Here is a 72,089-nt window from a genome sequence, read left to right on the forward strand (position 1 = left end):
GTCACAACTTTTCATTATTATTATTAATGGATTCTTATTCATGGAAGTAAACTATAAGGTTATGGTTTACTAAAGAGAACTTGAGATATAGATGAAGAATCTATCAGGATCTTTTTTTTTTTTTTTTTTTTGGTGACAATCAGTAAAACACTATTGTTTTTTCTTCCTTCTCAATAGAAAAATTTACTCCACTCTTTAATATAGGCAATGTCGATTGGTCAGTTACCATACATTTGTCAGATGTTTTACCTATTCTATCTCCCTCATAAATAGCTCCATAAATCACCTTTTAAAAATTCAAAATGTCTAACACTGTTTGCTTTGGGTAAATCCATTCACTCTAATATTGTACAGAATTCAATCAACTTTGCACCTAGCTCTTTATTGTATTGATGTTGTAGCACACATATAGCACATTCCTTCAACTCTTCTTTGAACTGATAAATTTTAACCTAAGTTTAGAAACTTAATATATCCCTATTATTTTTAATCACATTATCAAAATCATCTTTTAGACAGCCTATTTATGCAGTGAATAGGGTTTACAAGTTGCATAATGAAATACTGACACTGATTAGCTGTTTTAAACTCCTCAAATCACTTGACTGCTCTCCTTCAGTTTTTTCATTGTAAAATTGGATGATAACAGTTCAAAATAGAGTTAAGAATGAACGATGTGATAGTCTGAAATTTTAATAGTTGTGATAGTTTTAAATTTTATAGCTTAGAAAATCTACTAATATTGTGTGTGTGTTTTCTGTATGTGTGTGTCTTTATATTTTATATCTCTGTGATGGGGTGGGGAGAAGGGAGAATGAAAAAGTCAGAAAGATGGAGAGACAGAAAAACAGAAAGAAGAAGCGAGAACAGGAAGACAAGAGTTCAGTCTTTAAAACTAGCCACTTAGCCTGAATTAGTGTTATGTGTTATTCAGTTTTTAACTCTCATGTAGTGTTTCCTTCACAGATAGATGAAATGGGGAATACCTTTATTCTCAGTTTAGACTCAATGGGAGTATGGACAATAAAGAGAAGGGTTTGCCTTTCAATAGCCTACTGATGAGATGCAAGATGTAGTAAGAACTGTCATGGATTTTTTTTCCCCTCTTTTAGTCATCATGTTTTTTTCCCCCCCCTTTGGGAGCTACAGTATTCCCTCCCAATCATTTATGCATAATTTCCCTTGAGTCTGATAAAGCTAATTAATTTAGCTCATGAGCATTCTGTCATTAAAACTGGTAATTTCTGTAATTCCCTGAATGGTTCCCTTACCTACTCTTCATTTCTGATGTTGTCTATAGTTGGTAACATTCTTCTTCAGCATTTACTATTAGGCAGCCCATCAATCCTGTGACATAAATTCTTCTAAAGACTATCCCCATTCACTGTAGGAATTGAAGAAAGTATTTTCAAGTTAACTAATTTTCACTTTAACAGTAAATGACATGAAGACATAATTTATAGGCCAGCATTTGATTCATGGTCAAAGAACCATAACAACAACCTATACATATACACATACATACACACACACATACACACAATAATTTGAAAATCATAACTGTCTAGGGAGTTAAATTCCATCTCTTCTCCATTGGTCAAATGTATTGATGGACATCTAATATTTTTAGCATGTACCTATCAAGATGTATCTGTTCTATCATGTAGCCAATCTTATACCTAATCCAGTTTGTCAGGTCCTAGAAACTGGGTAATCTTATTTTACAAACACATTAAGACTGAAAGAGCTTGAATGTTTTGTCCACCATTATATGGATTGTATGAGTCATAAAAAATAGTTTAATTTAGCCCTTTCTAATAACAATGTCAGACGTATATCTACTATGCCATGTCTGTTTTGAAAAGGAACGATACAACCAAAATCTGGACTAGTATCTATACTGGTGTTTCTTGTGCGTCTATAGTTCCCAGAGTAATGGCAATATGGGACAAAAATTGTATGTCACACTAAATATCTGACAAGTGTTAGTGATAAAGTTAATTATAGAAATTGAAAGAGATAATATCCATTTTGGGAGTGGTTAGGGACGTGTATCTTGAGTCAAGCAAATGTAAACCAAGAAGGTTATTCTTAGGAAACCTAGACAATTTTGGTATAAGTATGATGTTTGCCCTACCAGGACTATGAAATAGTAGTATATAAAACCAACTAGGTCTGATCCAGGGTGTCATCTTCCCTTAATACCCAGTCATCTTTTCATAAACAACCTACTTGTGTTTTGCACATTCTATCCACACCACCATGATCAAATCAATTCTATTAATGCTCCTTGATAGATTGAGCACCCTATGGCCAAACTCAACATCCCTTCAAATTTTCAAATTAAAAGTTCTCCTCCTTGTTTGTTAAAACAGACACGGATAGATACAGACAAACCTTTTAAAATAATATTAGGATTTGAGATTTTTAATGAGATACTATCCTTGATTGTCTTTGTATCACCATCATTGGTAGAATAAATTTAATAATTGTGTTGTTGTTCACCTATTATATATTTTCTGAGTTTCTCCAACATAGAAAACCAATTCTGTATCAATATTTAGGTCTAGGAACTAGTGCTTCTTTGGAATAAAACATTCTGAGGACACCAGGGAACTTAACTATCTAAATCATATCATCTACTTATACTTCCACCTTTTATTAAGAACTTTTGTATCTCTGACTTATAATTCACCCACATATCACTGGGTTACTGTATTAATTTTTACTATTCCCTCATCATTTAATTATACCTGGAAATGTGGATTCAGACATGATTCTTTGTCAAAGATTATCCAAATACTATTTACGGGAAAACTTCACCATTTTCAGAAGGTACTTACAGTGATCATTTTCTTAGTCTTTAGTTCCTTGTCAATCCATTAGATTCAAAAGGCATTTCCTTAACATTTGTAAACAGAGTCATCTGTACATCCTATTAATTTTGCTCAATTCTATGTAACCACTGTGAGTGGGAAAAAGACATTGAAATTCTAGGTTTGAAAACATCATGATAAAAGACCAGGAGAACCTGAAGTGTATATTGAAAGAACAGTGAAGGTTCATCTAGTAGTCAATCAAATTTGCCATCTGATTAATTAAGGAAAAGACCTGTTAATTTTTTAGAAATATTTTCTGGTACAGAGAATATAGGAAAAATATTCCTATTCTTCTATGTTTAAGGGTTCAAAATGGTTATTATTGAATGTGGCTTGAATATTGAATTGGATACTTTGGAATCTCATAGAATTGATTTTGATTGTGTCAATGCAGTCTCAATTTCCAACAGGAAAAACAATGAAAGAACATGTATTAAATATTTTTTTTTTGCAATGGCACTGTCCAAAGTGCAAGAGAGGGTAATGTGAAGAAAAGGAATAAACATTTAAGCACCTCCTAAGTATTGTTGTGCTAAGTCCTGGGAAAGAAAATACAAGGAAAAATAAAGATAGTTTCTATTCCTAAGGAGGGACCAATGTAAAAAATCCAAAAGGGAACTGAAAGATGATAGAAAAAAAAAAAGATATTCCCATGAATGAGAAAAAGGAGGAGTTAAAATAGTGGAGAAATCCTCAAAACTCTAAGCAAAACTTTGAGGAAAATGAAGGTTGGCTATATTGAATCCTTCCCTAAATGAGAGGAACTCAGTAATGGAAAAATAAGGTGAAGTGGTGTTCTGGATAAATACAAAGCAATAAAATCCCCATTTTGCCTATCACAGTTAAAATGAGCTATTCCAAATATTTCCATCCATATGAATGATTCTCCAAATCATTATTGGTCAGAGAAATGCAAATTAAGACACCTCTGAGATACTACTACATATCTCTCAGATTGGCTAAGATGACAGGAAAAGATAATGATTAATGTTAGAGGGGATGTGGGAAAACTGGGACACTGATACATTGTTAGTGGAATTGTGAATGCATCCAACCATTATGGAGAACAATTTTATGATCCATAAAATGTTATTACACTGTTCATACCCTTTGATCCAGCAGTATTATATCTCAAAGAGATCTTAAAGAAAGGAGAGGGACCCACGTGTGCAAAAATGTTTGTGGCAGCCCTTTTTGTAGTGGCTAGAAAATGGAAATTGAATGGATGCCCATCTATTGGAGAATGGCTAAATAAATTGTGGTATACGAATGTTATTGAATATTATTATTCTGTAAGAAATGACCAGCAGGATGATTTCAGAAAGGCCTGGAGAGATTTACATGAACTGATTCTGAGTGAAATGAGCAGAACCAGGAGATCATTATACACTTCAACAACAATACCATATGATGATTTATTCTGATGGATGTGGCTCTCTTCAACAATGAGAGGATCCAAATCAGTTCCAATTGTTCAATAATTAAGGGATCCAGTGAAATAACTATGGGAAATGAGTGTGGACCTGAACATAGCATATCTCATCAACTAAACTGAATCTCAAGTACACCTTTTCAGAGTTCCATCCCTCTACAGGTAAACATGACAGTAATTTAAAGTCAATAAATGTAAAATGTTTATATTTTTATAAAGTGAGATAATAAATATAACTGCTAAGAACTTTTTCATTATTAGAATAATTAGAAATCTATATCTAGAGAGGGCATGAGGAAGAGTTGATTATTCTGGGGTGATTAGAAAAAAAATGAATAGAGAAAGAGGGATGCATTGGGAGAAGGTGAAGGCAACTGGCATTAGGGGTTTTTTTTTCACCTAATATAAAAGGAAAAGCTTTAATAATGGGCAAATATGGGTGGGGTGACTTGAGACTCACTTTCACTGGAATTAGTTCATAGAGGGAAGAGTTTATACATACTCAATCTGTATCTGGGTTACTCAATAGGGAAAAAGCAGAGGAAATGATGAGAGAAATGTCTAGGAGTATAAAAAGGAAGCAAGATTAAGGGTAAGTCTCTTTACAAAAGGAACAGAATAACGAAAGAGAAGTATAAATAGAAGAACATACAGTCAGTAATGATAAATGTGAATGTGAATGGAATGAGTTCACCTCTAAAAGAAAAGCAGATAGCAGAATGGATTGGAAACCCAATTTTAAAAACCCAAATTTAAAAATATGTTGTTTATAATAGACATACTTGAAATAGAAAGTCACACACAAAGTTAAAATAAAATATCAATATCGGCATAGAATCTATTATGATTCAGCTAAAATAAATCAAAACAAAATAAAACAAACAAACAAAAACAAAGCAAAAAAAAAAAAAGCAAGGGTAAATCAAGAGCTTAAAAAAGGTCAAAATAGTACAATTAATTAGAGTAATGAACATTGAAATGACTTTGAGATACTCCTTTATACATATCAGAAAAAATAAGTTCTGGAAGGAATGAATACATACATGCATACGAGGCCATAAATTATTGTTTGATCCATGCCAGAGGGGAGTCCTTTTTGTAAAGGAGCAACTGGTTTGGCTATGAGTCAGCCAAAAGGACTGCTTATTGGGGTCCTTAAGATCTGTCAAAGACATTGCTTGCCCTATATTCTGTGAAGACTGAGTTAGCACCCTGGATATTTTAGATTCAGTTGGAGTCAGGATAACCAAAAGTCCTTGGTGTTTATTCTTGGTCTTTAGCAATATAAACAGGATGGACTCAGGATCTCCACGACCTTTCTTTACATTACTCTACTGCCAAAGTGACTCTGGCTTGTCTTATTTCATCCCCTAATCCCTCCTACAATTCTCTGTATACAACAAACAATTGAGCCAGCATAGAATAGTGGGAAGGGCCATTTTCTAAGCATACGGTAATAGAGTATTGTCTAATGGGTAATTAGCCTTAAGTGCTCAGTTGTCTGACCCCAGTGTATAAAATCAGAGTTTCAGCCCTTTACAATATTCTATCAGTGTTCCTTAAACATTTTTTTTTTCCATTTGTAACTCCTTTTTGCCCAAGAAATTTTCAAGCAATCCCAGGTATATAAAATATTTATACAAATCAAACATTTACTGATAAATCATAATTTCACAATTCTCACATTCAATAGCACAATCCCACATGAAGTTGTGACCTAGAGTTTAAGAAGCTTTGTGCTAGCCTACCCACACTCAATATACTTCTTTATTCATAAGTATTAAAATTGACATCTCAGTGTCCAAGAAAAAAAGCAGTCCTTCACTATAGGCTATGGATCATGCCAAAATTTTACCTCATTGAATCTAAATGATAAATATACCTCCTGCCATCAACTCAATAACCAGAAATATATCAGGAAATTGTCTTGCCATGGTTTGCTCTTGGCAGAGGCCTATTGTGGTTTCTTTCTGGTCAATAGTCCAATTTTTTAAGGAAGAAAACTGTGATGAAACACAGAGAGTAGATAGCCCTACAATATCAATACCTGAAAAATGACTATAGAATTGCCCAGGTCTATGGGTTGCAGCTATGTTTTGCTCTGTAAAGATTAATTGAACCATTAAATAGAATCCTTTCCAATGGATCATTCCACAACTAACATAGCATCAAAGTCTCTGATCAAGGCAATAATCTCATAATTTGGCCTGCCATATACTTCTGACTGAAATTGAGGGCCACACTTTCCAATAGTAATGACTAAGCAATTTTTCAAGTGTTTTAGATTAACCCTGAACTTGCATACCCCTTTATATCAACAATCATTGGGGCAGTCAGATGTCTAATTTAAGGGATTTAAGATCCTTTGGGAAAAACTATGCCAGAATATCCAGTTCAAATGACCTGATAGATCCCTTTGTGTTGTTCTGATGTATAAATTATAATAAGAAGGATTGTGGACTGTTAACTTTTGAAATTCTATTTGGTAGGCCACCTACCACTCTTCTAAGGCTAGAAAATGAGAACATGAGGTTAGCCAAAAGGGACAAAAGCCAGAGAAGTTATGTGATTTCTCAGCTTAATACAGTCGTTTGTGATAAAACTTGGTGTAAACTCTGCTTTTGGAAGCAGGTACGTTTCCATTTGAGACAGATGTCTACATTTGGAATTGAAAATTTCTGCTGACAAGTCATACTGCCATTAAGACTACTGAACAGATGACCTGGATAGATTACTCCCATATAAAGCTATATGAATATGGCCAATGAGATATACTCTTGAGAGAATACAACTAGTGAACAGATTCATAATTCACAAATATTAATTTGCTAAATGATGGTAAAGTTCAAAAATAGAAGTAGGAAAGGAAGTCTGATAAGGAAAAGGAAATGAGAAAAGCAAGGGAATAAAGACTATTCAGTATTTGATCAGTTAAAATAGGGACTTGAGACTGGTTTATTGGGTCAAATTTTCACTGTGTTACATGTAATCTCTAACAATCTTCCATGAGAAAAAATATATGTTTGTAGCGTTAATAACTCATTTTGAAACTCTTTTCACACATGTATTGGTGAGCAAAATGACATGGAAAGAGGCTTCAGTAATGAGTCCCTAGAGTGCCTTTATTCTCCTGAGAAAAGGTCCATATAATGGAGATTTTTTTTCTTAATTATAGGAAGCTGAAGACATCATATTATTTGTTACTTAGAAAAGGCCATCCAAGTCTTCAGAAACAAGCACAAACCTTAGCAAGATTCCTGGGACTAGGGTAAATGAGCATAGGGTACAGCTTTTCTCCTCTACAGGTAGGTTGCACTACTACACTGCACTTGTTTCTGATTTATTTGGCTCTTCTTCATTTTGTTTTTTCAGAAGAAAACAATGTTATCAAAAACTTCAGCTTGATTCTCAAGCTGCCATTATATCTCCCAGAAAGCCATCACTTACTCATAAGGTCTAGTATGTTATTTCTGTCTCCATCATGTTTGAATCAGACTAAGATTAGAACAATATTAAAATCTTAGTACCAGGCAATATGAGTCTAAAATAGAAAAAAAAAAGATAGGTATTGAACTTTTATTATTTTCATCTTGAGGTTCTCTTTCCTACCAGCTATATACAAATGACCCTTCCTACATCTGAAGTTGTTGATCAAATTCTGAGCAAACTCTCCAGAATACTGAGAGGTTAAGAAAGTCACAATGGATCATACTAATAATCAGAGAAAGGAAAAACGGGAGTAGAGAGAAATACTCAGCTTTGTCCTTGTTTTCTATTTAGTTACAGCAGGATTTCCTAATTCCAAGATCATTTCTATCTATTGTCTCTAAGATGATTTCAGAGTTACAAAGGGAAAAAAAAAAGAAATTAACTCTTGACTACCTGAACTAATAGAAGACTCATATACTTAAGGAATCTGATAATGTCCTTTAGTTTTGGGAAAGCTGTAGTTGAAAGTTAAGGGGGGGGGAACCTTGAATCTCAATTTAATTTTGCTTTGGAAGTTGTCCCCATGGCATTATTTATTTAAGTAAAACTGCTCTGATACTGGTGAGAGACAGCTAAGATGTGATCAGAATTGGATTTCTAATCTAGAAAAAAAGTCACATTTCTACATTGCATTAAGGTTTGAGAAATCCTATGGATCATTAATTTGGTTTAAAAATTGTAATAGTTTGGTACTTTAGATTGGTTACACAAAATAATGTTCAACCTAAGCAAGAAAATAAAAATTTATCTGAAATTTCTATTTTAAATTTATAAGTTTCATAAATACTCATTTGGAAAGGACCACAAAGGACATATTGAATGACAGATGTCTGAATATAGGAAGAAAACTAAACATCTCATTGAATCCACAAGGTTGACGATATCTAGTGAACTTCATTACATAGTTCTCTGCTTTATACTTTTCATGTACATGAAATCAACAATGTGCTGGTTAATCTAACACAATGGCTTTTTGAAAACATCAACACAATATTCTTTAAAGCTTAATCTACATTATTAATCCTTTCTTCATTTCATTCATGATTCTAGAGAGTCAACAAAACATTAAATCAAACATTTAGGCAGGTTGATTTCCTATTTATGAATGTTTACACTTGAAATTTAAACATTTAATGAAGCAGCTAGAGGGAGTTCCAGCAGATCCCTTGGTTAGAGTCGAGCTCATTGATCTCCCCAGAATGCATCAAAATCCTCAAAATAAATCTCCGGTTTGTCCAGAATTTAACAATTCTATTTCCAGAGGTATGCCTAATCTGATCACATTCATCACCACTCAAAATTCCATATTTCTGAGATGTAAGAGCAAAACTTAAGCAACTCACAATCATGTTTTTACAATGTTTTCCATGAACCAATTTTGAATTTGAGACTCAAAATACTGCAATCTACCACCACCCAATTGATTTATCTTAACTTCTTTTCTATTAGTCAATAATTTATACAGGTTTTCCTCTTATAGTCAATTGGGAGAATTCTAAATGTTAATGTGTCTCACCTCAAGGCTCTATGGATGGCAAACTCCTATCCTTCAAAAAAGGTCATTTGCGTTTTGAAGTTTGGATTTGAGTTTTATTTTGCTTTTATTTTCTTCCAAAATCTATTTTGTTCTACTATTTATATGTATTAATCTTATTTCTGCTTTGATGATCTTAAAAGAATCAAAAAAATATTTCTTTTGACAATTCTCCAAAATTTTGACAAGAGATACTTCATATCAATTGATCTCGAATATTTATTTCTCTAAGTTAAACATTGCCACTTCCTTTACCTGATATTTACTTGATAAAGTTTCAAGGGTTCTTCCTGACAAAGACATTTGCAAGTTTGTCAATATGCAACCTTTAATACTGTATCCAGAATTGAACAAACAAGATTTGATCAAGGCAATGTTTCCAATAATTCAGTTTAACATTTAATATTGCTATCAAACATCAATTAACCAAAGTTCTCAAGTTATATTTCTTATAGCAACTCTTGTCTTGACAAATAGCAAAGTTGGAGCTTCACATTTCATCACAAAATAGTGACTTGTCAGTCAATTTATCAATAAATTTTGCTTAAGAAGCTACTATTAATCAGAGCTTTGATAATTGCTGGGGGGAGGGTTCTGTTTGTGATCCCCATGCCATAAATACTAGTCTTTATTGTTTCAAATTTCAGTCTCTTTTTTTTTTCCATGAACATTAAACAAGTATTCCAGTTTTATATGAACTTAGCCATCCTGAGCAAATGGAAAACAGAAAACCTTTTCTACTTGAGCTTCCCAAATAATAGTTGTCACTGTTTTCTATAAGACACTCCTTTTCATATACTTAAAAACCTTCTCAACCTTTCCTTAGTTACTGACAAAATGGCATCAGTGTGCTACACATTACTGATCGCCCAGTGAATGTTTTAATCTATATAGCCTGTGGAACAAGGATACCAATGGAGCTCTGAAGAGAACCTTCATCAAGTCTTACCAAACTAAAAAATCTACAAATTGACAAAAAGTACTTTGCAAGCTGAATTAAGATTTATAGTATTGCTATGTTTATGGACACCAAATTACAGGAATATAAGACAACCAGGCTGTAAATTAAATAGAAAGAAAATAAAGCACAAAAAAGTCTCATAAGATAGAAGAGAGATAGATCTGGTATCCTTTCTGTCAATATAATATTACATATATATATATATATATATATATATATATATATATATATATATATATATATATATATATATATGTATATATATATATATATTAGATATAAGTTTAGAAGAAAATCAGTATAGAAGCAAGTGAGGAAGAAGAAAACAAAATTGGTGGAAGTAGGGAGAAATAAGAAAAGAGTAGAGAATGAAGAAAAATCAGCTGAAATGTGGAAACCGGAAAATAATGTACTGAGAAGTTTATATTAACCTCTTTGGAATACATTTATTGTTGATCATAGGATTGTGCAACACTGTATGTGGATGAAATTGAAGTATAAATGTAATTTGTTAGGAGGACTTAAGTGTCAGAAATCTTATTAAAACCACATGATTATTGATTTTTATTTTGGTAAATGATGTAATAATTCTCTAGTTTCATTTAAACTCTCCAGTGGAATAGTCTAAAATGGAAATTCCATTTTCCTTAGTCCACTAAGTTAATAAGTATCATTTAAGCATTACTCTGCTATCATAAAACACTATATAATTATACACATATAGTATTGTTATCATTAAAAGGGCATCAATTCATTTTAAATACAGGAATAGATAAGTGAGAGAATATTTATAGGAATCATAGCCAAATAGGAGAATTATCTCTAAAACATGGAGACCAAAATGAGAATAATGAAGGTTGTAACTTTGGAGCACTATTGTTATAAGCTTTTGATACCTAAAATTCTCTTCCACTATTAACATTTGACATAGAGTTGATCAGGACCTTGTAAGTTGATAACCCTGGGATCTACTAGATGCTTTTAATATTGAAACTAGGAATCTTTGCACATACCTTGGATTATGACTCAGAATTGAGCTGATGTGAGATCTTCAGCAAATGCAGATGTGATAAGTAAGTGTATTTCTTGCTTGAGGATTACAAAAAGACAACTTAAGGACATTTCTGAAGCTTTCTATTTGTTACAAATGAGATACTAGACAATATGGTTATCATTTCCCTCCTTTAAATTATGAGCCATACTGAATGTTTTTTGAAAGTAACACAGTTTTGTTCATTTCTTGAAGTAATTACAGGAGAATATGATTGTTTCTATGACATTTGAAGGACTCTGGCAAAATATATATATATATATATATATATATATATATATATATATACATATATATATATATATATATATATATTATAAATAGTTATATATCTTCTAATGATGAGAGGAAGAAATGAAGATATTAGCCCTACTTGCTGTGGTAGGTAAGATGGAAAAGTGGAATAAGAACTTCCCTTCTCAAATCCATTTTTTTTCTTTTTAATCTGATTGTTTATGAATATCCATAAATAATATTTTAACCAAACAAACAAACAAAAAACCTTTCCAATGTGCTTTGCCCTGCTGCCTTCTGAGAAGATTCAGACTATGTTCCATAGTATGATAATGAAAGTGAAATGTCTCTGTTTTATAGTATGCTGAAATTTACAATTTTCCATAGGGTAAGTTTGACTTTTTTATGCAATGTAGCTTCATATTGAGACTAAAACACATCACACATCTATGTTTTTATTAGGAAGATGGTTATGTTGTTGTTGCTGTCATTGTTGTTGTTTTTTATGGAAACCATCCAATTATAGATTTTAGTTGACCAATACCACAGATATTTCATGCAATTATAGAAAAGAAAAGGCATATGGATGATTGAATATTAATAATTATTAGTAAACCAATCTCCTTTGAGACACATTATTGTTGTTCATGGTACCATCATAAGAACAAACTTTATAAATATAACTTTTTGTGTGTGTCATTGAAAATGATAATTAAATATATCAAAAATTTGCCCAGGTTCAACTTCATCCTATCAACAGGAAAGGAATCTGTCTCTGGGGTATACACCAAGGAAACATTATGGGAAGGAAGGAGACTTTTGATGAATTCCTTGATGATACATTGAAGAATGAAAGGAATTTGCAAATATCCTACACACCTAATCTTTCGTGAGTGGTGCATCCTATATTGAAAGAGCATATGCCCAACTGTTTTCCTTGGCTGAAGAAATGGATAATTGTAATGAGACTACATCAATTCAAGTAACTGAATTCATTCTTATGGGCATCACAAATCATCCTGATCTACAATTTCCTCTTTTTCTTGTGTTTCTCATCATCTACATGATAACAGCTTTGGGGAATCTGGGTTTGATTATCTTGATCAAAATTGATTCTCACCTGAAAACACCCATGTATTTTTTTCTCAGGAATCTGGCATTTATTGATCTTGGATACTCCACTGCCATTGGTCCCAAAATGTTGGTTAATTTTGTAGTGGAGAAAAATGTCATATCTTATATTGGATGTGCAAGTCAATTAGTAATTTTTATAACATTAATAATAAGTGAGCTTTATGTGCTTTCAGTGATGGCCTATGATCGCTATGTAGCTATCTGTAATCCCCTACTGTACATGTTGATCATGTCAGACAGAATGTGCTATCTTTTGGTGGCCATCCCATATGTCTACAGCTCCTTTCAAGCACTACTGACAACAATTAAGATTTTTAATTCCTCTTTTTGGGAATCTAATGTAATTAGTCATTTTTACTGTGATAGTCTTCCCCTCCTAAGCATTTTATGCAAAGATGCAAAGGATGTAGAGTTATTTATTCTAAGCCTTTCTTCTTTTAATTTGATTTTCTCTCTCCTGGTTGTTCTTGTTTCATATGGACTCATTCTTATGGCCATCCTCAGGATGAACTCTGTTGAAGGCAGACACAAAGCCTTTTCTACCTGTGGCTCCCATCTCACAGTGGTCGTTGTGTTCTATGGGACACTAACATTTATGTACTTGCAACCCAAGTCTAGTCATTCCTTTGATACAGACAAGATGGCATCTCTTTTTTATACCCTGGTCATTCCCATGCTTAACCCTTTGATCTATAGTTTGAGAAATAAGGAGGTGAAAGATGCCTTGAAAAGAGCCCTAGAGAAACAATGCAAATGTCTTCTTTAATGTCTTTCCTTTTTAAAGAGTAAATGTTTTTCTTTTTTATTTTCTCTTTAGCTAAGCAGAAACTATCATCTGTGGCCTTGAAGTTAAGACAAAATCTCTCTACACTAAAGAGTACAAAGGAGAAAATTTAGAGAAACATCTCTTATTTAAATTTCCATCAGTGACATAAATATAATAAATATAACCTCTTTCTTTTGTGTTTTCTACAAAAGATATCTATCTAATTCATGAAGGAAACCATTTAACTTTGAGATTGCTCTAATAGTTCTGTTGTAGTGTTTTGTCATAGTTTATTTGTTCTTTGACATTGCCTAAATTTGCCTTTGTCACATTTCTCCAATATTTCCGTTTCTTATTTCTGGGGTTAACTGGAATAAATTGGTTCCCTTTTCAGTGACACAATCCTGTATATAATTGAAAACAACTTTTGTCCCACATTTTAGAAACCAAACCTTTTCTTATGACTAAAAACTACTTCCAAATACCTTCAACTGATTGGATGACAATTTGATTGATTCATAAAATTCCTTCACAAATTCAGGTTATAGTAAGGAAAAAAAATCCTAATAGATATATTCCAAAGTTAAAATGGTTACCTCAGGAGGTAGATATTTTGAAAAAGTCAAGAAAACGTTTTGTCACACTTTTCATTATATCATTGATTGGATTCTTGTTTATGGAAGAGTTTAACTTTATGGTTTACTAGAGAGGACTTGAGATGTAGATGCAAGATCTACCAGGAACTTTGTTTTTTTTTTTTTTTGTACAATCAGTAAAGCACTATTGTTGTTTTCTTCCTTCTCAGCAGAAATAAAGTAGATAAAGAGGAAACAATTATCTCTCTTTGCAGATTATATGATTTAGAGAATCCTAGACAATCCTCTTAAAAAATACTGGAAACAATGAACAACTTTATCAAAGTTGCAGAATGTAACATAAACCCACATAAATCATCAGAATTTCTATGTGTTATTAATGAAATCCAGCAGCAAGAGATAAATTCCATTTAAAATAACTGTAGATAATATAAAATATTGAATAATCTACCGACCAAGACAAAGCCAAGAACTATATGAACACAGTGACAAAACACTTTTCACACAAATTAAGTTAGATCGAAACTGAAAAATATGAAAAATTGGAATTGGAAGAACTAATATAATAAAAATGACACTCCTACCTAAACTAACCTACTTAGTGCAATACTGATTAGACTGCCAGGAAATTAGTTTATAGAGCTAGAAAAAGTCATAACAAAATTCATGTAGAAGAACAAAATGTCAGGAATTTCAAGGGAATTAATGAAATTAGTGAAAAAATGCAAATGAAGGTGGACTAGATATATCAGAATAAAAGTCATCAAAATCATTTTGTACTGGCTAAGAAATAGTAGATCAGTGGAATAGGTTAGGTTCACAATTACTATAATAATCCAGTGCTTGATAAACCCATAGACTCCAGCTTCTAGGATAACAACTCACTTTTTCGACAAAAATTTCTGGAAAAACTAGAAAATAGTATGGAACAAACCTGGCATCGACCAACACCTAGCACCTTATACTAAGATAAGGTTAAATGGGTTCATGATTTAGGGTGATACTATAAGTAAATTAAGACAACAAGGGAGAGTCTACTTGTCAAATATGTAGAGAAGGAAGGAATTTACAACCAAAGAAGAATTAGAGAAAAATTATTAAATGAAAAATGGATTATTTTAATTATATTAAGTTGAAAAAGGTATAACACAAACAAAATTAATAGATTGGAAAGGAAACTGAAAACTCGGAAAATTTTATATTCAGTGTTGTTAAGTTTCCATTTATGAAAAATATAGAGAACTGACTCAAATTTATAAGAATTCAAGTCACTCCCCAATTGATAAATACTTAAATGATATGAACAGGCAATTTTCATATGAAGAAATTAAAGACATTTCTAGAACAATGAAAAAATACTTTAAATCTCTGATGCTTAGAGAAATGCAAATTAAGACAACTCTGTGGTACCACTATATACCTTTCATATTGGGTAAATTGACAGGAAAAGATAATAATGAAGATTGGAGAGGATATAAGAGAACTATGACAGCTATACATTGTTGGTGGAGTTCTGAACTGATTCAACCATTCTGGAGGGCAATTTGCAACTATGCCTAAAGAATTATCAAACTGTGTATACCCTTTGATCCAGCAGTGTCTCTCCTGGGTCTATATTCCCCCAAGATCATAAAAAGGGGAAATGAACCCATCTGTTCAAAATGTTCATAGCAGCCTTTTTTTATTGAAAGGAATTGGAAAATGAGTAGATAATCATCATTTGAGGAATGGGTGAATAACTTATGGTATATAAGTGTAATGTAATATAATTGTTTTAAATTAAATGATGAGGAGGCTGACTTCAGAAAAGCCTGGAAAGGCTTACATAAACTGATCCTAAGTGAAGCAAATAGAATCAGCAACAAGAAGATTATTTGATGATCAATTCTGATGGACTTGGCTATTTTCAACAATTTGATGATCCAAGGCAATGTAATAGACTTGTGATAGAGACATCTACATCCCAGGAGAGGGACTGTTGAGACTGAATGTAAATTGCAGCATAGTATTTTCATCTTTATTGTTGTTGTTGTTTGTTTCCTTTATTTTTCTCATATTCCCTCCTTATAATCTGATTTTGCTTTTACACGGTGATAAAAGTGGAAATATGTTTGGAATAATAGTACATATTTAATTTATATTAAATTACTTGCTGCCTAGGGGAATGGGAGGAGGGGAAGGAGGGAGAAAAATTTGGAACAAAAAGTTTTGCCTTGGGTGAATTTTAAAAACTATCTTTGCATATAGTTTGAAAAATAAAAAAAACTTATTTTTCAAAAATAAAAAGACTGATTTTTTTTAATTTTAACAAAGAAAAAATAATATTGTCTGATTTGTGTTTTTACCCTTCTTAAGTTTTTAAAAACATATTTTATTGATATTCACTATTTTGGGAATTACTATCATTTCCCATTAATTCACACATACACCATTGTAGATAGAAGCCTTTCCTTAGAACAAAGAAAGTAGATTATTATATCACAGCCATCAAAGAAAATGTTAAATTCCCAAAATGTTATTTATCATTAGTTCAGGACAAACATGCACATGATGCTATTAGCTATTGGAGAAGAAGGAAATGGGCATCAAATGGGGGAGTGCCCAGAATATGATTATAGAAGAATATTAGATTCATGCATTACCTGTTATTATTGTACATGTCAGGGAACCCCAAGCTATTAAGGCCATCAGTTACAAGGACAAATTAGTCCCTTGAGAGTTCCTAAATCAAAATTTAGTATTCCTAGATATGCTTCCTGTAGTGAACAGAGCAAGATACTAAGGGGAATCCAAAGGCATAAAGGAAGTAAGTCAACAAGGGAGAAGTAGTTAGTGTCACTTCTGCCAAAGGAATTCCAAGTCATCTATGCAATAGAGATTTTCTTGTTTAAGTTTTATTTGGCAACATCTCAGAGACAGAGTCCCATTTTAGTCCTGTCTGTTATATTGCAATATAAATATTCATATCTTGAATATCATCCATAAGTAACTTTGAACACTTCATGAACATTTTTAGCACTCTCCTAGAGTCTATAATAGATGCCTTCTTTGAAAAATTATTTTACAAATCACTATTGATCAGAGAAATGCAAATTAAGACAACTCTGAGGTATCATTACACACCTGTCAGATTGGCTAAGGTGACAGGAACAAATAACGATGAATGTTGGAGGGGCTGTGGGAAAACTGGGACACTGATGCATTGTTGGTGGAGTTGTGAAAGAATCCAACCATTCTGGAGAGCAATCTGGAATTATGCCCAAAAGGTTATCAAAATGTGTATACCCTTTGACCCAACCATACTACTACTGGGCTTATACCCCAAGAAACTACTAAAGAAGGGAAAGGGACCTGTATGTGCCAAAATGTTTGTGGCAGCCCTTTTCATAGTGGCTAGAAACTGGAAGTTGAATGGATGTCCATCAATTGGAGAATGGTTGGGTAAACTATGGTATATGAATGTTATGGAATATTATTGTTCTATAAGAAATGACCAACAGGAGAAATACAGAGAGGCTTGGAGAGACTTACATCAACTGATGCTGAGTGAAACGAGCAGAACCAGAAGATCATTATACACTTCAACAATGATACTGTACGAGGATGTATGCTGATGGAAGTGGATTTCTTCAACATAGAGAAGAGCTAATCCAATTCCAATTGATTAATGATGGACAGAACCAGCTACATCCAGAGAAGGAACACTGGGAAATGAATGTAAACTGTTATTTTTACCTTCTGAATCCAATTCTTCCTGTGCAAAAAAAAAATTCGGTTCTACACACATATATTGTATCTAGAATATACTGTAATATATTTAACATATATAAGACTGCTTGCCATCTGGGGGAGGGGGTTGGGGGAGGAAGGGAAAAAATCTGAATAGAAGTAAGTGCAAGGGATAATGTTGTAAAAAACCACCCATGCATATGTACTGTCAAAAAATATTATAATTATAAAATAAAATAAAAAATTAAAAAAAGAAAAATTATTTTAAACATATAGCATAAAATATAAAGGATTACAAAACAAACTAATTATATAGAAATAGTTAATTTAAAAAAATAGAACTAAAGTAAAGATCTCTACCTTATATTCAACCTAAATACATATCTTGCCATATACAAATTATAAGCATTGTTTGCAATTTTTCAATTCAACTGTCAGTACAAATCTCTTTTATAAATGAAAATAAGTTTATGTTTTCCTGAAGATCTCACTTATGACTAGCACTATCTATACACAAAAATTTAATAAATATTTTCTAAATAAATGAATGAATAGATGTACATTGCCTGATTAAAATGTAAACTCATTGCCAATATAATTATTTTAATTCTTTCTACTCATATTTTATGACCTATCATTATTCACCAAATATAGCAGGCATTTGATAATTGGTTATTGGTTGATTGATATATGTCATACTAGTTGGATCATGTAACCATGACCAAAGAAAAATGTCTTTGATAGTGGATAAAAACTGAACATATTCCAAATTTGAAATGATTAATTTATTAATGATCAAATGTTAGAGATAAAATTTGGGTAGTTTGCAGAGAAGATAAAGTAAAGAGCAAAGGCAAGGAACAAAAGAAAGGTAGCAGTGGAAATCAATAAGGAATAGCCACTGTTAGACCAACTATACTAGGGTGCATGGGATCGATTGACCAACTTTTGGTGAATGTGCCATATTTTCTTTATGTGCTAAAAATAATATTTGACAATCTTTTACAAGAATAGTTTACATGTAAAAGTAACAACTCTAAATCATATTCTTTCCATTAATCCACTTGAGGGCCAAATTGATATGGAAAGGATGTCTTATAATTAGTCCCCAAAGTGCCCTTGCTCCCTTGTGGAAGTAGCCTGTATTGGGATTTTTTTAGTGTGGTATCTGATGCTAGAGACTGAAAGTTTGTCATACATCAGAAGTCTCCCAAAATTTAAGGAACAAGGAAAATCCCATTGAAAAAATCCATGAGGCTGAGTCATCTTAGTACAAGGAACCAATTTCTCATCCATAGGTAAGTCACTCTTTGAATGGTTTTGATTCTCTTTTTTCGCCTCAACAAATCAATGTGAACAAAATCTGAGCAACCTTTATTATACTACTCAATCTAACTTTATATTACATGGATATCTAGCAGTTATACCAAAGGCTAAAATGATGTTTTTGTCTCTGTGAAGTTTGAATAAGCTCATGAAAAGAGTATTATTCAAGTCCTTTTGTAGGAATGTAATTATGAGCCTAAAATTTAGAAGGTAGCTTGTAAGCTTTAATTAGTTTCCATGTTAAGCTATTTTTCCAGTACTGTACAGAGTTCCTTAATACATATACATATCTTATTTAAAATATTAGTACTCTATCTAGTGAATTGATATGTTTGGAAAGAAAGCAAAATCAAGATAAAGCACTTCAAGATAAATCATTCATCAGTAGGAGCAGATCATTTTGTTGCAGTTTTTTTTCTTTTCCTTTTGAAACCATTTCAGTGTGTGATAATAGGAATTTCAAAAACATTTGAACTAAAATATTTCTTCCTACAACCTAGGAGATTAACTTCTGAAAATATCATTCATATATACATATATATATATATTTGATATTAGATGTCACAGAGATAGGGAACACTAACTAGAAGTTGTCTGATGTTCTAATGATCTAGGGGGTGAATTTGTCATGGATGTTTGAAAAACCAGGTAGATTTGCTCATAGTGATGGATAACAACATAGGGTAGTTTAAGGTATGCAATTATAATGGTTCTCTCATTCTCTGCCAAAACATTGTTTGGCAAGCCTTTATTACAAATTATTTCTAAATAGAGCAGATAGACTTGTTGAGAGGAGAAGAAAAATAATATATATCAAAATGATAAAGAAAAGATGATCACATCCTATTAAGTGATTTGGGTTCAGTGTAACAAAACTTACTTTTAAAACTTAAATCCACAATAAACATATAAGGCAATGGATCTAGTCTTCATATTGTGGCAGAAAATCCTTGGAAACAAGACCTTTGAAGTAGATTATAGGATTAGTGTGGGAATAGTTTGCCAGGATGTTTCCTGAAAATATGATAGTAAACATAGGATTAGAGAGAAATTATCATTTTCCCTCCATTTCCAAAGGATTTTTTTTTCTTTTTGCATGGGTCTTTATTTCTACTGAACTTCTGCTAAATAATCAGTTCCTACAACTTCTTTGGCTGGTATATCAATGATTGCAATTAGCATCATTTCATGTGTGCAATAGTGTTAAAAAGTCTACACCTGTTTCAATTGTGGTGATTGTTTTAGCCATACTGACAGAGTTGAAGTTGATGAGCTTTGAAATAAATCCATTCAAACCCACTTCACCATTTTGATTTCTTGAATGTAATACTGATTGGTTAGTAACACCAAAATGGTTGAGTTTAGTTTTCCTCTTCTTTTTCTTCTCTCCCTTCCCTTCCTTTCTGCTTTGCTTCTTTCAACTCCCTGTTTCTCTCTCCTTCCCTTCTTTGGTTCATCTCTCCCTTGGTTCTAATTTTCTCTCTTCTTTTTTCCTTTTCTTCCTTTCTCCTCTCCCTTTGTATACTTCTCCTTTATCCTTCCTTCCTTTTCCCATCCCTCTCTCTGTCCCTTCTTCTCATTTATTTTCTCCATCTCTCTCTATTCCTTCATCCCTTCCTCCTCTTTTTTCCTTCTTTCCTTCTTTCTTTTTTTTTTCTTCCTAGAATCTATGAAGGCCCTTTGATAATGCAGGAAGAGGATCATTTCCTTTAAAATGATAAAGAATCTATTTGGATCATATCATTAGAGAAAAGCTTGAGAGAGTTAAGCTTTTGCATGCTTATCTACTGTATAGATCCATTCAGGTGTATTTTTCTAAGGCTTGATTTGCATCACTTTCCCAGACTGAATGTGCCATGGCTGCTCATGAGTCAATCCCTCTTCCCAGGAGCTATTATTACCTATTCCATATCTGACTGAGATTGCTTCATTTCTCATGTTTTTGAGAGTTCCATGTATTGGTGAAAAATAGTAAAGTTACCTGATCAGATTTAATCCCATTTAAGCTCAGAACTCTACTCTCAATTCTATTAAGCAGCAGGAACTACAAGTGTATATTTTTATGTCTGACCATTAATTGTCTTAAAAACCTAAACTTGTTTGTCTGAATTGTGGGACTTTTTCTTGCTTAAAATATATATAAATTATGATTATTGAAACATCTCTGAATAGAATCAAAGGAATTATGAGAGCTATGTTAGATAAAATGGCTCATATTTCTGCTATACTTTAAGGTAGAAAACCAATGCAGAGATGATCAACTATGATAGATTTGTTTTTTCTCATCAATTCAGTGCTTCAATATCCTAATAAATTTTGGATAGAGAACACCATCTACATCCAGAGAGCAAACTATGGAGACTGAATATATAACCATACCTGCTATGTTCATTTTATTTTTTTCTTTAATTTTTAAAAAAATTTTCCTTTGTAGTTTTTCTCTTTGTTCTGACTTTTCTCTCTCATCATGATTTATATGGAAATATATAAAAACTAGAAATGTGCATGTATAACAAAAAATAGAAAGAAAAAAAAATACAATACAGAATCCTACAGTAGGCATAATGGTTAAAACATGAGATGAGGTTAACACAGCAGCTTGATTTAACAGACTTCACAGAAGGATTTGACTGGGCAATATTGTTTGTTTTTATTCATTATATCACCTCTTAATTCCTACACATATTAAAATTGGAAGTGACAGCAAAGAAACTCACTTGAAAGGACTATGAAAGATATTTTCACCAACTAGTGTCTGATCCAACATCTGCCTATAAATAGCTTAAGTAATCAACAAATTTGAAGAACTCCAGAGAAAGGGAGCCCAGTACCTCACAGGGTGTTCTCAATTAGGGATAATGTTCTTTGTGAGGATATTTCCCCTTATCTCTTCCATGAAAATTAAATACATGTCTTCCTAAGTCACTTCCTTTATCCAGAACTGACTTCATTAAGGCTAGAGAGAAAACATCTCATATTTTAAAAGAATGACCCTGGTGCAAAGAAAACCCAGAATTATTTTTTATCCATTTATTTATTATTTTTTAGAACTACATTGAACTCATGTGTTGTCACATTCTCAACTGTTCTTCCTTTCTATCAGTCATTCATTTACATAGGTTCAAAATTTACTCTTCTCTTAAAAGTATTTGTGTAAATTCATAATTTAAATATTTTCTCACCAGCATCCTCCATCTGACAAACTCCAGTGATGGTGAACTCCCAGCCTCTCAAGATAGACCAACCTGCTTTTACGCAGTTGCATTGTTTTATATTGCTTTCCTTTAATTTTATGGAAATTTGATTTTCTGTCCTCTCATCATTGTTTTTATTTTATTCTTATTGTCCAAATAGAATAAATTGTGTCTCTTCTCTCGAAATGAGAGAAATGATTCATTCAGATCCTCATTTTATTCCAATAACTATTAATCAGTTCAGTGTGATTACATGCAGATTAACAATATTAGAAAGTATTAGTTTAGCCCTATAACAACAAAACAAAAATAGCATATTGATAAATATTTTGTGTAAAGAGACTATGACAATATAGATAATTTCTTATAATAGGTCTCAAACTTTATATTGTAAATTCACTGTTTTCCACTTATTTAGCAATTAGGAAGTACACCTATGTAATGGCAAGGATTCTGGCAAAGATAGCTCCATCCCATTTTGCTCAATTGTCATGACCAAACCCAGCACGGGTGAGAAATTTTGACATGATTTAGAAAGTATCCCAATTCATTAATCTATCTGTCTATTTGTTTGTTTATTTACTCATTCATTCATTTATCTATTTATTTTTTGTTTATTTATTTAGCTCCAACCCATTTTCTTTTTTCCAACATGAGGAGGAGCTCATCTTCAGACCACTTAGTGGAGATGATTCCTGCTTCCCCCAACCCACTAACCCCATACTAAAACATCATTGTCACCTCTTTTAGAAGATCAAAAGAGAAGTCTATCAAACAATAAGATTTTGCATTTTAGTTTGCCTCTTCTGCATGTCTAGGTACTAAATGCTATAAAAGTAAGGTTTAAGGGACCAGGGATATTTGAGATTTGATCTGAGGTCCAGTTCATTAGAGAGAAAAGTATCCTTAATAAAATGCTATTGTGTTGGAGCTCTGCTTATTTTTCTTATTGTAGTTTGAGGATTTTGGTCGCATAAGTGATAGTCCTTTAAATGTTAAAAGATAGCTATTTTTCTCCCATTACATTATAAGTCTTTTCTTCTCCAATTTAATCATTTTTCATTTCCTTGATTAATCTTTGTATGGTCATTTCAATTGTCCTTGATATCACTATTATTTTTCATATATCCAACTTGCTTTCATAAGCTTTGTACCTAGAACTGAACACAAATTTGAGATTTGATGAGAGAAGAGAAGAATTGTATTTGTGATCATCTGATTTTAAAAATAATTTTTCAGTAATTGACTCTTAAGATTTATTATACTCTTGGTGCTTCTATCCAATTAATATTTGCTACTACATAACTTATATTCCCAATATATCAAGGCTGATGTATTGTTTTTTCCCCAATAAAACAGTTGTCTTCCAAACAGAATTATGAGAGTTTCTGAAAATGATCACTGATTTTGTCAGAAAAGAAGGATTTCTCAATCAATAAATATTTATTAAATATTTACTATGTGTCAGATACTGTGCTAATTATGAGAAATAGAAAGTCCCTGTTCCCTTGGAAATCACAGAAAAACAACATGTAAGCAACTAGCTAAAAACAATGCAAGATAAATCTGAGATAATTAGCAAAGTGCAGATAAAAAGAGCAGATTAAAAAGGGGATGAACAATATCCTAAAGTACTATAAAGTATTAGACAAATACGCCAACAAATATTTGCTGAGTATTTTCTATAAATTAAACACTTTTGTAATATTGTTTTGAGTAATATCAATGAAACACAAGATTGAAAATTTTAAACTACAAAATTATTTATTTTAATTCTTTAGTGCCATGAATCCAAAACTGAAAGGGAGGTTAGCAATTACTTAGTGAAATGATTATTTTTTGAATTAATAAGGAACCTGAATTCTAGGGATATTGTAAAAGGTCCCTTCTCAGCTATGCAGCAGAGTAAGGTTGGAACCCCTCTCTTCATATTGCATTGCAGAAACTTATTCTATTATCATAAATTATCATGATTAAAAGATTCCTAACTCTTCCCAAAGCTAGCTCTTTTGCCTTATTAAACTTAGTTGAGTATTCATGTAAAATATCTCTCCAAATTTAAGACAGGTTTTTCAAAATATTTAACAGTAATAACCTAAATTGTGCAAGGACATCATTGTTTACTCAAAATGTCTGTTCTACAAAACTCATCTTAAGCCCTCTAACCTGTCTTCCCATTTTTCCCATGACAGATGAAGCAGAAGAATAAATGATTTCAGCAAATCTCTCCCACATGACCACATTCATTCTCATTGGAGTCTCAGAGCGACAAGAGCTTCAACTTCCCCTCTTCTTCATCTTCTTTGCAATCTATGCAATAACTGTGACTGGAAATGTGGGAATCATCACACTCACTAGTATAGATTCTCGACTTCAAACTCCCATGTACTTTTTCCTCAGACACTTGGCAATCATCAATCTTGGCAATTCCACTGTCATTGCTCCCCAGATGCTGGTTAATTTCTTGGTGAAGGAAAAAACCATTTCCTACTATGGGTGTGCAACTCAACTGGGAGGTTTCTTAGTCTTCATTGTAGCTGAAATTTTCATGTTAGCTGCAATGGCCTATGACCGCTATGTGGCTATTTGTAATCCTCTGTTATACATGGTTGTGGTATCACGGAAGGTTTGCATTCTACTTGTTGTTCTTACATATATTTACAGTTTAACTACAGCAGTGACTGTAACATCCTGTGTTTTTTCAATGTCTTACTGTTCTTCCAATGTCATTAATCATTTTTACTGTGATAATGTTCCTTTGTTAGCATTATCCTGCTCTGACACCTACATCCCTGAAACAGCAGTCTTCACTTTTTCAGGAACGAATCTCTTCTTTTCAATGATTATAGTCATTGTGTCCTACTTCTTCATCATTTTGGCCATCTTGAGGATACGTTCAGCAGAAGGGAGAAAAAAAGCTTTCTCCACCTGTGCTTCTCACATGACAGCTGTCACTGTTTTCTATGGGACACTCCTTTTCATGTATTTACAACCAAGATCAAACCATTCCTTAGATACTGATAAAATGGCTTCAGTGTTTTATACACTAGTGATCCCCATGCTGAATCCTATGATCTATAGCCTAAGGAACAAGGATGTGAAGGAGGCTCTGAAGAGAATTCTCACCAACCCTTGCCAAACTTTTAAAATCACATAAATTTTAAAATATATAATTAAATAAATATGCAAGTAAACCACAAAATGCATAGGCTAAACAGGAACCATTATATAATGGGGAAATCTATAAATGACCAGAAATATAAAATGTTAGATGAGAATAAGTGGGTTAAAGAATTCAAAATGAATAAACAAGGGTGTCAAATTCAAACAAAGATCCTTGATCTTTGATTTTGATTAAACAAAAACATATATTAACATTATTTATTTTATTACAAATTTACCAATTATGTTTAATTTTATTCAGTCAGCAATCCAAAGAGGGCTAAGTATTTAATATCTGTCAGTAATAGTTTGAAAGGAAGGTACTAATAGAAAGGTAAATTAGGAAGGAGAAAATAGCTTTAGGGATCAAAAGCAGACAAGACCCTGGAATCAAGTAAAATTGGATAACTTAAATGTAGAACCTACAAGATGGAAGACCAAGAATTTCATCTTAATTTCTTAAGACTTTTAAAAAAACTTCCTATTGAACTAAGTGTTTCTAAAATGATGCAACAGTACAAGTAGAAGAATAGGAGATGTATATGTACTATTATCCTGATAGGAAAATTTAAGTTTAATGTCTCTTTAAAACTATATATATGAATATATATATATATATATATATATATATATATATATATATATATATATATATATATATATATATACATGTATACTATATATATATATATGTATATGTACATATACACATGTATAGTATATACACATGTATATACATATATAGTATATATGTATGCACATATGTAATACATGCATATATACACATATAAAATGCACACACATATTATATATACATATAGACACATATATAATATATAATACATACACATATTATATACACATATATATGATATATATACACATATAATATATGTACACACATATATGATATATATACATATAATATATATATAATTTTGTTGAATTATCTAATGATCCAAGTTCATCCAAATGCCTATTAATATATAATTAGAAGTAAATGTTATAGCATTTTCACTATTTTTGTTGTTGTTTGCATTTCATTTTGCTTCTTTCTTTTTTTTTTTTTTTTACTGGATTGATTTGATCTTTCTTGTATGGCAAAATAATTGTATAAATATGCATGCATATATTGGATTTAACATATATTTCTACCATGTTTAACATATATTGAACTTTTGCCATCTAGGGGAGGCCATGGAGGAAGGGAGGGAAAATTAGAATACAAGGTTTTGCAAAGGCTAATGTTATAGAATTGTCCATGCATGTGTTTTGAAAAATAAAAAGCTTTAAAAAAAAAAAAAAAGAAGTAAATGTTATTTTGACCCATTTTTTGGCCTCTAAATTAGCATTTATTAAGAGCCCATTAAGAACCATGTCCTAAACCAATTTTGGGAAATAAAAAGAAAGAAAAGCCTGTCTTTGATCTTAAGCTCACATTTAATGGGAGATATATTTAAATCAGTTTTACAAACCAGCTATAAACAAGATAAGTTGTAGATAAAGAACAAAGCAAAAATACAAGAATTTGGGAGTAGGGTGGGAATTATAATGTCACAAAATTAATATGAAACCATCACAAGCTTGTTGAAAGCATATATCCAGTCATCTTTTTTTTTTAATTATATATATATATATATATATATATATATTTTATAATATTATCCCTTGTATTCATTTTTCCAAATTACCCCCCCTCCCTCTATTCCCTCCCCCCGACGACAGGCAATCCCATACATTTTACATGTGTTACAATATAGTCTAAGTACAATACATGTGTGTGAATATCATTTTCTTGTTGCACAATAAACATTAGAATCCGAAGGTACATGCAACCTGGGCAGACAGATATTAGTGCTAACAATTTACATTCCCCTCCCAGTGTTTCTTCTCTGGGTGTATCTACCTCTGTCCATCATTGATCAACTGGAAGTGAGTTGGATCTTCTTTATGTTGAAGATTTCCACTTCCATCAGAATACATCCTCATACAGTATTGTTGTTGAAGTATACAGTGATCTTCTGGTTCTGCTCATTTCACTCAGCATCAGTTGATTTAAGTCTCTCCAACCCTCTCTGTATTCCTCCTGCTGGTCATTTCTTACCGAGCAATAATATTCCATAGCTTTCATATACCACAATTTACCCAACCATTCTCCAACTGATGGACATCCATTCATCTTCCAGTTTCTAGCTACAACAAAAAGAGCTGCCACAAACATTTTGGCACATATATGTCTCTTTCCGCTCTTTAGTATTTCTTTGGGATATAATCCCAGTAGTAGCGCTGCTGGGTCAAAGGGTATGCATAGTTTGATAACTTTTTGGGCATAATTCCAGATTGCTCTCCAGAATGGCTGGATTCTTTCACAACTCCACCAGCAATGTATTAGTGTCCCAATTTCCCCACATCCCCTCCAACATTTGTCATTATTTGTTCCTGTCATCTTAGCCAATCTGACAGGTGTGTAGTGGTATCTCAGAGTGGTCTTAATTTGCATTTCTCTGATCAGTAGTGATTTGGAACACTCTTTCATGTGAGTGGATATAGTTTCAATTTCTTCCTCTGAGAATTGTCTGTTCATATCCTTTGACCATTTATCAATTGGAGAATGGTTCGGTTTCTTATAAATTATGGTCAGTTCTCTATATATTTTGGAAATGAGACCTTTGTCAGAACCTTTGTTTTTAAAAATATTTTCCCAATTTGTTACTTCCCTTCTAATCTTGTTTGCATTAGTATTATTTGTACAGAAACTTTTTAGTTTGATGTAATCAAAATCTTCTATTTTGTGATCAATAATGATCTCTAGTTCTCCTCTGGTCATAAATTCCTTCCTCCTCCACAAGTCTGAGAGGTAGATTATCCTCTGTTCCTCTAATCTATTTATTATCTCCCTCTTTATGCCTAAATCATGGACCCATTTTGATCTTATCTTGGTATATGGTGTTAAGTGTGGATCCATATCTAATTTCTGCCATACTAATTTCCAGTTTTCCCAACAGTTTTTTCCGAATAATGGATTTTTATCCCTAATGTTGGAATCTTTGGGTTTGTCAAAGATTAGATTGCTATAGATGTACCCTTTTTTGTCCTTTGTATCTAATCTGTTCCACTGATCTACCGGTCTATTTCTTAGCCAATACCAAATGGTTTTGGTGACTGCTGCTATATAATATAGCTTTAGATCAGGTACACTTAGACCACCTTCCTCTGAGTTTTTTTTCATTAGTTCCCTTGCAATTCTTGACCTTTTATTCTTCCATATGAATTTTGTTGTTATTTTTTCTAGGTCATTAAAATAGTTTCTTGGGAGTCTGATTGGTATAGCACTAAATAAATAGATTAGTTTGGGGAGTATTGTCATCTTTATTATATTCGCTCGGCCTATCCAAGAGCACTGAATGTCTTTCCAATTATTTAAATCTGATTTTATTTTTGTGGCAAGTGTTTTGTAATTTTTCTCATATAATTCCTGACTTTTCTTTGGTAGATGGATTCCCAAATATTTTATACTCTCAACATTTGTTTGGAATGGAATTTCTCTTTGTATCTCTTGCTGTTGCATTTTGTTAGTGATATATAAAAATGCCGAGGATTTATGTGGATTTATTTTGTATCCTGCCACTTTGCTGAAATTTTGAATTATTTCTAGTAGCTTTTTAGCAGAGTCTTTGGGGTTCTCTAAGTATACCATCATGTCATCTGCAAAAAGTGATAGTTTAATTTCCTCATTTCCTACTCTAATTCCTTGAATCTCTTTCTCGGCTCTTATTGCCGAGGCTAGCGTTTCTAGTACTATATTGAATAGTAATGGTGATAGTGGGCAACCTTGTTTCACTCCTGATCTTACTGGGAAAGGTTGCAGTTTATTTCTATTGCATATTATGCTTACTGACGGTCTTAAATATATACTCCTGATTATTCTAAGGAATAATCCATTTATTCCTATACTCTCAAGAGTTTTTAGTAGGAATGGATGTTAGATTTTGTCAAATGCTTTTTCTGCATCTATTGAGATGATCATATGGTTCTTATTAATTTGATTATTAATATGGTCAATTATATTAATAGTTTTCCTAATATTAAACCAGCCCTGCATTCCTGGAATAAATCCTACTTGATCATAGTGTATTATCTTGGAGATGATTTTCTGAAGTCTTTTTGCTAATATCTTATTTAAGATTTTAGCATCAATATTCATTAAGGAGATTGGTCTATAATTTTCTTTCTCAGTTTTCGATCTACCAGGTTTAGGTATCAGTACCATGTCTGTGTCATAAAAGGAATTTGGTAGGACTCCTTCATCCCCTATTTTTTCAAATAATTTATATAACATTGGGGCTAATTGTTCTTTAAATGTTTGGTAGAATTCACATGTGAATCCATCTGGCCCTGGGGATTTTTTCCTGGGGAGTTGATTAATAGCTTGTTCTATTTCTTTTTCTGAAATGGGACTATTTAAGCAATTTATCTCCTCCTCTGTTAATCTAGGGAGCCTATATTTTTGGAGGAAGTCATCCATTTCACTTAAGTTATCAAATTTATTGGCATAAAGTTGGGCAAAGTAACTCCTTATTATTTCTCTAATTTCCTCTTCATTGGTGGAAAGATCCCCCTTTTCATTTGTAAGACTATCAATTTGATTTTCCTCTTTCTTTTTTTTGATCAAATTTACCAAAGGTTTATCTATTTTATTGGCTTTTTCATAAAACCAACTCTTGGTTTTATTTATTAATTCAATAGTTTTTTTACTTTCAATTTTATTGATTTCTCCTTTTAATTTTTGTATTTCGAGTTTAATTTTTGGTTGGGGGTTTATAATTTGGTCTTTTTCTAGCCTTTTAAGTTATAAGCCCAATTCGTTAATCTTCTCTTTCTCAATTTTCTTCAAATAAGCCTCTAAAGATATAAAATTTCCCCTTATTACCGCTTTAGCTGCATCCCAAAGATTTTGATATGATGTCTCATCATTATCATTATCTTGGGTGAAATTGTTAATTGTTTCTATAATTTGCTCTTTCACCCAGTCATTCTTTAAGATGAGATTATTCAGTTTCCAATTACTTTTTGGTCTATTTACCCCTAACTTTTTACTGAATGTAGCTTTTATTGCATTGTGATCTGAGAAGAAGGCATTTATTATTTCTGCCTTCCTACATTTAATTTTGAGATCTTTATGTCCTAGTATATGGTCAATTTTTGTATAGGATCCATGAACTGCTGAGAAGAAAGTATATTCCTTCCTATTGCCATTCAGTTTTCTCCAAAGGTCTATCATACCTAGTTTTTCTAATGTTCTATTTACTTTTTTAATTTCTTTCTTGTTTGTTTTGTGGTTTGATTTGTCTAAATCTGAGAGTGCAAGGTTGAGATCTCCCACTATTATAGTTTTACTGTCTATTTCTTCTTGCAGTTCTCTTAACTTTTCCTTTAGAAAGTTAGATGCTATACCACTTGGTGCATATATGTTTAGTATTGATATGGCTTCATTATTTATGCTACCTTTCAGCAGGATATAGTTTCCTTCCTTATCTTTTTTAAGGAGATCTACTTCTGCTTTTGCTTGATCTGAGATAAGGATAGCTACCCCTGCTTTTTTGGCTTTACCTGAAGCATAATAGGCTCTGTTCCAACCTTTTACCTTTACTCTGTATGTATCTCCCTGCTTTAAGTGTGTTTCCTGTAGGCAACATATTGTAGGGTTCTGCTTTTTGATCCAATCTACTATCCGTCTCCGTTTGATGGGATCGTTCATCCCATTTACATTTACAGTTAAAATTACTAATTCTGTATTTCCTGCCATCGTATTATCCCCAGATTATGCTTTTTTCCCTTGACCTCCCTGATCCCCCTCCCCGATATTTAATTTACAGACCCCCCTTGTGACGCGCAACCCTCCCTCTTTTTTTTTTTTTTTTTTTTTTTAGGATCCCTCCCCCCTCCCTCCAAGTCCCTTCACTTATTCTCCTTTTCCTTTTCCCTTTTCCTCTCCCCCCTTTTAATGAGATGAGAGAAAATTCTCTGAAAAACAAATATGTTAGTTATTTACTCTTTGAGCCTCTTCTGATGAGAGTAAGATTCACACAATGATTCTCCCCCTCACTAAGTTCCCTCAGATATGGTGTATTTTCTATGTCTCTTCCTGGGATGTAGTTTCCCTCTTTTAATCACTCCTTCCCCTTTTTCTGAACCGACCTCCTTCCCTTTACTACACCCCCCTTTTTTTCTTTTATATCAGTAAAATCAAATTATCCTTGAGTATTTTTTATATACCCACAACAGAGTTACAGTTCTCAAGGGTTCTGTGTACCTTTTTCTGTTTCTCTTCAGTCTTGTGGATGTAGATCAAATTTTTTGTTTAAGTCTGGTTTTTTTCTTAGAAACATATAGAATTCCTCTGTTTCATTGAATGACCATCTTCTTCCATGGAAAAAGATGCTAAACTTAGCTGGGTAGTTCATTCTTGGTTGCAGTCCTTGATCTTTTGCCTTACGGAATATCAGGTTCCAGGCCCTTCTATCTTTTAATGTGGAGGCAGCCAGATCTTGGGTGACCCTTATTGTGGCACCTTGGTATTTAAATTGTTTTTTTCTAGCTGCTTGCAGGATTTTCTCCTTTGTGTGGTAATTCTGCAGCTTAGCCACAATATTCCGTGGTGTTCTTTTTTTAGGGTCTATTTCAGAAGGAGTTCGATGAATTCTTTCCACATCTACTTTCCCTTCTGTTTCTATTATCTCTGGGCAGTTCTCTTTGATAATTTCCTGTAAAATAGAATCTAGGCTCTTTTTTTGGTCATAGTTTTCTGGAAGTCCAATAATCCGCAGATTATCTCTCCTAGATCTATTTTCCAGGTCTATAGATTTTCCCAGTAAGTATTTGACGTTGTTCTCCAGCTTCTCATTTTTTTTGTTTTGTTTGACTGATTCTTGGGTTCTCTGTGAATCATTCATTTCTATTTGTTCCATCCTGACTTTTAAGGAGTTATTTTCTTCTTTCACAGTTTTTAGTTCTTTTTGTAAATGCCCAATTTCGTTTTTAAATGAATTATTTTGCTCTATTGAATTTTTTTCCATTTCCCTAATTTTTTTTTTTTGAGAATTATTTTCTTTTTCCAATTCAGAAATTCTATTTTCTTGAGACTTTTTTATCTTTTCCAATTCAGAAATCCTACTTTCCTGTGTTTTTTTAACCTTTTCTAATTCACTAATTTTGTTTCCCTGCATCTCCTGTGAATTCTTTATTTTTTCCAACTCCAATTTCAGGACGTTGTTATTCTCTATCATAACTTCCCTTTCTTTTCCCCATTTTTCTTCGATCTCCCTCAATTTTTTAAGAGCTTCTTCTAGGAGAGAGTTATGTGATGGGGGGCAGGAATCGTTCCCCTTTAGGTTGTTATCTTCTGAATCTTTGCTGTTAACTTCCTCGGGGTTGGATACCCGCTCTTTCTCTGTATAGAAGGAATCTATAGTTTTTCTAGCTTTTTTGCTCATACTTAAAAAATCTTTTGGGGTCTGTCCCTGGGGTAGGAAATTATTTACTTCTTTACCAGCTTCCTCCCAGACTGGATGGATGCAGCGGCCCCTGCGCCGGAGCTAAGATAGAGCTCTGGGAGAGAGTTCCCCACCCCCTCCCTGGAAGTGCCTCAGAGGTGATTAGCACTACTGTGCCTCGAGGGCGTAGAATAGTGAAGACAGCACGAAGCCCAGCCTATGTGTCCGGGTGGGGAGTGGATGTCTGCAGCAGGTGACGTGAGAAGCCCCTGTGCTCAAACTGGAAGTGTCTGCCAGAAACCGCGGTCCCTAGTTCAAAGGTTCCGCTTCTCTGGGACTTCCTGGAGCTGAGTTCCACTCCCTCCAGCTAAGCTAGGCTGTGTGTGTTGCCTTGGGCCGTATCCACCCACTTGTCAGTCTCTTAACTATTCTCAGGAGGTAGCTGAGGCCACACACCCTGGTGCCCAGTCTGCTGAGTCACCCCCCAGGATCGGGGAAAATCTAATCTGAGTTTTAAAATATTTTGGCTTTCTCTTCTGAACTGCTAAATAATTAGCAGAGAAGAGCTAACAGCCTGTGCCAGATTCCTTTACCTCAGTGGCTTCTCTGATCCCAGAGCCCCTCCCAGCGCAATGGGCGCAGTGTGCCCCTACCCCACCGTCTGTGCTGGTCTTTCTTATTCCTCCCCTGAGAACTGACCTTTCCTGTTGAAACTCCAGATTCTCTTCAGCTGGTAAGTCGTGCTTCCAGTCCTTGTGGTATCTATCAGTCCTGAGCTAATTTTGAGACTTAATTTATCTAATTGGTTGTGAGGGAGTGAGGACGTTCACAGAGATGTGTGTTTCTTCTCCGCCATCTTGGCTCCGATCCAGTCATCTTTTAATGGATTAGCTCCAATTTGGCTAGCCCAGTCCTTTATGGTCATTAGTTAAGAGTCAGACAGGATGGATAAGGGTTCCAACAAAATTATACGTACACACCTGATGCAGTTCTGACTTTGACTAGATCTTTTTCCTAGATTATATATTCATTTTTTCATTTATCAATTTATCAATTTGAAATGGAAGAACACCAAATAGAAGGATTTAGGGAAAGACAATGTGACCAGTACAATATATGTGTTGCAAGCATTTTTCTCTACAATCAGTTGAATTTATGGATTTTAGCATAGAAACATAATGCCTGATGTGGTCTCTTATTTAAGTAATTAAATGTATTATTCCCATTTGCCTAGATTTATGTATTAAAGTATTTGATAGATTGACTTTTTTTTATGGACATGGTAATGAAAGAAGAAATAACTCTGTGTGGTAAAGAATCCATATCAGGACTCCCTGTACATCTTCTGTCATTCTTAGCAATTTAAAAATAACCCATTATGTTATCTTTGAATTCTTCCTTAAATTCATTATTTTTCTAATATGAAAATCAGTTAATGTATTTGGTTGCTGGATTAACAATGGATCATAAATTTCTCAAGTACATAAAAATAAAATGCAGAACATCTGTTCTAGACTCCTTAAAATTATTTGTATAAAACAGGAAATCATATCTGTTGGAAGATTAAAATTTAGAATATTTTCATGTATAAAGGTCAGTGTGTCTACTTTTGTATGATAATTGTCTAATAGCTCTTGGGATTAGGTAGGAATTTATATATTAATCCAGATCATGGTTGCAACCACCTGGCAACCTCCCCAAGGTGATAATATAGAAGTCATTAAAACTCTTGTATACTTCAGGGATAATGCCTCAAAAGGACCTAGAAATCTATAAATTCTCGTTTGATCAGCTGGAAAAAGGAACTATATTATCAAGCCACAACCAGAAGTGAAATTCAAGGTGAGAAATAACTTTAGTCTTTGTCATCATATCAGCCTATAATATTAAGAATTCCCTAAGCTTCCTAGATTCAGTTATAGGACAATAAAAGAGATCACTAAAGTTTCCAGATTCACTAGATCTCAGCAACTACTGCACAGAAATGTAGAAGCTTGATGCAACAAATAATATAGTTAGTGAAATGGCACATAAATATGTAGATAGAGATTTTTTTTTTTTTTATACAGGCCCAGTGTTGGAGAACAGGACAGAGTTCATAGGAGTTTCTACATTATCTATCAGCCAAAACTTTTTTGTAAGCACACAAATCTCACAAAGTATAAGGGTTTTGCTGATCTTTTTTTGCTGGAGTACTTCCTCTGCACTGGAAATGAGGAAAGTGTATGTTCAATGATTACCCAAGTTGGCTAAGGTTCAGAATTACTCAATTTTAAAAACATCTTGAAATGGCCACCTCAAGATAGAATTTTTATCATATTCCATACTTGCCTCTAAAAATACAAATTAGTTTATGGATTCATTTATGATCATTAAAACAATACAAAACTGAATTTGGAACAATCTCAGTTTGAAAAAAAAAAAGGAAAAGAAAAGATAGATTTTTCTTTCCCCTTAAACTTCCAAATAGAGTTACTTTATTTTTATTTCCTTTTTTTTTTTTTTTTTTTTTTTTTGGTAAGGACAAGTTTCAGAGAGGATTATTTTATGTCTCATTAAAGTAAAAAAAAAAAATCATCATAATTCCCTTTCCTTACTGTCCTCTCATATCTGTCAGTCTTCATTCTGTGTCAGCAATCCCTCAGCTTTATTCAGTTCATGTGGAAAGTGGATGCTAGTTGCCTGGATGATCAGCTCCAAGTCTGTGAATTACCTTAGGATATAATGATTCTTTTACATTTCTAAAGCCTTCAAATTAATATTTCCCCCAAGGGATAGTGGTACACTTGTTATGGAACATCTCAATTTTTATTTATTTTTATATTTTTATTTATTGATTCATCCATTATATCATTCACTCACTTAAAAATACTTTTTGATTGATGAATTTGCTAATTTATCACTTTCAATTTGTCATTTTAATCACTCTAGGAAACACCAACAACTTTTTCTTGGAATAGAAGTTAATAGCTACTCCACACCATTCAATGTTAGAGACCTACCCATGGCTCTATGTAGTCATGGGATTTCAAAGGATCAAACAACTAGCATATAAATATATCTTAATAGTAAGCCTCCAAAATCTTCATTCACCCGTCATCCAAGAACATTTAGTCCTTCATTATTTAATTAATTAAAAAAACCCAAAATAAAAGTACATGCAATCATGGTCAAGAATTCTTATAAGTAAAGGGAGGGGGGAGGGCGGTATGAACCAGTGAAGAATGATCACTAATGTATACAAGTCCATAGGACTTTGGGTGATTCTTCAATTCATTTTCTTTTTTTTCCTTGATTTCTCCATGAGGCATGTTGGGTTAAGGGACTTGCCCAGGTTCACACAACTAGTAAGTATTTGAGGATAGAATTGAATTCAAGTCCTCCTGACTTCAGGACCAGTAATCTCTCCCCTGTACCATCTAGCTACCCCAGAATGGGACAATTTCATTAAAAAGTAAATATCTTTAACATGACTTTATGTCTTTAAAAATGATGGAAATTTAATAAAAACAAGAACAACAAATCATTATAAAACTGTATTTTTTTTATAATTCAGGGAGTAAAGAAAGTACTAAGAAGAAGCTATAAGAAATGAAGTTTGTATTTTATTTTATTGTTGTTGTTTTCATGTCTTTTAGAAGTCACATTGGGAGTCTATAGAAATTACCAAAATTTAACATTTCCTCAATGTAAAATATGATCCTTTCTTCAATTCATTGCTGAAAGTTTCTTTGAAGGTATTCACATTTTCAACTTGTTCCATTTCTTGGGGGTAAAAAACTCCATGACATATTAATTATATAAAGCAAAGCTGCTTGTGGCAAATATTGTTGTCATATATTGGGGATAAGAGGAAAAAGGTTCTTGAATTCTATAATTTGATCTCAAAGTCTTCATTAGTATTATTAATTTCATCTGTTTATCATAATTTCCACAGACATCAAGATTATATATATACGTATATATATATATATATATATATATATATATATATATATATATATATATATATATATATATATATATATATATATATATATTATATATATATATATATATATATTATATATATATATATATAATGTAATGCAAAATTTAAAAAGCTATGAAAATAACATTAACATCCAGTTGTGATAATTATGATAATGATGAGTATAAAGATATATCCTTAAGGAAGTATATGTTATTTTTTTTTTCCCCAGGATATATTTTTAGACCAAAAAAATGGAAGGAGTGAATGAAACTGCAATGAGAGAAGTGTTTGGATTCATTTTCATGGGTATCACAGATCTTCCAGAATTACAAATACCTCTCTTCCTGGTGTTTCTTTCCATCTATTCTGTCACAGTAGTGGCAAACCTTGGCATGATCATCCTGACTAAGATTGACTCCCATCTGCAAACTCCCATGTATTTTTTCCTTAGGCACCTGTCTCTCATTGATCTTGGTTACTCCACAGCCATTGGCCCCAAAATGTTGGTCAGTTTTATAATGGATAAAAATATAATTTCCTACACTGGGTGTGCAATTCAACTATTTGTCTTTGTTACCTTGATCATCAGTGAACTTTTTGTGCTGTCAGCCATGGCCTATGACCGATACGTGGCTATCTGTAAGCCCCTACTCTACACAGTTATCATGTCAGACAGTGTGTGTTGGATACTTGTGGCTATCCCTTATCTATACAGTACCTGTGTTTCCCTACTGATTGCTGTTAAGATTTTTAATTCATCTTTTTGTAGATCTAATGTAATCAGGCATTTCTACTGTGACAATCTCCCATTGTTGTCCCTGATTTGTTCTAATACCAGTGACATAGAACTAATTATTTTGAGTCTTTCTGCTTTTAATCTATTTTCCTCTCTCTTGATTGTTCTTGTTTCCTATGTATTTATTCTTGTGGCCATCCTTAGGATGAATTCTGCTGAGGGAAGGCGCAAAGCATTCTCTACCTGTGGGTCTCATTTCACTGTGTTAGTTGTCTTCTATGGGACACTAATCTTCATGTATTTGCAGCCTAAGTCTAGCCATTCCTTTGATACAGACAAGATGGCTTCAGTGTTTTACACTCTTGTGATTCCCATGCTCAACCCTTTGATCTACAGTTTAAGAAATACAGAGGTGAAAGCTGCCTTGAAAAGAACTCTAAGAAAATAAATAACATTTTCTGATTGTTAATATACAAAAGATTTCTAATTAATTATAAAATCAAAAAAAAAAAAAGTAAAAAATGCATGAATATGTAGAAAAAAATGAAGCAAGGGATTAAAAATGAAATAAAAATTCCTGGAGGAAATGAAGAGAATTTAATATAAAACAAAGAAATAAACCTTACCCCAAAAAATAGATTCCATAAAAACTAGAAGAGATCATCAGAAATCAATAATTCTGTGAGACAGAAGAAAATAATTAGAATAAAATCAAAAGATTAAAAAGGATTTTTTTTTAAAAATGAGTTATTTTATAAAAATTGAATTGGAAAACATTTGAAGGAAAAATTATTTAATAATACTTTTTAAATAATGAATTTTAATTTGTAAACAATAATTTCAGTCTATTGATTCATAAACGATCTCTTATCACTAAGTTTCATTAAATCAAAATGAAATTTACACAGACCTTTTAGAACTACAGGACAAAATAAAGATGAACATCACCCACCAATTACTTCCTGGAAGAAACACCAATAGAAAAAGTACCAGAAAAATCCAGAGTTTCCATATTTTAGGAAAAAAGCACTACAAATATCTAAAATGAAGTAGCTCAAAAAAAAAAAAAAAAAAGAAAAGAAAAGAAAAAAAAAAGTATAGTCAATATTAAACTTAACATTTTGCACAAAAAAAGAGGAGAATATAATACAAGATTCAAAATGTCAAACACAGTATAATAAATGTTATATGCTTATGATTTAGAATAATTTATACTGTAAAGCTGAATGTAAATCGTATGGGGGGTAGGAAGAGAAATCTATATAAACAGAATAAAAGACTTTCAAGATCCTTAATTAAAAGACCAGAGGCAAATAGGAAATTTGAAACAAAACTTAACTAAAACCAATAACAAGTACTTATTATGTAATGACAAATATTATTTACTGAAATTCTGCAAAGATTTAGAGTTGTAAAAAAAGAAAAAAAACACAAAACTTTGCTTCCAAGGAAGGCACTAACTAGATGAGTTGAATGCAATGCTAATAGATTAATAATGGTGACCAGAATATATAAACTTAACATTTTAAAATTGTGTTTGAGATGTTGAATTCAGGAAAAAAAAGAGGTTTATAAATTGATTGATTTAGTTCTGAGTGTTTTATAAGGACAAAAGAGAAGATAAAAGGAATAATATACTAGAATAAAAAAGAGGATGAAAGGAAGATCTTATTTCTTAAAATTGTAGCATTAAATAAAAATAAAAATTATAAAATTATAAAAATAATTCTGAGGAAAAGGAAGAGGGAGTAGGTATCATATAAACCTTATTTCTGAAATGGAGAAAGCAGAGTTTAATATACATACATCTGTACCCACAGTAAATATATATAAATACTCCAACTTAACAGGAAAATATGGAAATAGTATGGACAATAGTTATAATCCATGGTATCCAAAAAGGGCTTTGGTTTTCTTAGCAATTTTGAGTTTCCTTCTCAATGGAGTTCTTCAAACAAAACATGGATAATAATTTTTGAGCATGTTGTAGACAGCCTTCTTGTCCATAGGTAAGTTGGAATACATAATACATAATGGATCACTGTATGGTAACATGATAATTATATTCTGTGGTGTACAGGTTCAATTAAATGACTGCTGAGGTCTTCTTTAATGCTCAAGTTTTAAAATTCAATTGTGAATCTTCTACATGTCATTTTTATTTTTTGTTTTTTGCTTTTTAAAAATTTTGAACTTAAACACCCAAAATAATATCTCTATTTCTACACAAAATTGAGCATAATGAGGTTTTATATGAGGTTTTTATATGAATCTGTGAATATTCATTTCAAACTACTTTTTTGTTTAAATATATAGATATGCGCATTTATATATCTATATATGTTTTGTATACATATTTTACTATTGTTTATCTTTCTATATTTCCTCTTTTCTCTTCTTTCTATTAAAAATAAAAAGGTGTTTCTGTGGTCTATTTTTTGGCATCACTCCTCAACTCCCATTGTCCCTACAGAGTTACAATTGAAACAATAAGAAAAACTATTTTCTCTTTTGAACAAATTAGCATAGTCAGGCAGAACAAATACACATAGTAGCTAAATCTAAAATGAAATTTTATTGATACTGTGTCCAAACTGAGTAACTTGTCATCATAGATCCTCTGAATACATATTTAATATGTTTGCTCATCCATTTGATCAGAGTTTTAAGTGTCTAAACTACTGTAGTTGATCCAAACTGCCTTCAGAATTCCATAGTGCTTTTCCTCAACATTTATTTCTATATGTAAAGAGATAATGTAATGACATCTCCACATCCAATAATTCTTATTAGGAATTCCCTCACCCCTTGATCTAAATAAGTAACTGACCCAAACTCTTTTTACTCGATTTCATGAAAGCTGATTATAAAGCTTGGTCATGTGACTCAACAATTGCATTCCTTCTGATAAAATAGAAGACCCCAGTTCCTTTAGATTATCCTAACTTTAAGGCCAAGCCTATGACAACCCAAAGTATTAGGTTTATGTTATGGATAAAAGTCATTTGTAAAGAGATTAAATACTTGGCACTGCAGCAAGTAGCACACAATTAAGTTGGTAAAACTGAGTGGTTTCCAATGCTCAAAAAATTTGCAAATGTTAGAAATATTTGAACACAGGTCCTATAGACTCTAAGATTTACAATGTCTACTCAGCTTGGCATCTATATAAGGACCAATATAATCACTATCATCAATCAATACCATCATTCTTATGATCATCACTATCACTATCATTGTAATTTATCATAGCTATGATTATATATTGCATTTTAATATTTGTAAAACATGCTTTATAGTCATTATCTCACTGATAAGATAGCAATGTAAGGTAAGTGCTATTAATATCTTTGTTTTATAGTTCAAGAAATGGATGTTAAAAGATTTGTCCAAGGCCACAAAATTAGTGAGTCATTTCCAAGTCCCAGTACAAAGCCCCACTGTACACTGTGACATTTTGTTGCCCATCTCCCTCAATGATTTTCATCACTACCATAATCTATATTCAAATACTTTAAAAAAAAATCCAATGGTATTGCTATGTCTTGGGCATAAGAGTAAATTTCAGAGAGGTAAAGATCAAGGAAAATGTCATGTTTCATTCAATTGTGATGTTAAAAACAACAACAACAACAACAACAACAATAACAACAATAACAACAACAACAAAAAACCTGTAAGGATGTAAAAGAGGTAAATTCTTCAGGAAAGATAGCAAATTCTAGACTTGAAATGAGGTATATATTAAGCAAAACTTTTGATGTTCTAGGAAGTCCAGATTAGATTTTTTTTTGGTTTCTTCAAAACATCAAAGTTTAGAGAATTCATAAAAATATAAAAGCAACTCACTTGGGAAACCATTAAGTTCTGTCATTTAACATAGAATTTGGGAAACAAGATATGGAATATGACAGAAGACTTTGCTATCTAAGTCATAAATTTTCATCCCAACTACAATAATATAGAACAATAATATTTTGCCCATATATCTTCATTATAAATGTCAACATGAAACAACATTAGATCTGTCCCCTACCCTTTTAAATTCAGCTAAACTAAGTTTCTAGCCATTAACTCATGCTCATTCATAAAATAATCAGAATTACTTCAAAATAGAGTGGGTTGAATTTTGGTAATAAGTTAAGTTGTTTGGATATTGCTGTGAATCCACATTATAGTGATATTTATTAAAATGGATCTTTGATCAAAAAAACCTGGGGTGCATTAAGAAATTTAGGAACCAAGCATTTATAAAGTCTTAAGTATGTACCATAAATTGAACTAATAATCTCACAAATATTACTTCATTTGATCCTCACAACATCTCTGGGGACTGGGTGCATTGTAATTCCAATTTTAAAGTTGGGGAACTAAGGCTGACAAAGGTTATGTGACTTTCCTTTAGTTGCCTAAAAATAATTTCATTAGTTCTTCATCAAACCCCTGAAAGTTACATATTATTACTATCCTCATTTTGTATGAGGGAAAATGAGAAAATAAGAGTTAAGTTGCTTGCTAAGAGGCCCAGAAATAGAACATATTTGACCTTAGATTTTCCTGACTGCTGGCTTATCACTCTATTTTTTGACTCAGCTGTTCCCTCTAGAGAATCTAGTATGTGGAAAGTTAAAGTAAGTTATTTTGTTGACTATAGAACTCTCTCAAGTTTTTGTAATGTCTTTGTACTTGGTGCAATCAAAATATCTCACCCCAAAAACACAAGCCTGGAACATAGTAGATATTTAATAAATAATGTAATTATGTAAGCCTATTAACATTGTTAAATATCTCAATCTGTGTAATTTTCATTACACTATCCTACACAATTCATCAAATCTCTCCAGGGCTCCAGGGACAAGGCTTCATAGGGAATGAAAAAGCCATAAAGTCTCTAGTCGTTGGCAATACAATAACATGAACAAGTCATAGAAGATTCTACCTTCCAGATAGGCAAGTATCAATATGTTTTTGTTATTTGTTAACTTTTCAATGCAGCAAGTATTAAAAATATTAAGCCTAATCAATTCAATTAAACAAAGTTAATCACTATGACTAACATAGGAATGATTGTGGTAATGTAGTGGTGAATTCTTTAAAATTGAAATGTCGTAAAATCATTATAGCAAAGTCATTACATGAGAACTTCCAGGTGTGAATAATGCCACAGACTTTTTTTTTGTTTTTGTTTTTGTTTTTTTTACAGAAATCAAATAGCTTTTCTCAAGTGGCATGGGTAGTTAATAATATATGAGATCCTGATGATATTTAAGATTAATGTTATGCAAGTAGACATCTGAAAAACAATCATAATATTTTAAAAATTGTTTTTGTGTTTCTGGGAATTCTGGGAATAAAAAGCCTAAAATTATAAGACTCGTTCATTTTCATAAGATCAGTAGAAAAAATAATCCTTCCCTCCTCCGTTTCCCTCTCTTCCCTTTACTTCCACTCTCCCCGGCTCCTACCTTTCATAAGATAGAGACTGGAATAAATCAGAGATCTTTAACTTCAATTGGGTAATGGCATTCCTAAAAAGGAAATTCCACCTTTCGGCATAGGTGATCTCTTTACAATTGATATTTATTAACAATGGCCCAACAATCAAGAGGTTATAGGACTAGCACAGTACTACTTGAAATGTAGTGGATATAATTCTTTAATTCAAGTCTTTTTAATCTTAAAGTCAACTTGTTTTTTTCTTTCACAGTAGTTCCTCCATAAAGTGTACTCATAGACTTTATCCTCCCCTGGTATCCCATTATAATCTTTTGAAGCACCAATTAATTAAATATTTCAATACATATTCATACTATCCCTTCCTATATTAAGTACTTTCATTATTGTATTATTTTTATTTTTAAATAAAATCACATTCACTTAGCTTTTAGTGACAGGATGATAACATATTAAATGATAAAAATTATTTCAATAAGAGTGAATTTGCCTAAATTGATAAAATCACACTGTAATTGTGTAGAAAATTCCTGCTCATATTAATACATTTTATGTACTACCTGACTAATTATGTATGCACACAATACTTAAAGAAGGTTATTATTATTATTCTCAGATCATTTTCCACAGATAGAAGAAATGAGAAAGATGAATGAAACTACAGAGAAGCAGGTGACTGAATTCATTCTCACAGGCAACACAAACCATCCTGAATATCAGGGTCCTCTCTATTTTGTGTTTTTGGTCAATTACATGATCACAGTGCTGGGGAACTTGGGTATCATTATCCTAACCACTGTGGATTCCCACCTCCAAATTCCCATGTACTTTTTTCTCAGGCATCTGGCATTTGTTGATCTTGGCTATTCCACAGCTATTAGGCCAAAAATGCTGGTTAGTTTCACAGAGGAGAAAAAGATCATTTCCTATAATGGGTGTGCAATGCAGCTAGTTTTTGTTGGTATATGTATCACAAGTGAAATCTTTATCCTATCAGCCATGGCCTATGACCACTATGTGGCAATCTGTAAGCCCCTCCTATATGTGGTCATCATGTCAAGCAGAGTATGTTGGCTTTTGGTGGCTATATCATATCTCTATAGTATTATGGTATGCCTACTGATCACAATAAATATTTTTATATCATCTTTCTGCAAATCAAATGTATTGAGATACTTTTACTGTGACTGTATGCCTCTCTTATCCATTATATGCTCAGACACAAGTGGAATAGAACTAATTATTTTGACCTTTTCTGCAATTAATTTGGTTTCTTCCCTCTTGGTTATCCTTATTTCCTACATGCTCATCCTTGTGACAATCCTCAGGATGAACTCTTCTGAGGGCAGACACAAAGCTTTTTCTATCTGTGGCTCTCATCTCATAATGGTAATTGTATTCTATGTGACATTACTCTTCATGTACCTGCAGCCTCAATCTAGCCATTCCTTTGACATAGACAAGATGGCCTCTGTGTTTTACACTCTGATCATCCCCATGCTCAATCCTTTGATCTACAGCTTGAGGAATAAAGAGGTGAAGGGTGCCTTGAAAAGGCTCTTTAAAAAGTGATCTAAGCATTCTTTTAATGTCTAATATAGAGTATGATTTCATTGCATCATAAGAACCATGTAAATATCCACTGGATTATTTTGTCAGCTCCCTGTTTATTTTCTCATTCTTTAGGGGGAAAAAATTACACTTCCCCTGATATGTAGTTATAAAATCATTTTGTGTTTTTTTAATTCCTAACCTCCAGAAAATCTTAATTTAGTTGACTTAATTTAGTTGATGAGAACTATTATTTTTATTACAACATTATTATTATTAAGTTTATTACAACATAACTTTCTTAAAAATATATGTCTCATGATTGGTGCCAGTTCCAGTAATTTTGTGATGAAGAGAACCATCTACACCCAGAGAGAGGACTGTGAGAACTGAATGTGGATCACAACATCACATTCTCATTCCTTTTGATGTTTGCTTACATTTTGTTTTCTTACTCATTTTCTTTCTTTTTTGATCTTATTCTTCTTGTGCAATAAGAGAATTGTATAAATATGTTTACACATATTGGATTAAACATATATTTTAACATGTATAACATATCTTGAATTGCTCGTCATCTGGTGAGGGTGGAGGGATAAGAGGGGAAAATTTGGAACACAACGCTATGCAAAGGTCAATGTTTAAAAATGATCTGTCCATATGTTTTGAAAATAAAAAAAAAAAAAACTTTAGAAATCAATCCACAAACCACTTATTGTCCAAAAAAATCTATTTCATTATATACTACAATACTTGACATCCTAAGTTTGCTTGATTTTTTTCTTGCATGGGAAAATCAATTAGTAAGCATTTACAAAATGTTGATATAAAGTACTATGCATTGGGCTATTAACATTGTTTATTAACATTAGTAATAATAATTATTACATTATATTATAATAAAATAATACAAACAATTAATAATAATAAAACATTAACAATGTTATTGACATGACTATTAACATTAACATAATACATTGTATTAAAGTAAATAAATGTACATGTAAGCCATGCTATCTGGTACAACAATCAACCTACCTTATTGATAATATCTCATATTGTTAAGAAGATTATTCTTATTATAATCTCAACTTCCCTTTTATGACATAGATATTGTTTCAAGTCTACCTTGTGAATCAAATAAGTTGATTCACTTTATAAAAATTATTCAATTTTTTTAAAAAAGAAAGCTTCCATCTCTTCTCTTATTTTAAATCTTGTGCCAGAATGGAAAGAACAATGGGATGGATAGAATGCTCTAAAAATATTAGTGCAGATATAAATTTTTAAGCTTAAAATTAAAACTTTTGTGATAATTTGTACAGTTCTGGGATCTGGGTTCAAATAATATGTCTATTACTTTTGACATATTTTATTGTGAGTAATAAGTTTATTCTTTAACTCTCACATATATCTAAAATGAAGGGGGTTGATCATATACATTTTAGACACCATTACAGTTAAAAATTTTTGTTTCCATGAACCTATTGTATGTATTGACATCATAGCATCTTCAACCAATATTCACATGTAATATGCTTTTGTCTTCAAATTATTGTTTCCTCTTTCTGCAGGCATTGTAACTTCTGGTATTTTCTGAATGCTGTTACCCAGAATTATACTCAATGTTCCAAAGGTGCTATGCCCAGGGCAGAATGAAATCAGACTTTCACATCATAAGCCAAGATTCCATGTCTGTCTTGTTTGAGATATCACCTGTCTTAATTTACATATAATACCCCAAGTCATATTCAACTTTAAGAATCCAATACAAATAAAATATTTTCTTCAAAAAAGGCCTAACAAAATGACTTTCTAATTTGTCACTTTTGAAACTTTTTTTAAAAGTCAAAACAAATGTTACTTAAAATGTGTTTGAAATATATTTTTTCAATAAATGTCAACAATAGCCTTTTTAAGTGCTTTTCTTTGAGAATAGTGCTGCACACAAATATTACAACGTAGCATTTTCAGTGGTTTTATGAGAAAACGGAATAATTTCATTAATAAGAGTATCATTACTGCAATATTTGAAAATGTTGACTTTTCATAATGACCTTGCTAATTCTCCAGTTTTATATCTGTTTCTATTGAACAAAATAGGTGGTAACTCAATCCCCCCAAATAACCCATCCCATCTGCCCTCAACCTTGTGATTTAAAATAGCTTTAAAGAATACTCTCTCATTAGGGTAGGAGATCTATGTGTTTTTTTTTCCATAACATGGAATTTATGGAAAAGTGTTTATTTAAATTTAGTCTCTATAGTACTCTCTATGGATACAGAAGACATTATTTATTCATAGTAACAGCAAAATTATGCAATAATCAACTATGAAATACTTGGTTCGTCTCAGTGGCTCAACGATCCAAGGCAATTCCAATAAACTTTAGATAGAATATGTCACTACTGATCAAAGAATACAAGATATATGCTAACATGAAGAATTTAATCCAATAGTCCACTGTTCACTAAAGCCGATAATATCAATTACTGGCATGAGAACTGCTTTTCTAGAAGTCCTAAAAAGTATTTGGATATAAATTAAAAGTATATTAATACCTTAATTAGATATAAATTAGATGTAGACTAACATCTTATACAGTGATGGCCTGGTGACATGCTGGTTAGAGGTAAAACATTGGAGGATTACAGGTAAAGGACAAACTGAGTGCAAATTCAGCCTGAGAATGCTTATAAATTCTGTGATCATGGGGGAAACATTTTAAGTTCTGTTTTAGTTTCCTTATTTGTCAAATACCTCCCAAGATTGCTATGAGGATAAAATGAAAAAATAATTGTATAACACTTAATACAGGGCCTCTCACAGAGTATTATTAAATAGCATTATTTAAATGTTAGCTATTATTATTATATCATTATATATTATATTATATAACTAAATAAACATATTATATTTCATAAGAAAGCATAATGAATTTAGAACCCAAATATAAAAGGCACATCATAAACAACAGCATAATATTTAAAAAAAAGAAAAAAAAAAAAAAAGAAGTAAAATCAGGTACATACCATAAGAATTTCTGTCAACCAAACAATTGCCAAGAAGCAAGTATTCAGTCATACACACTATGATAGACATTGGGCATACAGAAAATAATGAATATAGGAAGGAAGGAAGGAAGTTTATGAAAGTGATCATGTGTGCTAGGGCCAAAACCATCTTCAGCCTTCCATCCACTATTCAACACTAATCAAATAAATGTCTTTTATTTCTACTCATAAATGTTAAATGACTGTGTGAGAGAGAGATACTATTGCTCCGAGGATACTACAAGTTAATTGGATAGGGATTCAAAAATAATAGACACATTAAAAAACTCCAGTAAATATAATGGATGAATACAACATTACTAGATTGACCATTTTTAAAAATGTACACTAAATGCTATTACTGCTTTTTCATGTTAATGTGTGTATTTTAAAATACATTGTGGTTATTGATAAAACAAAAAAAAAAATAAATCCAATTTACAAAGTGGAAAGAAAGCAAATAATTATTATTGGAAAGAGCTAGATGGATTGCACATTTTTTTTTTTTGATTCTGATGGGGACTTGATAAATATCTACATATTGGTGTGGTTTAATTCACTGTTAAGACCTTTAATGAGGAAGTATTATTAAATATATTTCTATGTCAAATTATACATAATGCTTGGCAACCATTCATATCATTATCAGAACTTAATGCTTCTCAATATCACAAGTAAGTCAGCACTTATAATTCCCAAGGTTTTTATTCTTTTTGTAATCAAACCCTAGGGAAATGATGCTTAAATACATAAGGAAATGCCTAATCTGAAAATGAACTTTGTGTTTAGAGAAAAGAAGGAACTGGAAGGTTTTTTTTGTTCCATTTTAAACATGATTTATTAAAATTGTTAATTAGAAACCCAATGAAACATAAGCAAAAATCATTAAATTTATTTTCAAATATTGCCATTTGGGGAAAATAATATGAATCCATAAAGTGAAACTAATGACTTTGGGGAGTTTCTACTCACTTCTGTTTGTTCTTTTCTATTCCCTATTACTATTTCTTTGTTTATAAATTATATATGATATTCCTTCTTGATAAATGTTTTCCATTCAGTATTATTTAATAGACATTTCTTAAACAATTGTTGTGTTTTTGGAAACCAGGATAGGTACTTTATTAGATAACAATAACAAACAATCTCTGCTCTGAATAAACTTGAATTCTACTGGGAAGAATCAACATAACCATAATACCGGGACGAAGTATCCTTAAGGGACAGAAAAGCAAGGTGTAGATCTCATATGAATATATTACCCAAAAATATGAGAGAGATTTGGAATACAGATGAGGAAGGTATTATAATTTTCCCAAATTCCCTAAGTATAAGGATTTTAAATGAGAGAAAACTACTTGCCAGATATGATATAAATTCCTGTTAAGATATGGATGAAAGATATGATAAGCGTCAAAAGACTGAGTCATGCATTTTCTTTCACATTATCATAATTTGACTAACTCCTCATCTTACACACACACACACACACACACGGTCAGAGACAGGACATATACACACCGGCAGAGAGAAAAGAGAGAAAGAGAGATAGAGATAGAGACAGAAAGACAGAAAGAGACCTTTGACTGTCAAAGGACATTAACTAGCAGTTTTTACTAGAAACCAAAGGTCTCAATAGTAGTAGGGAAAAATTCTATAAATCAGTAATAATTAGAGAAATATAACTTAAAACAACTGAATCATCATACCACACTATCACATTAACTAAACTGAAAGGAAATAAACATAATGAAATGGGTGTGATAAAATAGATACCCTAATATTTTATTCTTAGTGCTGTGACTTGGTCAAATCATTCTGAAGAAAAACTGAAAATTATGTCATTCTTATATTAGGCCTGCTGCTCTTGAGGACACTAAGATAGCCTCTACTCAAGGATTAGAGTCTTTAAGAAAGAAAATTTGTAGAGTCTAGGGATGTAGACAAAAAATAGAACTTTGTTATTAGAGCTTTGTGACACTAAATAATATATTTTCTAATTCATTTCTCTGCAGCTGTGCACTCCAAAAGTCCACTACATGTCCAGAATCTTGACACATAAATTGCCAAGTTCCAGGTGTACACAAAAATCAGGGATTAAGTATTTCAGATCTAAAAGGGCATTTTGAAATATGTCGTCTTCTCCAAGAGTAGCACATCTTTTTGCAGGAGAAAACCTTCCCTGCAACATCCCGACATAAGTTTTACTCTTTGTTGCATGTCTGTTTTTTTGTTTTTGTTTTCGTTTTTGTTTTATTTTTATTAAGTTAATCCTTTTCCCATTTCCTTCCCTCTCTCCCGCAATACCATTCTTGCCAATCATTTGTCAATAAAAAATTTGTATTAAAATAAGTCCTTTGAAGACCGAGTTAGCACCCTGTATGCCTTAGAATCAACCAGAGTCAGGATAAGCAAAAGAGCTTGGTCTTTATTCATGGTCTTTGGGGGTATAAGTGAAGGGGATGGACACAGGATCTCCATGACCTCCCTTCTCCTCTACCTATAAAGTGACCCTGGCTTGTTTTACTCCACCCCCAATCCCTCCTACAATTATCTGTATACACCAAAAGAAGGAGCCAGCACAGAATAGTGGGAAGGGGCCATTTTCCAAGCAAATGCTAATAGAATATTATCCAATCAGTAATTAACCTTAAGTGCTTGATTGTCTAATTCCAGTGCATCAACTCAGAGTTTCAGCCCATTACAAGTCCCATTTTTGTTATATTATTCTTGACATCTGAATTTATTAAAAGTTTTATTTCCCTTGATTCTTCCTATCCTACTAAAACTCATGAAAAAAGTCACTATATACACAAGATCAGAAGAGAAGAGAAAGTAAAAGAAAAGAAAGAGGGAAAAAAGGAAAACAATTTCTACCAAAGGTCTGTAAAACTGTGCAAACGTCATGATGGGGATGACTTCAGAAATATTCAGTGAATATTTATATGAACTAATGCAAAATAAAGTGAGAAAAAGCAGAATGTGATGACAATATTTTAATGATAATGAATTGTGAAAGACAACAATTCTGATCAATAAAATGATCTGTGAAAATTTCAAAGAATTTCTTATGAAAATGCCATCCACTTACAAAGAGAGAAGTCTGAAAAGACTTTAAGGAATTGATGATATAGCTCCTTTGATGTCAATTGTAAAGTATGATTCCATTGCATTATTATCCCCAATTCTCTTATTTTTAGAAAAAAAAAATCATCCTTTTATTAAAAAAATCAGAGAAAGATTTTAGTTTTTGTTAATTATAAAATTTCTGTAAATCCTAGTTAATTGGATTATTTACTCAGAAAATTTTATTATTAGATTTAATATGTAAAACTATTTAATTCATTTCATCATATATGACTATAGTTTACACTCTAATTTGGTTGAATATTAACAAGCTTTTAAAAAAATTTTAGCACCAAATACTTTGTTAGGCATTTGGTATTGTACAAATAAATTTAAAAGTAATTCTTGCCATCATTAAACTTACATTTTTTAAGATAAAAAATAAATAAAAGAGAATCACACTACCCATTACAACATCTAATATACTTTTGAATCTCTTATCATTAAGACCTTTATACTTATTTTAATCCCTGTCCTCTGTCTTCCAGTCATTGCTGATTCTTCTCCAAAAAGCACAAGAGGTTGATTCTTTTTTCTTCCTAATAATTGAAGAAAAATTCCAACTCTTCTTCCATCTCCAGTCCCAGATTTTTCATTATTTTAAAAAATGATTGTGATATGCATGTTTCAGTTATCTTATTAGAAATTCATGTCTAAACAAAATTTATTAGAATATTCTATACAGTTGCAGTATTTGGGTTCAAATCATAAGTTACTTGTGACCTGTGATATTCTTAGGAATAAATTTTGACTTTGGTCAATACTCATCTATAAAATATGGGAGTTTGTTGACATACATTTTAATTACCTTTATAGTTAAAATTGTATAAAGCCATGAAACTAATCTTCCTATGCTACCAACATAATATCATCAGCCAGTTCTCATATCATGTGTTTTCGTCTCTTTAATATTTTTGTTCTCTCCCTCTATTCACTCTCTAAAAATTATCAAAGCCCATCCTGAACTCTGTTGCCCACAATTGAACACAGTGTTCTAAATGTGATCTAGTCAAGTCAGAATGCAATCCTATGGCAAGTTTCCATGTGTATCTTAATAAACATCATATTATCTTCCTAAATGTAAAAATAACACCTTAGATTAGTGTTAAACATTTAATTCATTAACCCATTCCCCTCCCCAAAAGAATACCTATAATAATGTCTTTTCAATTTTTTTTGTAAAACTTTGAAAAAAAGTAAAATAAATACTAGACTTTACATTTGCCCTCTTTGAATATGTTTATATTTTTTATTCTCAACTTAATGCATATCTGGTTTAGAGCTGCTAAAATAAATTTCTGATCTCATATGGAGAGAGTATGCTAGAGGCAGGATCTACCAGAATTTTTTTACTGTCTGCTTAACTATGACAGAATTTGGTTAATAGAGATATTTATTTTTTAATTTCTCTTGCTCCTTCTAGGTTCTACCAGCAAAGAACACATGAGTTCTAAAATAGGGTAACAAAGTTTTTCTTCAATGATAAAGGTCTTTGTGAAGAGTTTTGATAAGGTGTTTAAAAAATAAAGTGCTAAACGTTTTTTTTTCTTCTAATAACTATGCTTTTCTTTGGGATAAATACTATACACAAACTTCAAAATACAAGATTTGAAGTGGCATGATAGGAAAACAAGATTAATTCATAAAAATTGTATTACTATAATAATTAAAAGTATAGAATTTCCATGACAACTTTAATAAGTCTGAATAGGTAATTGTTCTTCAACAGTAACCCATGATTATCTTTTCTTATATCCTGTTAGATAAATAGCTTTAGAGAATACCATCTCTCAATGATATCCACAGAGTGGTGAAATGACTTTAGGTTAGATTCTGTTTTGTTTGGCTTTATACTAATTCTATAATGTTTAAGAGTTGTCTGAATAAAAATCAAAGCACTTTCCTTATACACTATTTAGACAAATTTAAAAAGAAGTATGAATAGTAGTTGTCATTTGTTAATAGTATTCATATCTATAATTTTATTGAAGCTTTCAACAATCTTCTGAAGTACAATAGATATTATAAACACTATTTTACATCTGAAAGAAAAGAGCCTCAAATAATTCAATAAAAAAATTCAGGTCATCTATCCCATAAGCACTGGAAACACTGTTGGAACCAAGTATCCTAATTGTAACTTCGACATTTTGAATTGTTACTCTTTTACTTAGTTGCGTTTCAACAGAGAGTATAGTTGCCAGAAATAATTTTGCTCTACCAGTTTTTTTTTTTTTAATGATATCATTTATGCCCAAATTATGTACCCATTTTCACCTTATTTTGGTATGGTGTATGCAATGTAGTTAAATGCTGAATACTTATTTTCCAGTTTAACTCGCATTTTTTTGTGAAACATTGAGGATTTATCATATATTAGATTACTATAGGCCTTTATTGTGTATATCTAATGTAGTCCACTAATCCACCACTCTATTTTTAGCCAGTATCGAATGGTTTTGATGACTGCTGCTTTATAATATAATTTTAGCTTTGGCATTGCTAAACCATTATCTCTTATATGCTTTTCCCCCAATAATTCCCTTGATGTTCTTAACCTTTTGTTCTTCCAGATAAATTGTTATGTTTTTTTTTTTTTCTAGTTTGATAATAATTATTTTGGCAGTTTGACTGATTAAATGTCTTATTCTGAGAAGGGAAATCCCTCACTACTTCAGTTTTGTTATTTCTTCCTGTAACTGGCTTAATATGTTCTTCAGGAATTTGTATGCTCTATCACTTGATGCATATATATTTAACATCATTATTACTTCATTGCTTATGGTACCCTTTATCAATATGAACTTTCTATGTCCAATGGAATGATTAGTTGTTCCCTATTAAAAAATAATAAGATCAAGTTTCAGATAAAACTCATCCCTCTTCTTTTTTTCCCCATTCATTGTAATAGGTGTTATGCCTCTTTATGAGATCTAAATTGTCTCATACTTCCCCTTTTTTCTTCTTACAGTACAGACTTTTTCCACCCCTTAATGTCTTTTTCTTTGATATAAGCATGTCAGAGACCATTCACATCTTCTGGCCATATGATCGCTATCTCTTTCTGCCCCAGTAATATATAATCCTCAAGAGTTACAAATTATTGTTTTCCCATATAACAATGTAAACAGTTTAAATAATGTATATTTTCCCTTTGGCTTTCTATACTTCTCTTGAGTCCTGTGTTTACAGATTAAATTTTCTATTTAGTTTTGTTTTTTCAATAGGAATGATTGAAAATATTTTACATCTTAGAATATGCATCACCTCCATGGAAAGATGATGTTGAGTCTTGCTAAGAATTTAGTTAATTATTGGTTGTAATCCCAGGTCCTTTGCCTTCCAGAATATGGTATTCCAGGTCCTGCAATTCTTTATTGTAGAATTTGCCAGATTCTGGGTAATCCTGACTTTGTTTGGCAGCTTGCAATATTTTTTTTTCCCTTTGAGACTATAGTTTTGGAGTTTGGCAACAATGTTCCTTGGAGTTTTGCAACAATGTTCCTTGGAGTTTTGCAACAATGTTCCTTAGAGTTTTGCAACAATGTTCCTTGGAGTTTGGCAACAATGTTCCTTGGAGTTTTGCTTGTGGGATCTCTTTCTAGAGGGTATTGATGAATTCTTTCAATGAGAATTTTGCCCTGTTTCTAGAATATTGGAGCAGTTTTCTTTGATGATCTCATGAAGAATGCTATCCAGGTCCTTTTTTTGGTCATGGCCTGCAGGTAGAAAAATGAATTTTATATTATGTTTTTTGGATCTATTTTCAGGTCAGCTATTCTTTTTATGAGGTATTTCCCATTTGCTTCCTTCCCCCCCACCATTCTTTAGTTTGACTGATTCTTCATGTCTTATAGGGTTATTAGCTTCCATTTAACCCAATCTAATATTAATCTGTGATTTTCTTCAATTAACTTTTATATCTTTCTTTCCATTTGGTCAATTCTACTTTTGAATGTGTTGGATTTTGTTTTGTTTTATATTGTATTGTTTTGTTTTTGAGCATTTGGACAATTGCATTTTTTAAGGAACTGCCTTCCTTTTCCAAGCTGTTGAATTATTTCTTGCATACTTATTTCTTTTTTTCATATTTTTTTTAAATTTAAGTGTTTTATTGTTTCTTTTTTATTAATGCTGTTTACTTTCAAAACATATGCATAGATAATTTTTAACATTCACCTTTGCAAAACCTTGTATTCCAAATATTTTTTCTTTCCCTTCTCCTTAAGCCCCTCCCCTAGATAGCAAGTAATCTAATATGTTAAATATGTGTCAATCTTTTATACATGTTTCCAAAATTATCATGGTGTGCAAGAAAAATCAAAACAAAAAGGAAAAAAAAAATTAGAAAGAAAACAAAACGCAAACAATAATAAAAAATGTTAAAATGCTCTCTTGTGATCTGCACTCAGTACCCACCGTCCCCTCTCTGTGTGCAGAAGGCTCTCTTCAACAAGACCACTGGAATAGGTTTGACTCACCTTGTTATTGAAAAGAAAAATGAATGTCAGAATTGATAAGCAAATAATTGCTGTTGCTGTGAACAATATTCTCCTGGTTCTTCTTACTGCACTTATCAGTTAACATAAGTCTCTTAGGTCTCTCAAGAATCATCATACTGATTGTTTTTTATAGAACAATAATATGCCATAACTTATTATTCTGCTATTCTCCAAATGATGGGCATCCACTCAGATTCAAGTTTCTCTCCAATACAAAAAGGGCTGTTGTAAACATTTTTGTGCATATAGGTCATTTTCCCTTTTTGATGATCTCTTTGGAATACAGACCCAGTTGAGACACTGCTGGATCAAATGATATATACAGTTTAATAGGCCTTTGAGCATAGTCCCAAATTTCAGAATGGTTTAATCAGTTCACAACTCCACCAACAATGTTTTAATGTCCCAATTTTTCCACATTCCCTCCAACCTTCATAATTTTTTTTTCCTGTCATCTTACCCCATCTGAGAGGTATGTAGTGGTACCTCAGAGTTGTCTTAATTTGTACTTCTTATCAATTATGATTTGTATATTTCAAATGACTAGAAAGGGTTTCAATTTCATCTGAAAATCGCCTGTTCATATACTTTGACCATTTGTCAACCTAATAATGTTTTATTTGAGTCAATTCTCTATATATTTTAAAGATTAGGACCCTTGTATATTTTTTAAGTTTATTACTTCTCTTCTAATCTTGTCTGCATTGCTTTTGTTTCTACAAAACCTTTTTAACTTAATAATCAGAATTATTCATTTTGAATTCCATTATGTAATTTGGCCACAAACTCCTTCCTTCACAGATCTGAGAGGTAGACTATCCTTTGTTCCTCTAATTTGCTTATAATGTATATTTATGTCTAAATCATGAATCCCTTTCAACCTTATCTTGGTATAGGTTGTTTGGTTTGTCTTAGTGCCTAGTTCCTTTGATACTAATTTCTGATTTTCCCAACATTTTTTGTCAAATAATGAGTTATTTTCCCAGAAGCTGGAATCTTTGGGTTTATCAAAGACTAGATTACTATGGTCATTGGATATTGTGTCTTCTGAACCCAACATAGTCCACTGATTGACTATTCTATTTCTTAGCTTTTCATGAAATTAGGTAAGCCTGTTCATTAACAAGATCATGTAAAATTCAGTAAACTCTTTTCCTTTAGGGACATGTATTCATGGGGACTGAGAAAACAAAGTCTCATTCTAGTAACTAGTAGTACAGGCAACCTGAACAAACTACAAAAGAGTTTATCTTTCAAATAAGCAGGTAATATCTTTTTTTTGTTATCTTTACAGTGTACCAGTCATGAAAAATATACAATTTAAGAAGTTTAATTAAAAAAGCAGATCACTATGCCCACTGTAGGGATGAATGAGGAAAAAAAAAAAAAAAAAAAAGAGGCCATGCAGTAAATTCATTCAAATTGTAAGATCATTAAACCATTCTAGGAAAGCCATCATATAACAGCTTTTAGTCATAATAATAGTTACAAAAGCTTTTTTTTTTTTTTTCCCAGTAAGAGATATAAAATAGCCTTTGTCAAAGGGCATTGGTTAGTAATAATATATTTGATAGGGAGGGACAGCTAGGTGGTACAGTGGATAGAGCACCAGCTCTGAAGTCAGGAGGACCTGAGTTCAAATCTAATCTCAGACAGTTAACACTTCCTAGCTGTGTGACCCTGGGCAAGTCACTTAACCCCAATTTCCTCAGCAAAAAAAGAAATTATACATATAAGCATTTTATATAAACACACACACACACACACACACACACACACACACACACACATATACACACATATATATATATGGGATGCTAGTGATTTTTTGAGATAAATGCTAAGCAATTGGATACACTTTGAAGAACAAGCAAGCTTTTATGTTATCTTTTCATGTCTCAGGGAAATAAGACAAAAATACTAAAACTATGTGCTTAGATAAGCTCCATATTCCTGGTAGAAAAAAAAATGTTCTCTCTAATAAGGCAAATAAAAGTGAGATTATAGAGAATGAGTAGATATATGAAATCTCCCTGGATGTCATATTGTTAATAACTATAAGAAGGAGAGACCGAAATATAACCTGAACTTTTACTTTTAATGGTTTAGAGCCTTCCTAACAAAAGAAAATCGCTTGGCTCGGGTCACCTCTTTGCAAGCACCAGTCACAGACAAATGCCTCACAATTAGGAGGTTATTTGGCAAACACAGGGTTACTTGGAATTTTGGTGAATATGATTTTTAACCTATGCTTCTGTCTCATGTCTTACACATTTTCTAGCCTTAAAGGCAACTTCATAATTATTTTACCACAATTTCTTTTTAAGTAGTTCCTGTATATTCTATCTTCCCCTATAATTCCATTATAATCCTTCAATGCATTAGATAAAATATTTCAAAATACATTCATAACATGTTTCATCATTTGGAGATATTTAATTTCATAATTAACTTTTTTATTTTTGCAAAATAAAACCACAGACATTTTCTCTAGATAATTGGTTGCTTATAATATGATGGGATTTTATATGATATGAAATGAAATGATCAGATGTGTTATAAGATTTCAATTTGAATGAACTTACCACATGGCACCTAAAAAGAGAAAAAAAAAAAAAAAAGGCCAAGATGGCGGCGTGGAGGCAGACAGCTGCTTGAGCTCCACTCTCTCTCTCAAGACTTACTTCATGACAAGCCTCAGAGTTAATGCTTGACCAGAAAAGAAACCCACAAATAATCACCAAGAGAAGACATCCTTGAAATTCGCCAGAAAAGGTCTGTATTTGCTCGGGGGAGGGCAGGCAGCCAGAGCAAGACAGACAGCTCACACAGCTCAGACTGGAGCGGGGAGAAGTAAGATCTCTGCCATTTCTGTGCAAAGGCTTTTACCCCAGTGTGGATGTTCCGTCTTGGCAGCAAGCCAGGAGCAGCAGAGACGTTGTAAACACCAGAGTCTCTCGGAACTGGCCACCCCAACCTCCACCTGGACTGACTCAGTGAGTTCTCAGAGCCTCAGAGTGCAAACACAGTGCAACTTTCCTGTTAGTGGCTCTCTGCTGCCCTACCCACAGTCTGTAGAGGAAGCCCATTAACACCATCCAGCCCCATCCCCCCAAAAACAGACATATTGTTTCTCTTGTCAATTTGTTTTCTTCGATTCCGCTCTTGACAAAATGAACAAAAAATTCAAAAGGACTGTAACCATTGACAGCTTCTGTATGGAGAGAGCAGACTTCAAATACTGAGGAGACTAAAAACAGAATGTCCCCAGAGGAATCCCCTAAGGGGCATATGAACTGCTCCTCAATACAAAAGACTCTCATAGAGGAAATCAAAAAGGCTCTCACAAGAGAGCTAGAAGAGAAATTGGAAAAGAAAAGGGAAGCTTGGAAAGAGAGCCTGGAGAAGTTATCCAGAGTGGATAAAGAGATCAAATCATTGAGAATTAAAATTAGTGAATTAGGAAAGGCAAACAACTCCAAGGAAAACAGGATTAGTGAATTGGAAAATATAAACAACTCCAAGGAAAACAGAATTAGTGAGCTGGAAAAGGTAACAACTCAAGGAAAACAGGATTAATGAGCTGGATAAAGGAATCAGCTCTCTAAAAAATAAAATGGAAAAAAATTCCATAGAAGAAAAAAACTCACTTAAAAACAGAATTTGACAATTACAAAAAGATATAAAAAAGAGTAAGTGAAGAAAATACATCATTGAAAATTAGACTCGAACAAGTAGAAATGAATGACTCAAGGAGAAACCAAGAGGTAGTCAAGCAAAACCAGAGAAATGAAACAATTGAAACAAATGTTAAGTACCTTATTAGAAAAACAATGGACCTGGAAAATGGATCCAGGAGAAACAATTTGAGAATAATCGGACTCCCTGAAAAATGTGAGGAAAAAAAGAGCTTGGACACTATTTTCGAGGAAATTATCAAAGAGAACTGCCCAGACATTTTGGAAACAGAGGGTAAAATAGACATTGAAAAAATTCATCGATCACCTACTGAAAGGGACCCTAAAAATCAAAACGCCAAGGAATATAGTGGCCAAGTTCAAGAACCATCAGACAAAGGAAAAAATATTGGAAGCTGCTAAAAAAAATCAATTCAGATATGGAGGAACCACAATATGGATAACCCAGGATCTAGCAGCGTCTACATTAAAAGAACTAAGGGCCTGGAATATGATATTCCAAAAGGCTAAGGAACTTGGTATGCAGCCAAGAATAACTTACCCAGTAAGAATGAAACAGGGTGATACATTCAAACTAAAAGTAAAAGGGTGGAGCAGAATCTATTATGCTTCAGGCAAAACCAAAAAAGCAGGAGGAACCATCCTCATCTCAGATCAAGCAAAAAAAAATTGATCTAATTAAAAGAGATAAGGAAGTGCATTATATCCTGCTAAAGGATAGCATCAATAATGAAGTAGTATCAATATTAAACATATATGCACCAAGTGGTGCAGCATCTAAATTCTTAAAAGAGAAATTAAGAGAGCTGCAAGAAGAAATAGATAGCAAAACTAGAATAGTGGGAGATCTCAACCTTGCACTCTCAGAATTAGATAAATCAAACCACAAAATAAATAAGAAAGAAGTCAAAGAGGTAAATAGAATACTAGAAAAGTTTGATATGATAGATCTTTGGCGAAAAGCTAAATGGAGACAGAAAGGAGTATACTTTCTTCTAAGCAGTTCATGGAACCTATACAAAAATTGATCATATACTAGGGCATAAAAACATCAAAATCAAATGCAGTAAGGCAGAAATAGTAAATGTATCTTTTTCAGACCACAATGCAATCAAAATTACATTTAATAAAAAACCAGGGGAAAATAGACCAAAAAATAATTGGAAACTAAACAATCTTATACTAAAGAATGATTGGGTAAAACAGCAAATCATAGACATAATTAATAACTTCACCCAAGAAAATGACAATAATGAGACATCATACCAAAATGTATGGGATACAGCCAAAGCAGTAATAAGGGGAAGTTTTATATCTCTACAGGCTTACTTGCATAAAATAGAGAAAGAGAGGGCCATTGAATTGGGCTTACAACTAAAATTGCTAGAAAAGCAACAAATTAAAACCCCCCAGACAAACACAAAAGTTGAAATTCAAAAAATAAAAGGTGAGATTAATAAAATTGAAAGTAAAAAAACCTATTGAATTAATTAATAAAACTAAGAGTTGGTTCTATGAAAAAACCAACAAAATAGACAAACCCTTAGTAAACCTGATTTAAAAAAGGAAAGAGAAAAAGCAAATTGTTATTCTTGAAAATGAAAAGGGTGAACTCACCACTAATGAAGAGGAAATTAGAACAATAGTTAGGAGCTACTTTGCTCAACTTTATGCCGATAAATTTATAACTTAAATGAAATGGAAGAATACCTTCAAAAATATAGCTTGCCCAGATTAACAGAGGAAGAAGTAAGTAGACTAAATCATCCCCAGAATAATACACTATGATCAAATGGGATTTATACCAGTAATGCAGGGCTGGTTTAATATTAAGAAAACTATTAGTATAATTGACCATATTAATAATCAAATTAATAAAAACCATATGATCATCTCAATAGATATAGAAAAAGCATTTGATAAAATCCAACATCCATTCCTACTAAAAACGCTTGAGAGTATAGGAATAAATGGACTATTCCTTAAAATAATAACGAGCATATATTTAAAACCTTCCATAAACATCATATGTAATGGTGATAAACTAGAACCTTTCCCTGTAAGATCAGGAGTGAAACAAGGTTGCCCACTATCACCATTACTATTCAATATACTGTTAGGATTACTAGGTGAGAACTCAGGTTGTCTGGACAATGACAAGGTGAGAATTCAGGTTGTCTGGACAATTACAAGGTGAGAACTCAGGTTGACTTGATAGTTCTCTGGCTCAGATTCTTAAGAGGAACAAGCTCATTGGTTGGAGTACTTCTTCCCAGAAGCCCTTGCATTATCCCACACCCATTCTCTGGGAGGATAAAAGAGGCAACATTGGGCCTGGACAAGCAGTCTGGACTGGGGAAGGAGAAGAGGAGATTCAGAGCCAAGATTCAGGAAGAAGAAGAGGCTGGCTGGAGGCTCCAGAAGACTCTGCACTACATCAGGCTTGATGGGGCTCTCTGCAGGAAGGGAAGTTACTTCTCTGGACAAGAGTTTACAGCAACTGCCTGGAGACAATAGTTCACTACAGGAAGAAGAATCTGTCCAAGAGATTTGAGTTGACACAGTAGATCTCTTCCCAGAGTGTGATTCAGCAGCATCTGAAGACGATAGCTCGTTACATTTGGCGCCCAATGTGGGGCTCGACATCAGCTTATGTTAAAATGTTACTAGATGGTTTGTCTTATGAAGTCCTAACCCTGAATGATTGGAAATCCATAGCAAGGACATGCCTGCAACCTGGAGAAAATTTATTATGGCTGGTGGAGTTTTATGAATTATGTAAAATCCAAGTCAGATGCAATTTGGAAATAGGAGTTAACACACAATTCACTTTTGAGCACTTAGCTGGTGAAGGTTGGTATGGAGAGAATTCAGAACAGATTAATTATACCATGACAATATATGAACAAATTGCTGAGGCTGAAATAAAAGCTTGGGGTGTCCTCCCTGGACAGAAAGATCAGGGAGAGGCTTTCACTAAAATAGAGCAAGGTCCCAATGAACCTTTTGTGGATTTTGTGGGACATTTGCAAACTGCTGTCAAAAGAACTATTGGAGAAAATGCAGCTACAGAAATAATGACCAGGCATCTGGCTAAGGAAAATGCCAATGAGATTTGCAAAAGAATTATATGGGGATTAGACAAAGATGCTCCTTTAGAGGAGATCATAAGACGCTGTGCTACAGTGGGAACAAATGCTTTTTACACCCGGACAATGATGAACGTGGAAAGAAAGGGTCCCTCCTGGCAAGGGACTTCTAGAGAAACTAGGCGATGTTTTCAGTGTGGAAAAATTGGACATCTAAGAGCTCAATGTAGGTATGGAGATATAGTGAGAAGACAGGGTGAGAGAAGACCTAAAACCCCATGTCCAAAATGCAGAGGACTCCATTGGGCATCAGAGTGTAGAATAATTCAGGGAAATGGGATGAGGGGCCCAGGTCCAGGGCCCCAAGCAAAAAAGACTTGGGGCATGATAGCAGCTGATGTTATAACCAAAAAGCCTTTAGAAGGTCAGGATTCTGATTTGATCAACCAGCAGAAAAGTAATCACATGGCAGGAAGGGATTACCTGATAAGTGAGCCAAAAGGCAATCAGATTGCAAAAATGGATTACACTTGGGGAGAATAAAGGCCTTTTAAGCCAACAGGGTGTGTCCAGTGCAAACAACCCCAATGTAATTGCCAGAGGATGAGAAGAGATTTAGAAAGTGGTAAATAGAAGGAAATTAGATAGGTTAACTAACTGGGATAGAGGGTTTGCTTGTATTTTAACAGAAAGAAGTGAAATACCAATCAGACTTCCAAGAAACTATTTTAATAACCTAGAAAAAATAACAACAGAATTCATATGGATCAACAAAAGGTCAAGAATTTTAAGGGAAGTAATGAAAAAAAAATTAAGTGAAGGTGGTCTAGCTGTACCTGATCTAGAACTGTATTATAAAGCAACAGTCACCAAAACCATTTGGTATTGGCTAAGAAATAGACTAGTTGATCAGTGGCATAGGTTAGGTTCACAGGGCAAGATAGTGAATAAAAATAGCAATCTAGCATTTGACAAACCCAAAGATCCCAAATTTTGGGATAAGAATTCATTATTTAACAAAAACTGCTGGGAAAACTGGAAATTAGTATGGCAGAAACTAGGCATGGACCCACATTTAACACCATATACTAAGATTAGATCAAAATGGGTCCAAGATTAAGGCATAAAGAACGAAATCATAAATAAATTGGAGGGACATGGGATGGTTTACCTCTCAGACTTGTGGAGGAGGAAGGAGTTTGTGTCCAAGGGAGAACTAGAGACCATTATTGATCACAAAATAGAAAATTTTGATTACACCAAATTAAAATTTTTTGCACCAACAAAACTAATGCAAACAAGATTAGAAGGGAAGTAACACATTGGGAAAACATTTTTACAATTAAAGGTTCTGATAAAGGCCTCATCTCCAAAATATACAGAGAATCAAGCCATTCTCCAATTGATAAATGGTCAAAGGATATGAACAGACAATTTTCAGATTATGAAATTAAAACTATTTCCACTCATATGAAAGAGTGTTCCAAATCACTATTGATCAGAGAAATGCAAATTAAGATAACTCTGAGATATCATTACACACCTGTCAGATTGGCTAAGATGACAGGAACAAATAACGATGAATGTTGGAGGGGCTGTGAGAAAACTGGGACACTGATACATTGTTGGTGTAGTTGTGAAAGAATCCAACCATTCTGGAGAGCAATCTGGAATTATGCCCAAAAAGTTATCAAAATGTGCATACCCTTTGACCCAGCCGTACTACTACTGGGCCTATATCCCAAGAAAATACTAAAGAAGGGCAAGGGACCTGTATGTGCCAAAATGTTTGTGGCAGCCCTTTTCATAGTGGCTAGAAGCTGGAAGATGAATGGATGTCTATCAATTGGAGAATGGTTGGGTACATTATGGTATATGAATGTTATGGAATATTATTGTTCTGTAAGAAATGACCAGTGGGAGAAATACAGAGAGGCTTGGAGAGACTTATATCAACTGATGCTAAGTGAAACGAGCAGAACCAGAAGATCATTATACACTTCAACAATGATACTGTATGAGGATGTATTCTGATGGAAGTGGTTATCTTCAACATAGAGAAGAGCTAATCCAATTCCTATTGATCAATGATGGACAGAATCAGCTACATCCATAAAAGGAACACTGGGAAATGAGTGTAAACTGTTATTTTTACCTTCTGAAACCAATTCTTCCTGTGCAACAAGAAATTCGGTTCTACACACATGTATTGTATCTAGAATATATTATAATATATTTAACATGTATAAGACTGCCTGCCATCTGGGGGAAGGGAAGGGAAAAAATCTGAACAGAAGTAAGTGCAAGGGATAATGTTGTAAAAAATTACCCATGCATATGTACTGTCAAAAAAAAGTTATAATTATAAAATAAAATTTAAAAACAAACAAACAAACAAACAAAAAAAAAAAAAAAAAAAAAAAGACTACTGAACAGATGACCTGGATAGATTACTCCCATATAAAGCCTATATGCATATGGCCAATGAGATATACTCTTGAGAGAATACAACTATTAAACAGATTCTTAATTCACAAATACTAATTTGCTAAATGATGGTAAAGTTCAAAAATAGAAGTAGGAAAGGAAGTCTGGTAAGGAAAAGGAAATGAGAATAGCAATGGGAATAAATAAAGACTATTCAGTATTTGATCAGTTAAAATAGGGACTTGAGACTGGTTTATGGGGTCAAATTTTCACTGTGTTACATATAATCTCTAACAATCTTCCATAAGAAAAAAAAATATATTTGTAGCGATAATAACTCATTTTGAAACTCTTTTCTCACATGTATTGGTGAGCAAAATGACATGGAAAGAGGCTACAGTAATGAGTCCCTAGAGTGCCTTTATTCTCCTGAGGAAAGGTCCATATAATGGAGATTTTTTTTTCTTAATTATAGGAAGATGAAGACATCATATTATTTGTTACTTAGAAAAGGCCATCCAATTCTTCAGAAACAAGCACAAACCTTAGCAAGATTCCTGGGAATAGGGCAAATGAGCATAGGGTACAGCTTTTCTCCTCTACAAGTAGGTTGCACTACTACACTGCACTTGTTTCTGATTTATTTGGCTCTTCTTCATTTTGTTTTTTCAGAAGAAAACAATATTATCAAAAACTTCAGCTTGATTCTCAAGCTGCCATTATATCTCCCAGAAAGCCATCACTTATTCATAAAGTCTAGAATGTTATTTCTGTCTCCATCATGTTTGAATCAGACTAAGATTAGAACAATGTTAAAATTTTAGTACCAGGCAATACTAAAATAGAAAAAAAAAAAAAGAAGTTAGGTATTGAACTTTTATTATTTTCATCTTAAGGTTCTCTCTCCTACCAGCTTTATACAAATGACCCTTCCTACATCTGAAGTTGTTGATCAAATTCTGAGCAAACTCTCCAGGATACTGAAAGGTTAAGAAAGTCACAATGGATCACACTAATAATCAGAGAAAGGAAAAAAGGGAGTAGAGAGAAATACTCAGCTTTGTCCTTGCTTTCTAATTAGTTACAGCAGGATTTCCTAATTCCAAGATCATTTCTATCTATTGTCTCTAAGATGATTTCAGAGTTACAAAGGGAAAAAAAAGAAAGTAACTCTTGACTACCTGAACTAATAGAAGACTCCTTTACTTAGGGAATCTGATAATGTCCTTTAGTTTTGGGAAAGCTGTAGTTGAAAGTTAAGGCGGGGGAAACCTTGAATCTCAATTTAATTTTGCTTTGGAAGTTGTCCCCATGGCATTATTTATTTGAGTAAAACTGCTCTGATACTGGTGAGAGACAGTTAAGATGTGATCAGAATTGGATTTCTAATCTAGAAAAAAATTCACATTTCTACATTGCATTAAGGTTTGAGAAATCCTTTGGATCATTAATTTGGTTTAAAAATTGTAACGGGGGCGGAGCCAAGATGGCAGAGAAGATACATGTGGCTCTGTGAGCACCCTTCTTCCCTCACTACCAATTAGATAAATCAGCCTCAAAAATAGTGCTGGACTGATAGAAACCACAAGGACTGGAAGCAGGACTTACCAGCTGAAGAGAATCTGGAGTTTCAACAGAAAAGGTTAGTTCCCAGGGGAGGGAAAAAAAAAAAAAAAAAGAGGCCAGTACAGACGGTTGGGTGGTGGCACACTGCACCGACCGCGCTGAGGAGGGCTCTGGAATATGAAAAGCCACTGAGATAGAAGAATCTGGCACAGGCTGTTAGCTCTTCTCTGCTTATAAAACAGCAGTTCAGAAGAGAAATCAAGCCACTTTAAAATTTAAAACCAGATACTAGATCTTCCCCAATCCTGGGGGTGACTCAACAGATCTCAGCACTTTGGGTGTGGCCGACTTAGGCTGTCTGAGCTTTCAGATGGGGGTAGTTAAGAGATTGAAAAGCAGGTGTTAACTGATAGTGCCTTGCGCGGCTGGAGGCTGTGGAATTCAGCCACGGAAGTCCCAGAGAAGCTGGAACCTTTGAACTAGGGACCACAGTTTCAGGGCAGACACTTCCAGTTTGAGTGCAGGGGCTTTTCACGTCACCTACTGCTGACATCCATGCCCCACCAGAATGCATAGGCTGGGTTTTGTGTCGCCTTTACTGTTAAGTCTCAAACCTCAGGAAAGTCGCTAGGACACACAGAGCTGCCCTCAAAGCACTTCTGTGCTAATAACCTCTGAGGCACTTCCAGGGAGGGGGTGGGGAACTCTCTCCCAGAGCTCTCTCTTAGCTCAGGCTCAGGAGCCACTGCATTCATCCTGTCTGGGAGGAAGCTGGTAAGGAAATAAATAAATAATTTCCTACTCCAGGGACATACCCCAAAAGATTTTTTAAATATGAGTAAAAAGCAAAGAAAAACTATAGATTCCTTCTACACAGAGAAAGAGCAGGTATCCAACCCCGAGGAAGTTAACAGCAGAGAGTCAGCAGATAACAACCTAAAGGGGAACAATACCTGCCCCCCATCACATAACTCTCTCCTCGAATAGACTATTAAAAAGTTAAGAGAGTTTGAAGAAAAATGGGGAAAGGAAAGAAAAGCTATGATAGAGAATAACAACGTTTTGAAATTGGAGTTGGAAAAAATAAAGAATTCACAGGAGATGCAGGGAACCAAAATTTGTGAATTAAAAAAGGACAAAAAATCACAGGAAAGTAGGATTTCTTAATTGGAAAAGATAAAAAAAGTCTCAAGAAAATAGGATTTCTGAATTGGAAAAAGAAAATAATTCTCAAAAAAAAATTAGGGAAATGGAAAAAATTCAATAGAGCAAAATAATTCATTTAAAAATGAAATTGGACATTTACAAAAAGAACTAAAAACTGTGAAAGAAGGAAATAACTCCTTAAAATTCAGGATGGAAAAATAGAAATGAATGATTCATTGAGAACCCAAGAATCAGTCAAACAAAACAAAACAAAACAAAAAACAAAAAACAAAAAACAAAAAAAAAAGAAAAGCTGGAGAATAATGTCAAATACTTACTGGGAAAATCTATAGAACTGGAAAATAGATCTAGGAGAGATAATCTGTGGATCATTGGACTTCCCGAAAACTATGACCAAAAAAAGAGCCTAGATTCTATTTTACAGGAAATTATCAAAGAGAACTGTGCAGAGATAATAGAAACAGAAGGAAAAGTAGATGTTGAAAGAATTCATCGAACTCCTTCTGAAATAGACCCTAAAAAAAATAAAAAAACACCACGGAATATTGTGGCTAAGCTGCAGAATTACCACACAAAATAGAAAATCGTGCAAGCAGCTAGAAAAAAAAAAAAAAAAAAAAAAAAAAAACAATTTAAATACCAAGGTGCCACAATAAGGGTCACACAAGATCTGGCTGCTACCACATTAAACGATAGAAGGGCCTGGAACCTGATATTCCATAAGTCAAAAGATCAAGGATTGCAACCAAGAATAAACTACCCAGCTAAGTTTAGCATCTTTTTCGATGAAAGAAGATGGTCATTCAATGAAATAGAGGAGTTCCGTATGTTTCTAAGAAAAAAAAAAAACAGACAAACAAAAAAATTGTTCTACATCCACAACACTGAAGAGAAACAGAAAAAGGTACACAAAATCCTTGAGAACTGTATCTCTGTTGTGGGTATATAAAAAGTATGCATGGATAATATGATTTTACTGATACAAAAGAAATAAAGGGGGTGTAGTAAAGGGAAGGAGGTATTATCAGAAAAAGGGGAAGAGTGATAAAAAGATGGAAACTACATCCCATGAAGAGGCATAGAAAATACACCATATCTGAGGTAATTTAGAGAGGGGGAGAAATATTGTGTAAATCTTACTCTCATCAGAAGCAGCTCAAAGAGTAAATAATTGACATATTTGTTTTTCAGAGAATTCTCTCTCACCTCATTAAAAAGGGGGAGAGGAAAAGGGAAAAGAAAAGGAGAATAAGGGAAGGGACTTGGAGGTAGGGGGGAGAGATACTAAAAAAAGGGAGGGCTGGGTGTCACAAGTGGGGTCTATAAATTAAATATAGGGGAAGGGGTTCATGGGGGTCAAGGGAAAAAAGCATAATCTGGGGATAATATGATAGCAGGAAATACAGAATTAGTAATTTTAACTGTAAATTGAATGGGATGAACTCTCCCATCAAACGGAGATGGATAGCAGACTGGATCAAAAATCAGAACCTTACAATATGTTGTTTACAGGAAACACACTTAAAGCAGGGAGATACATACAGAGTAAAGGTAAAAGGTTGGAACAGAATCTATTATGCTTCAGGTAAAGCCAAAAAAAGCAGGGGTAGCTATTCTTATCTCAGATCAAGCAAAAGCAGAAATTGATCTAATTAGAGATAAGGAAGGAAACTATATCATGCTAAAAGATAGCATGAACAATGAAGCCATATCAATACTAAACATATATGCACCAAGTGGTATAGCATCTAACTTTCTAAAGGAAAAGTTAAGGGAGTTGCAAGAATAAATAGACCGTAAAACTATAATAGTGGGAGATCTCAACCTTGCACTCTCAGATTTAGACAAATCAAACCACAAAACAAATAAGAAAGAAATTTTAAAAAGTAAATAGAACTTTAGAAAAACTAGGTATGATAGACCTTTGGAGAAAACTGAATCACAATAGAAAGGAATATACTTTATTCTCAGCAGTTCATGGATCCTATAAAAATTTGACCATATATTAGGATATAAAGATCTCAAAATTAAATGTAGGAAGGCAGAAATAATAAATGCCTCCTTATCAGATCACAATGCAATAAAAGCTACATTCAGTAAGAAGTTAAGGGTAAATAGACCAAAAAGTAACTGGAAACTGAATTATCTCATCTTAAAAATGACTGGGTGAAACAGCAAATTAGAAACACAATTAATAATTTCACCCAAGATAATGACAATGATAAAAACATCATACCAAAATCTGTGGGATGCAGCTAAAGCAGTAATAAGGGGAAATTTTGTATCTTTAGAGGCTTATTTGAAGAAAATAGAGAAAGAGAAGATTAACGAATTGGGCTTGCAACTTAAGAAGCTAGAAAAAGACCAAATTAAAAACCCCCAACCAAAAATTAAACTTGAAATACAAAAATTAAAAGGAGAAATCAATAATATTGAAAGTAAAAAAAAAAAAAAAAACTATTGAATTAATAAATAAAACCAAGAGTTTGTTTTATGAAAAGCCAATAAAATAGATAAACCTTTGGTAAATCTGATCAGAAAAAAGAAAGAGGAAAATCAAATTGTTAGTCTTACAAATGAAAAGGGGGATCTTTCCACCAATGAAGAGGAAATTAGAAAAATAATAAGTAGTTACTTTGCCCAACTTTAAGACAATAAATTTGATAACTTAAGTGAAATGGATGACTTCCTCCAAAAATATAGGCTTCCTAGATTAACAGAGGAGATAAATTGCTTAAATAGTCCCATTTCAGAAAAAGAAATAGAACAAGCTATTAATCAACTCCCAAGGAAAAAATCCCCAGGAACAGATGGATTTACATGTGAATTCTACCAAACATTTAGAAAACAATTAGCCCCAATGCTATATAAACTATTTGAAAAAACAGGGGATGAAGGAGTCCTACCAAACTTCTTTTATGACGCAGACATGGTACTGATACCTAAACCAGGTCAATCGAAAACTGAGAAAGAAAATTATAGACCAATTTCCTTAATGAATATTGATGCTAAAATCTTAAATAAGATATTAGCAAAAAGACTTCAGAAAATCATCCCCAGGATAACACACTATGATCAAGTAGGATTTATACCAGGAATGCAGGGCTGGTTTAATATTAGGAAAACTATCAGTATAATTGACCATATTAATAATCAAATTAATAAAAAACATATGATCATCTCAATAGATGCAGAAAAAGCATTTGACAAAATCCAACATGCATTCCTACTAAAAACTCTTGAGATTATAGGAATAAATGGATTAATCCTTAGAATAATCAGGAGCATATATTTGAGACCATCAGTAAACATAATATGCAATAGAAATAAACTACAACCTTTCCCAGTAAGATCAGGAGTGAAACAAGTTTGCCCACTATCACCATTACTATTCAATATAATACTAGAAACGCTAGCCTCGGCAATAAGAGCTGAGAAAGAGATTCAAGGAATTAGAGTAGGAAATGAGGAAATCAAACTATCACTCTTTGCAGATGACATGATGGTATACTTAGAGAACCCCAATGACTCTGCTAAAAAGCTATTAGAAATAATTCAGAATTTTAGCAAAGTGGCAGGATAAAAATAAATCAACATAAATCCTCAGCATTTTTATATATCACCAACAAAATGCAACAGCAAAAGATACAAAGAGAAATTCCATTCCAAACAAATGTTGAGAGTATAAAGTATTTGGGAATCCATCTACCAAAGAAAAGTCAGGAATTATATGAGAAAAATTACAAAACACTTGCCACAAAAATTAAGTCAGATTTAAATAATTGGAAAGACATTCAGTGCTCTTGGATAGGCCGAGCGAATATAATAAAGATGACAATACTCCCCAAACTAATCTATTTATTTAGTGCTATACCAATCAGACTCCCAAGAAACTATTTTAATGACCTAGACAAAATAACAACAAAATTCATGTGGAAGAACAAAAGGTAGAGAATTGCAAGGGAACTAATGAAAAAAAAGTCAGAGGAAGGTGGTCTAAGTGTACCTGATCTAAAGCTATATTATATAGCAGCAGTCACCATAACCATCTGGTATTGGCTAAGAAATAGAACGGTAGATCAGTGGAACTGATTAGATACAAAGGACAAAAAAGGGTACATCTATAGCAATCTAATCTTTGACAAACCCAAAGATACCAACATTAGGGACAAAAATTCATTATTTGGAAGAAACTGTTGGGAAAACTGGAAATTAGTATGGCATCAATTAGATATGGATCCACACTTAACACCATATACCAAGAGAAGATCAAAATGGGTCCATGACCTAGCCGTAAAGAATGAGATATCAAATAGATTAGAGAAAGAGAAAATAGTTTACCTCTCAGACGTATGGAGGAGGAAGGAATTTATGACCAGAGGAAAACTACAGATCATTATTGATCACAAATTAGAAGATTTTGATTACAAACTAAAAAGATTCTGTACAAACAATACTAATGCAAACAAGATTAGAAGGGAAGTAACAAATTGGGAAAATATTTTTACAGTTAAAGGTTCTGACAAAGGTCTCCTTTCCAAAATATATAGAGAACTGACCCTAATTTATAAGAAACCAAACCATTCTCCAATTGATAAATATTCAAAGGATATGAACAGACAATTCTCAGATGATGAAATTGAAATTGTATCCATTCATATGAAAGAGTGTTCCAAATCACTACTGATCAGAGAAATGCAAATTAAGACAACTCTGAGATACCACTACACACCTGTCAGATTGGCTAAGATGACAGGAACAAATAA

General features: G+C 32.7%; 4 protein-coding genes across 4 annotated transcripts; all 4 read left to right on the forward strand.

Moving 5' to 3' along the window:
- The first annotated feature begins 12,529 nt into the window (after positions 1–12,529).
- Positions 12,530–13,480, forward strand: LOC141546323 (olfactory receptor 8K3-like). Its single transcript, XM_074274066.1, has one exon. It carries the CDS (start codon positions 12,530–12,532, stop codon positions 13,478–13,480), a length of 951 nt encoding a protein of 316 aa, XP_074130167.1.
- An 11,054-nt stretch (positions 13,481–24,534) lies between these two features.
- Positions 24,535–25,482, forward strand: LOC141547514 (olfactory receptor 8J2-like). The gene has a single exon (XM_074275910.1). It carries the CDS (start codon positions 24,535–24,537, stop codon positions 25,480–25,482), a length of 948 nt encoding a protein of 315 aa, XP_074132011.1.
- Positions 25,483–37,204: 11,722 nt separating this feature from the next.
- LOC141546297 (olfactory receptor 8K3-like) lies at positions 37,205–38,137 on the forward strand. Its single transcript, XM_074273998.1, has one exon. The coding sequence runs from the start codon at positions 37,205–37,207 to the stop codon at positions 38,135–38,137; it is 933 nt and encodes a 310-aa protein (XP_074130099.1).
- Positions 38,138–43,782: 5,645 nt separating this feature from the next.
- On the forward strand, positions 43,783–44,715 carry LOC141546527 (olfactory receptor 8K1-like). Its single transcript, XM_074274424.1, has one exon. The coding sequence runs from the start codon at positions 43,783–43,785 to the stop codon at positions 44,713–44,715; it is 933 nt and encodes a 310-aa protein (XP_074130525.1).
- The last annotated feature ends 27,374 nt before the right edge of the window (positions 44,716–72,089 follow it).

The sequence above is a fragment of the Sminthopsis crassicaudata genome, chromosome 6 (assembly GCF_048593235.1).
Source record: "Sminthopsis crassicaudata isolate SCR6 chromosome 6, ASM4859323v1, whole genome shotgun sequence".
NCBI classification, from domain to species: Eukaryota; Metazoa; Chordata; class Mammalia; order Dasyuromorphia; family Dasyuridae; genus Sminthopsis; species Sminthopsis crassicaudata.

What these genes read in the sequence shown, in the direction of transcription:
- LOC141546323 (XM_074274066.1), top strand. Translation starts at nt 12,530, where the DNA reads ATGGATAATTGTAATGAGACTACATCAATTCAAGTAACTGAATTCATT.
- LOC141546297 (XM_074273998.1), top strand. Translation starts at nt 37,205, where the DNA reads ATGGAAGGAGTGAATGAAACTGCAATGAGAGAAGTGTTTGGATTCATT.
- LOC141546527 (XM_074274424.1), top strand. Translation starts at nt 43,783, where the DNA reads ATGAGAAAGATGAATGAAACTACAGAGAAGCAGGTGACTGAATTCATT.
- LOC141547514 (XM_074275910.1), top strand. Translation starts at nt 24,535, where the DNA reads ATGATTTCAGCAAATCTCTCCCACATGACCACATTCATTCTCATTGGA.